We start from the raw sequence: 72,089 nt of genomic DNA, 5'->3' as shown, positions 1-72,089 counted from the left end.
CCGCTAGAGGTAGTCCGGCGAGAGCACTTGAGTCCCCTTCTAGGCTACGAGAGCTCTCCGTCATTGTATTCACAATACTTCTACTGGTATTTGTGATCACTAGCGACACTTCAAATATTTCATTTAATATAAACACTTAATTCGCGTGTCTTTAATGGCTAACTTTGAAAAAAGTACAACAAAGTATGCTTTTGAATTTTAACTTTTCATGTCGATTTATAAATGATGAAAGTAAGACATCACAAAATGTTTGTTTTATATTACCAAAACCAAAAGACTTTAACCTTAATCAGCCTATCCTAATAAGGACCGTCGCTGTCGTAGATACTCATCAAGTTATTTTAAATATTGGCTTATACATAAAGGATAAAATGCTAACAATGTGATCTGTATAGAGGAGTAAACTCAAAAACACATTTCAAGACGAGACTCAAGCCCCCTTGGATGTTAAGGGGACAGTATCAGGTATGATATTTTGTTGAAGAAACGTAGTGTCAAAGACAACTTAAACATCCCAACAATCTTGACACAGAGATGTGAACATGAAATGCCATATCGTATTTGTAATACCCCCTGTCAAGGGTGAAAGATTCTCTGTTGAAGGGTATCGAAATCTTCAGATAGTGACTCCTATCACCAACGTTTGGAGGAGGTTTACCAACGTAGGAGTTGACAGATGACACTGCGGGGTAGCGTCTACATGTCTAACTCTATAAGCACACCGTAACAATTCATGCTTCTCCATCGCATTCTCCTCACTTGCTCCTCCGCGTGTTTTTCTATATATAAGTGAACGGTATAAGAAAACCTAGAACTGTTCCACCTTTCTTTTCCTCACCTGCTTTTCCACGTGTCTTTCTACGTCATGAGGGCCCCTGCTGCTATATTAGGTTGTCTTTATGTACAAGTTTACCGTATGTTAGAGGTCATGCGTTATTTTGTCTCTCATCTGCTATAACAGCATAACGATGTAAAGCGGTCAATGCAAAATGGCGTCTTTTCTCATTCAAGCAAAAGGTCAAACTGTCCGACGTAGAAGAACGTGCTACTATTTCCCAACGTTCGTGGGGGAAATCAAACATGGGTAGGGGCCTGTTCAGGAAAATCAGAATTTTTCAGTCAGCCATTGAATATCAATTTAGTATTGTAAGATGTGATTTTATTAGGCTTACCTCCCTAAGTATAGTTAAATCTACGTCGAACATTCTCACTGTCGGTTCAGTCTGTACAGAAGATTGACCTTACAGTGTACCGATTAATAAGGATTAATTACGTTGTCTCGACTTTGATTAAACCTGCATAATATAATGACACAGTTTAGCCTGCTGTATCATGGTACCAGATTATTTCGTATTCTTATAGACAGCCACACGTGATCATACGGATGTGTCTGTTGTTTTGACAGTGACTACAAATGTTTGCCTACTCTGTTGGCTTGTGACATAAAGTTACGGGTTTTGTCTGCTGTAAGGATTGTATCACCGAAAAATATTGTTTAACCACACTAGTACGGTTTGGTCTACCGTTTTAGCTTATCACGTGACCATACAGATTCGCCTGCTGTTCGGGCTGTGTCACGTGAACAGACGGTTTTGTTAAAGCTATATCACAGTTTCAGTTGCTTTTAGACCGGTATGATATGGGTAAGCGGTTTTGCCTGGTGGTTGGGCTATATCACGTGAACATACAAACTGCCGTAAGGACTGTATCACATTATCACAAAATGTTTTATGGGCGAATCCTCAACTAATAATTAATACGACATAGAAAGGGTCATGTTCCTTAGGATTTACTGTACAAATCAGTAATATGGGGCTAGCAGATGATACACCGTCTCAGAGGACGGCTATGTAGCGTCGATGTGATCCAACTTCTCCTATTTCACTGAAGTTCCGGTACATAAAATTGTACACTATGTTAGTTATTTGTTGATGTAAATAAGATACGACAGAGGAAACAGATAGATGAATGAATCGTGTGGTACGACAAGTGTTTGTAGTCAGGTATCCTTACACCCTGTCCCACATCGCCTCTAGGTACGCTCCAACAATTTATTTATTTCTTAATATAAACATTAACACTATTAGATGTAGATTTCTTGACATATATTAGGTCAGGTCTAAGATTGAGTTTCATGAAATGAATTGAAAGAGATGTAGATTTCAACAATATTGTACCGTACATAAAAATGTTGATCTGTTGTTGTGGTTGTCATAACTCAAATAAATCTGTGGCTTGGTAAATTTGTTTTGTCAACTTACGAAATCAGAATAACTGAAATCACATAACGCCAACTATTATAAAAAACGTCAAGAAAATACTAACATTGAAATCGGAAATAGACGCCGTGGATGGGAGAGCCAATTTGAAATTGTGTGACATTAAAACTCCTCCCTTTGTTATTATTGTTAGAACCGTGTCAGATCATATGAATGCAAACATGTCATTCTTTAACATTTGATTCATGACATATGTACGGATGAACAGGGAGTCATTATCAACATGACTAGCTCAGGTCATAACACTGCTCCGTTTTCTCGTGAAAACATTCATGGGTTAATGAAATGTACATACAATTGCTGCTTTTTTTCCTTTCCGAGAAAAAAACAACTTTAAATCAACAGATGCCGTTGGTGGAGTATCGCCATGAGGAAAACTCATAAAAATGTAGCAGTCATAATGATACAAAAGTCATTCGTCCTGGATTGACGGAAACTCTTACCGTGTACAATTGATGTCCTTATACCACTGACCCCTAGGGATGTCCGCTGTCAGGTGATACACAGCTTGTAATCACCTATAAACAATGTCTTACAACATTGTATGTAAGTTCCTGTCATTATGTCAATACCTGCCAGTCGTGTAAAAGGTGTTCGCCAAGACGGAAGAAACAAATTTATATCTCTTCCTTGGCACGTTTAACAACAACGTGGTTGCGAAGTTAAATATGCAATTCATACCGAGATATGATGCGATTCATTTGTAAAAGAAACGGATTCTTAAAATAAATATAAAATCTAACCTTTCCAATGGCTTTTGTTTGGCTGAAGGCTTGGCTTAGGCGGCTGTGATGCTTCACTTTGTTGTTCTAGTCTATCGGTGCCCATTTTGTTTCCTTTGTCTTGTCAAAACAATACTATTTTGTGGTTTATCTGGTGTAGCAAATCCAGCCCATTAAAAATATCCAAGACGCTTGTTTGTTGATTGTTTATCATTTGTTACCTATCCTTACTCCATTGTCAGTCAAACGAACAGGGGCATACGAGTGATTTGTGACAAATCAAAGACATATGGACATATCTTCACTTTTGTAAGGAAATTGTTTGATAAAATGTCTAAAACGTTGAAAATTAAATCAAAAGAACAAGGTGCGCCGAAAACATCAGCATATTACTCTATGGCCTGTCTATGATTAATATATTCTTACACACGTTTTAAAGAGAAGTGACGTTCAAATGTCATAGATCATAAGATCATTGTGACTTAAAAATCAGCCAATAAGCAAGGTGATAGGATAAAAACATATTATTTCTTCCGTCGTACGTTTTAAAAGGGAAGTGACGTTCCAATCTCGTACGCTTTAAAGGGAAGTGACTTTCCAATCTCGTACGTTTTAAAGGGACGTGATGTTCCGATCTCGTCGTACGTTTTAAAAGGGAAGTGACGTTCCAATTCCGTCATATGTTTTAAAGGGAAGTGACGTTCCAGTGCCGACTTACATAGATCATAAGATCACGGTGACTTCAAAATCAGCCAATAAGCAAGGTGATTGGATAAAATCATATCATTTCTGCCGTTAGTTTGGTATCATGCTTGGTATCTCGTCCAATTAGCGAAACGACCATTAGGGTAAGGATCACCCACAACATCAGGTCACGCTCCTGTGAGGTTTTTCCATAGCTTTAGAACACATGAAAATATTCACAATCATCCATGTATCTATGACAACCCTTCATTTTGATTGTATTTGTCAGCTGGTGAGCTCCCATTTAAAGTAAAATAATGACAGCATTGAACATATTTAAAAACGTATACGTAAGTAGATCAGCGAACAAAAACTGATATAATTTATCCCAAATTTTCTTCGCAATGTATTCTGCCATCAGATTTTTTTTTATTAATATTTCACAACAGTATTCGGCAAATGATTCCTTCGTGGAATTTTACTACTTCTCCGAGCTAAAAGTTGTTGGTGCTCACGGGACCTATTTATACATCAGGTCAGCGATCAGGTGTTGAGTTGTGGGTCGGTTAATCCTATGTTCGATCTACGCACCTTTTACTTGAGCACGTCTGCAGTGGGAGGGACAGGGGTTGGACAAAACTTTCAAATTATAATTGTCAGTACCGCCTGATTACATGGTGGAGCAGACCTGTCTTTGAAGTGTGTCACAGAGGTAAACCAGGCCTATCACGCCAAGTGAGGTACCGACCACGATCAGGCTAGATATGTATGGGTCGACACGGCTTGTCCAGGGTGTACGGTGCAAATAGCATATCACCCTATGATCACGTTCTGCAACCACAAGAGAAAGTATGTTACAACATTCTCGTAAAAAAGATACCTTATCTAATGAAAGTTTTCAATACCGAGATTCTTGGGAGGAAGAATCGATTTATATTCTTATTCTCCTTGTAATTTTTTGTTTATACTTTGCCCTAGTTTTATTGAATTTGAATTATGATCATGTTTATCTAGTCTTATAATACGAAAAGAACAAAGTTTGTCAAATTATGTGATTTTATATAACTGGTGTGTTTTTGTTGTTATTATTAGGAAGTTTGGTTATACACTGATCGGCTGTATTCAGTAAGCCTAAATGACCTATTACTAACTTCTTCTCACAAAATCCTTTTTTCAGCCTTAACAATTTACGTAATAGCAAATAAACAACGTTTATAGGCACGCTTTATTCACTAGGTACTCGAATATATGTCGCAGAAAAAAAACCCTGATTGTTGGATTCCAGAGATAATTCTAAGTAAATAGAGGTTCACAATTTTAATGATTTATCCAAAAGAATTCAAATTACACAGGGCAGCTGAATAAAAGGAATGTGAAGTAAGAATTACGTCTCAGTGTGTATCAGATAGATACTGCTTATGGAAAAGATTGTCCTATACACATTGGACCTCCTGTGGACCCCAGTAATTGGTCTCTAATGTTAGAAAGAAAGTCTTCTGAGAATTGTATCAGTCACGTACTATATAACACAGGCATTACATAGACACGGACTAGATGTAGGCCTGCAATTCCTTCTATTGTTCTTTTTAAGAGAAGAAATTATAAAAAAAACTCACATTTCAGTCACCCGTTCTGTTTTTTTCCAAGCTTGTATTAAGGATTTATATTGGGTGAGAAAGTGTTGTACACGATGAAATAAGGATGAGCCGAAAAGTGTGTTGATTTCGGTAGGTAATGGTTCAATGTGTTTGATGTAAGTATCTCTAATCCTCCTCCACCACATCATTCCAAAATTTCAACATGTAAAGAGACGTACCTATTACATTTTTTTTTTCATTTTTTCTTCTCTGTGTCCACTCATTAAGTATGTATTTACACCAACATGGAAGGGCTGAGGTAGGTCTATTTCCTTGTTTCGTTTTCTCTTTTTTAGGTTCTTTATAAGAACAGAGGAAAGCCTGAACCACCGGAGACATCCCATACAAGGATCACACAAAAACAAAAAGGAACTGTCGCCCGTCACTGATGTCTTCCAATTTATATCGTCTAGCTTAAAGACCGTAGAAAGCGAAGGCAGAGCACATGGTATGAGAAAGGACAAGATGATTAAAAAAGGGTAAACGATCTACAAATCCTTGCATTTTGTGGGAGTCAGTTTCTTCTTCAATGGGCAGCTGTATGTAAAGCATCTCCGTCCATGCGTAGAACGAACACAAGGATGTGTTGTCGTGTTTGTTATGTAACTTGCCGAATTCTTGCTGAGTCTATCAAGTTTAAGAATGAGATGTTTGTGACGCGATATTTCTTCTGTGACCTGGTGACAAGTTGTCTAATGTTGCTGTCTGTTCTAGTTAGTGTTAAACAGGGTTATACCGTCAAATGTTAAACACGACATGTTTCACCCGGTAATTGAATGCTAGTGTATCCGAGGCTTAATTCATTCATAAACCTTACCGGAAAACCATCTGAATTCTACGGATACCCCAGCATGAAAGTCATATACTATTTTTGTAATCTCATTTAACAAAAAAATGAAACACGATATCAAACATCATTACCTGTAGTATTTCGTTTATGAAATAAAACGGAAGTCAAAATGAAGTTTAAAAGGTCTTCAAATAAGTAAAATATATTGTTATCTTGTGTTCAAATTTTTGAAACGTGATCATTGGCTGAATAATTACTTTTCATTCTATCTTCAGCACAAATTGGTAGGATACCACTGAATGTGTGGTGACCCTGTAGAACGGCGCGTCCCACAGACCAATTTTGACATTGAAGCCAAATAATTCCTTTTCTCAAACTTCCAAATTCTCACAGAAAAGATGATGTAGTACTGATTTTTTTCAATGTAAAGAGTTTTTTTATGACTTCTCGGTTTCAGCTATTTTTCTTCCTTGAAAAGCATTGCTGTATTTGTTTCTTAATGCAGTATGTTGATTTGCTATCTAATAACGTCTAGTTTGGGTTTACATTAAAACGAAATTAGGATTTACTGTTCATTAAGCGAATATATCACACGATGAATAAACATTAGCTTCTGATATGTGTACCACATCATTAACTTTTTTCTTTGCTTTTTTTTAAAATTTTTGATGGAATCGGAATGTATTCACTCTATCTTGCTTTTATACTTAATTTGTTGTATCTTCGTTATCCCTGATAATCTCAGTTATACTTGAGAACTTCAGAAATTTATAGATAAAAAAAAACAGATAAGAAAAAAAATATTCCAAATAATAGAGTACATATTATATTACCAACACACCGTTTTCATCAACTGTATTCGTATTGGTACTAGTTTCTATTTAAAGTAACCATCCCACAACGAAACCAACATGAGCAGCTTTCCACCAAGATGCATGAAAAGCGTGATGGTTTTAATTTCCCTTTTCCGAATGGTCCATTTCTGGATAGCAACATTCCTGCAACCCCAACATATGGTGCAAGAAGTCGTCAACTTAAGAACAATTTCGTATTGAATTTGGATTATGATTATAATTACAAGTTGATATTTTCTTGTCGGTTTTTGTTTTACCAACTGTATTCGTATGGATCCCTGATGTCTGCTTGAAAGTAACAGTCCAATGTAATATTTGAATGATACCTTAATTCACTAATTCATTTCGTACTTCAGAATCTGCAAGATAACTAAAATTTGATGATATTAAGGTGAGTGTTATGTAGGTATATATTGTATATCATTTTAAGCTGTGTTGTTCGTCTTTTTCTCTATGTTGTCTACAGTACACATGCTATTTATATTCTATCAACCTATATGTGAAATATATACTATTATTTTCATTTTGGGTAGAGATTTACGAGATATTTACACGTGTTTACGAAGTCTGGACAATTTACAGAGCAAGCTGTGAAAATTATACCGAAAGGCCGGATAGACAAATAAAAGAAATACCTGCATATTTTTATATGTTTAAATTACATGAGAAAATGAAGGATTAAGGAAAATGCAGGCTTAAAACTTACACAACACCCAAGTCATTCTATCGTAGCGTTAAGTTATGTAGGCGTCATATCATTTAAAGCATTACAAGCTTAATCAACATGTCACGGCTTTATAACTGTGATTCTGTCCAATAGGAAAAATGTTTTTAAAAACTCGTCAAATGTTTAGATAAAGTATAAATATCACGAGTAATTTATATCAATCTATTTGTAGAATATGCATACAAGTTAACACGTGTTAGAATATTTCAAAGTTTAATGCTAGAAATATAAGCCTGCCCCCTGGAGTTCACTCTCGTGCATCGCATGGTTATCTCGATAAAACAGTGGGATTGCTAGATTACAAACAAGACTATCGGATGGTCTAGAAAGGGAAGCCTGCCACACACCTGAGGAATATTTACAAGTCAAATCGACAGATTATTCTGTTGGTCCTTTCAAGCTCCTCATATATGTCCTGATGTTATCAGCGTTTTGTCAACCTTTAACGTGAAGTGTGAAGTTTAAACACTTAATTCATACATTTTTAATTTTTTGATATTAGTTTTGGTTTATGTTTGAATCGGCATACTAATGAGAAATCTGAGAACTGACTTTTACTGCTAAAACTCCGACTGAATGCTTCAATAGGTTTTTATATCCTCTGTATGAATTGGTTATAACATCGTGTATATGTTGTATTTGTCCCAGGTAAAATTTAGTCATCCGAATATCTTCAAAACTTGTTGGTTTTATTCTGTTATTTGAATGTGCATATTAGTTTCTAAGTTTGGTTAAGAATGTTCTTAAAATGAAATTAAATTGGATATCAAAAACAAATTAGTATATATTGTTGTAGATTGGAGAGTATGAAGTATTGATATGTACCAAAGAAGAATGGTTGAATGTTGAGACCATTTTTGTCTCAAAGAGCTCTTTATTGGACTATCTCACGCTCTAATCTCGACATATAACTGTGAATTGACATATTGAGAATGAGCCTACTCTATTAGTTAAAATAGATTAAAACTTATTTACCACGTATTCTTCATACCAAATCAATGAGAGGTAAATGTGTTTCTGTACACAATGACTTCGGCCTGTGGTATGTCTGTGATCCTCCCGCACTTCACTTTTGCTGCAAACTATTTATCTTTCAAATTAAAAGACAGGAATAGAACTAGTAGATTACTTTAACCGGAGTGCGTTCACTTTTGTATCCTTCTTAGGTCATGGGATTATTGAAATTAATTTGTAACGATATGTGATGTACAAAATGTGAAAAATACCAATATTGTCTCTAAACTAACTGGACGACTTAATCAACGAAGCAGCAATATTTTATAAATCAGAGACGAAAGGTTTGTCTGAAGTAATTTATTAATTTTTAAATGTTGACGACTGACGATAAGATTTTGGTTAGGTAAGTTAATGGAAATATCTTATAAGCGTTAAACTAAAGTGTTAGAACTGTAGCCACAACAGAATTGAAAAGTAAAAACAAATCAAACGAAATACCAACGAGCCTTGAAAGCGTACAAGGAGAATAAGACTAGATTTTTGTAGGTGTTAACATTTAGCTTTATCGACGACACTTGTCGGGTTTACTTAGATAAAAACAAATTTTATATCATGCTCTCAAAGCGAGAACCGCGGTATTAAAATGATAAATTTAGATATATTTACGATTAATATCTTAAATCAGTAGGCAGTAGGCATTTACCACCAATATGACGACGACAACCCTAACACATTTTGATAATCATCTAGATTTTCAAAAGAGTAATAGCGATGAAGGAAACCAATATTTTGTATTATGCTGTCTGGGCATAAGAATAAGGACAGGTCGATCATCGATAACATTAAAACAAACCACAAAACTGATGCGAATGAATTTTCCAATATGATCTATAGTAGTTCTAGGTAATTAAATAGTCTTGGCTAGTCTTGGGAAGGCATGCACAGTTTATTGTAGTGTTAGCTTACTTAAATGAAATATCATTCAAACATTAGGAAATATCATGTTGAAACACAATGTGTTTGCTGTGAGGAAGGCATTGCTTTGTCTGAGTGGCAGAAGAACAATGGTGATGGTATCATGCGTGGTCATCGTTTGTATTTGAATTCTTCAACGACTAAATAATTGGCTGCCATCATTGTCTTGGCCCTTCTGCTTGAACTCGAATCCCAGGAATCTACAGAGCCGAGAGTTGCGCCAGTATGTCAAGTGGATCAAACAAAAGATAAAGATTCACATATACTCTAAGGTGACTTTGTATCATATTTAAACTTGTATCAAAACACGATTGATTTATCTTGTACAATGCGAAACATACAGTATTACAATTAATATGTTGAATTATGATTCCAGGAGCGTCTACAACGTGAGACACTATGACTTGTGTGTATTGATAGGTCGTTGTGAATGACGGTAAATCCGTGGTAGGTCTATCCTCATAACGTCCTACCCGCATACCTAGACTAGCGTGATCAGGTACCATCACACGCTAAAACCTACCCGCTTCGTTGTAACCGCACGCAAGCGTCTCAACGAACCCGACATCTCACTTTCAAATAGCGCGTAAGATCCCACGGCTGCGTGTGAGCTGAGCTGACTCTCATATACTGCGATCTGTCTTGTGTCTCGTGACATATGTCATGTCGATCATAGCTCTGTCACTTGGAAGGTTTCATCACAGCATGGTCGTACGTATAACGTTACACAACGGCATGTTTATAGTCCTGTGTTGAACCCGCTAAAACAATTAAAGTGGTGTAGTCAGTTTTCTTTTCAACATGATAGTGTGTACTACTGACAAATGGATCGGTCTTTTTAAGGTATTTACCTTACGTACACTTGGCACTGTGGTTCAGAGCTGGATATAAATTTAGACACCCTGTTTATACATGCCTCTAGACCCCAGTGCTTTTCTTGAGTCACCCTTTACTGGTAACCAAGTTCTCTTGTTTCATTCAATCAGGGTGGTAAACTTCCAACCACCTTCGTTGATAACAATGACAGAATGGCGCATTTTGCGTTATTAAGCCCGGATGATTTATAAATATTATATTCGAAAACTTGAGCTGATAATTACTGTCACTTGTTTGATGACCATTAAATAAATCCTTCACTTCTTGTGGAAGGAAATCCTTAATTCTATCTATAGGATATCATGTCCACAATCTGTCTTTCTTTACCTCTCCCACCGCTGTCAGTGGATTGGATGTTTACATCACGTCGCTGTGTTGGTTGAAATTCTAACCAGTGACAACATCCCCAAGATCCTGACACAAGGTTCCCGCTAATAGACTTTGTCTTGCGTCGCGGATTTAACCAATGCTTGCTAGCATATCGGCCTTCCAGCAACGATAAGCTCTACATCGAGATGTCGGTAACTGATCATCCTTCACATCGATTTCATTATCATGTAATGACCGGTCCTATAAAGTTTATACTGGATTTAGAGAGTTCGAGATGGAATTAGCCTGGTGGTGGAGGTAGGAAGGGAATGCGGGGGATTCTTTTACTGCAAGATTTTGTCTTCTACAACACCGGTTGTCCCAAACATAAACATCTGTTGTCCTCTACAACACAAATTTTCCTCTACACAAACCACACTGGTTGTTCCCTCCAACAACACAAGTGGCCCGATACAATATCAAGCATTTTTCCCTACAACAACACAAATGGCGCGATACAGTATCAAGCATTGCTCCCTACAACAACACAAGTGGCCCGATACAATATCAAGCATTGCTCCCTACAACAACACAAGTGGTCCCCTACAATATCAAGCATTGCTCCCTACAACAACACAAGTGGTCCCCTACAATATCAAGCATTGCTCCCTCCAACAACACAAGTGGTCCCCTACAATATCAAGCATTGTTCCCTCCAACAACACAAGTGGTCCCCTACAATATCAAGCATTGTTCCCTACAACAACAGAAGTGGCCCGATACAATATCAAGCATCGCTCCCTACAACAACACAAGTGGTCATCTACAATATCAAGCATTGTTCCCTCCAACAACACAAGTGGTCATCTACAATATCAAGCATTGTTCCCTCCAACAACACAAGTGGTCCCCTACAATATCAAGCATTGCTCCCTACAACAACACAAGTGGTCCCCTACAATATCAAGCATTGTTCCCTACAACAACACAAGTGGTCCCCTACAATATCAAGCTTTGCTCCCTACAACAACACAAGTGGTCCCCTACAATATCAAGCATTGTTCCCTACAACAACACAAGTGGTCGGATACAATATCAAGCATTGCTCCCTACAACAACACAAGTGGTCGGATACAATATCAAGCATTGCTCCCTACAACAACACAAGTGGTCCCCTACAATATCAAGCATTGCTCCCTACAACAACACAAGTGGTCCCCTACAATATCAAGCTTTGCTCCCTACAACAACACAAGTGGTCCCCTACAATATCAAGCTTTGCTCCCTACAACAACACAAGTGGCCCGATACAGTATCAAGCATTGTTCCCTCTAACAACATAAGTGGCCCGATACAATATCAAGCATTGTTACCTACAACAGAACAAGTGGTCCCCTACAATATCAAGCATTGCTCCCTCCAACAACACAAGTGGTCCCCTACAATATCAAGCCTTGCTCCCTACAACAACACAAGTGGTCCCCTACAATATCAAGCCTTGCTTCTTACAACAACACAAGTGGTCCCCTACAATATCAAGCCTTGCTTCTTACAACAACACAAGTGGTCCCCTACAATATCAAGCATTGCTCCCTACAACAACACAAGTGGTCCCCTACAATATCAAGCCTTGCTTCTTACAACAACACAAGTGGTCCCCTACAATATCAAGCATTGCTTCCTACAACAACACAAGTGGTCCCCTACAATATCAAGCATTGCTCCCTACAACAACACAAGTGGTCCCCTACAATATCAAGCCTTGCTTCTTACAACAACACAAGTGGTCCCCTACAATATCAAGCCTTGCTTCCTACAACAACACAAGTGGTCCCCTACAATATCAAGCCTTGCTTCTTACAACAACACAAGTGGTCCCCTACAATATCAAGCATTGCTCCCTACAACAACACAAGTGGTCCCCTACAATATCAAGCATTGTTCCCTCCAACAACACAAGTGGTCCCCTACAATATCAAGCCTTGCTTCTTACAACAACACAAGTGGTCCCCTACAATATCAAGCCTTGCTTCTTACATGTTTTAAAAAAATAATTTGGTAATAAAAGGGAGCATATAGAAAACTTTATCTAATGGCTCAAATATAAGCAGGGACAAAAGTCTCGCATTCCTCAATAATTCTAATGGATCAGAAATGAAAAAAACATACATATATAATTATTTCTAAGCTATTATCACAGTGTTCCATTAATAGTCGTAGCACGGAGACTATAGACTGACAGTCCAGAAATTGACTCAACAGTACTTCAAATAATGTTCATAAATGTTCCCATTGCGAACATTTATAGCATCATTATAGTTAAAATGATATATTTTTATGTTCACGAATTCACTGACAGTGTGGAAAAATTAATTTCATCGCCGTTTGTTATATACAATACGTGGTGTGTCGCGACGGCGATCATGTCAACAACCTGTATATATCTGATGAATACGACATTTGTAGGCAATGTCCAGCTGTCTTATATATTGAAAACGTGTGTCAAAGGTCTTAAGCCACCAACCAACTTTCATTGGTAGATTTGTATCATGAAATTAATATTTATGCATCAACGGATTTGTATTTTGCCGCAATTTTGACGGACACCAATAAACGTTCGCTCTCTATAGTAGGCATTTCTTTGTCACGTCTTTGTATTCGTCCTTTCCTTGTCAAGTTTGTTATATTTGTCTTTTCCTTGTCATGTCTTTGTATTTGTCTTTTCCTTGGCATGTCTTTGTATTCGTCTTTTCCTTGTCACGTCTTTGTATTCGTCCTTCCCCTTGTCAAGTCTTTGTATTCGTCCTTTCCTTGTCATGTCATTGTATTCGTCCTTTCCTTGTCATGTCGTTGTATTCGTCCTTTCCTTGTCTAGTTTGTTATATTCGTCTTTTCCTTGTCATGTCTTTGTATTCGACTTTTCCTTGTCACGTCTTTGTATTCGTCCTTCCCCTTGTCAAGTCTTTGTATTCGTCCTTTCCTTGTCATGTCGTTGTATTCGTCCTTTCCTTGTCTAGTTTGTTATATTCGTCTTTTCCTTGGCATGTCTTTGTATTTGTCTTTTCCTTGTCACGTCGTTGTATTCGTCCTTACCTTGTCTAGTTTGTTATATTCGTCCTTTCCTTGTCATGTCTTTGTATTTGTCTTTTCCTTGTCACGTCGTTGTATTCGTCCTTACCTTGTCTAGTTTGTTATATTCGTCTTTTCCTTGTCATATCTTTGTATTTGTCCTTCCCTTGTCATGTCTTTGTATTTGTTATTTTCCTTGTCATGTCTTTGTATTTTTCTTTTCCTTGTTAAGTTTATGTATTCGCCTTTCCTTGTCACGTCTTTGTAATCAGCCCTTCCTTGTCTCGTCTTTGTATTCGTCCTTTCCTTGTCATGTCTTTGTATTCGTCTTTTCCTTGTCACGTCTTTGTATTCTTCCCTTCCTTGTCACGTTTTTGTATTCAGCCCTTCCTTGTCTTGTCTTTGTATTCGTCCTTTCCTTGTCATGTCTTTGTATTCGTCTTTTCCTTGTCACGTCTTTGTATTCGTCCCTTCCTTGTCACGTTTTTGTATTCAGCCCTTCCTTGTCTCGTCTTTGTATTCGTTCTTTCCTTGTAACGCCTTTGTATTCGTCCTTTCCTTGTCATGTCTTTGTATTCGTCTTTTCCCTGTCATATCCTGTATCCAGATATCAGAACTAGTATATGGTGTACCTGTGATATACACCTGTATCCAGATACAAGAACTAGTATATGGTGTACCTGTGACATACACCTGTATCCAGGTACAAGAACTAGTATATGGTGTACCTGTGACATACACCTGTATCCAGATACTAGAACTAGTATATGGTGTACCTGTGATATACAACTGTATCAAGATACAATAATTAGTATATTATAACCTGTGATTTACACCTGTATCCAGATACAAGAACTAGTATATGGTGTACCTGTGACACACACCTGTATCTAGATATAAGAACTAGTATATGGTGTACCTGTGATATACGCCCTATCCAAATGTAAGAACTTGTATGTGGTGTACCTGTGATATACACCTGTATCCAGATACAGGAACTAGTATATGGTGTACCTGTGACACACACCTTTATCTAGATATAAGAACTAGTATATGGTGTACCTGTGACATACACCTGTATCCAGATATAAGAACTAGTATATGGTGTACCTGTAATATACACCTGTATCCAGATATAAGAACTAGTATATGGTGTACATGTGATATACACCTGTATCCAGATACAAGAACAAGTATATTGTGTAACTGTGACATACACCTGTATCCAGATACTAGAACTAGTATATGGTGTACCTGTGACACACACCTGTATCTAGATATAAGAACTAGTATATGGTGTACCTGTGACATACACCTGTGTCCAGATATAAGAACTAGTATATGGTGTACCTGTAATATACACCTGTATCCAGGTACAATAACTAGTATATGGTGTGCCTGTGATATACACCTGTATCCAGATACAAGAACTAGTATATTGTGTAACTGTGATATACACTTGTATCCAGGTACAAGAACTAGTATATGGTGTACCTGTGATATACATCTGTATCCAGATACAAGAACTAGTATATTGTGTAACTGTGATATACACTTGTATCCAGGTACAAGAACTAGTATATGGTGTACCTGTGATATACACCTGTATCCAGATACAAGAACTAGTATATTGTGTAACTGTGATATACACTTGTATCCAGGTACAAGAACTAGTATATGGTGTACCTATGATATACACCTGTATCCAGATACAAGAACTAGTATATTGTGTAACTGTGATATACACTTGTATCCAGGTACAAGAACTAGTATATGGTGTACCTGTAATATACACCTGTATCCAGATATATGAACTAGTATATGGTGTACATGTGATATACACCTGTATCCAGATATAAAAACTAGTATATGGTGTACATGTGATATACACCTGTATCCAGATACTAGAACTAGTATATGGTGTACATGTGATATAAACCTGTATCCAGATACTGGAACTAATATATGGTGTACCTGTGACATACACCTGTATCCAGATATATGAACTAGTATATGGTATACATGTGATATACACCTGTATCCAGATACTGGAACTAATATATGGTGTACCTGTGACATACACCTGTATCCAGATATATGAACTAGTATATGGTGTACATGTGATATACACCTGTATCCAGATATAAGAACTAGTATATGGTGTACATGTGATATACACCTGTATCCAGATATATGAACTAGTATATGGTGTACCTTTGACATACACCTGTATCCAGATATATGAACTAGTATATGGTGTACCTGTGATATACACCTGTATCCAGATATATGAACTAGTAGATGGTGTACCTTTGACATACACCTGTATCCAGATATATGAACTAGTATATGGTGTACCTGTGATATACACCTGTATCCAGGTACAATAACTAGTATATGGTGTGCCTGTGATATACACCTGTATCCAGATACAAGAACTAGTATATTGTGTAACTGTGATATACACTTGTATCCAGGTATAGTATATGGTGTACCTGTGATATACATCTGTATCCAGATACAAGAACTAGTATATTGTGTAACTGTGATATACACTTGTATCCAGGTACAAGAACTAGTATATGGTGTACCTGTGATATACACCTGTATCCAGATACAAGAACTAGTATATTGTGTAACTGTGATATACACTTGTATCCAGGTACAAGAACTAGTATATGGTGTACCTATGATATACACCTGTATCCAGATACAAGAACTAGTATATTGTGTAACTGTGATATACACTTGTATCCAGGTACAAGAACTAGTATATGGTGTACCTGTAATATACACCTGTATCCAGATATATGAACTAGTATATGGTGTACATGTGATATACACCTGTATCCAGATATAAAAACTAGTATATGGTGTACATGTGATATACACCTGTATCCAGATACTAGAACTAGTATATGGTGTACATGTGATATACACCTGTATCCAGATACTGGAACTAATATATGGTGTACCTGTGACATACACCTGTATCCAGATATATGAACTAGTATATGGTATACATGTGATATACACCTGTATCCAGATACTGGAACCAATATATGGTGTACCTGTGACATACACCTGTATCCAGATATATGAACTAGTATATGGTGTACATGTGATATACACCTGTATCCAGATATAAGAACTAGTATATGGTGTACATGTGATATACACCTGTATCCAGATATATGAACTAGTATATGGTGTACCTTTGACATACACCTGTATCCAGATATATGAACTAGTATATGGTGTACCTGTGATATACACCTGTATCCAGATATATGAACTAGTAGATGATGTACCTTTGACATACACCTGTATCCAGATATATGAACTAGTATATGGTGTACCTGTGATATACACCTGTATCCAGATACAAGAACTAGTATATTGTGTAACTGTGATATACACTTGTATCCAGGTACAAGAACTAGTATATGGTGTACCTGTAATATACACCTGTATCCAGATACTAGAACTAGTATATGGTGTACCTGTGATATACACCTGTATCCAGATACTGGAACTAATATATGGTGTACCTGTGACATACACCTGTATCCAGATATATGAACTAGTATATGATGTACCGGTGATATACACCTGTATCCAGATATATGAACTAGTATATGGTGTACCTTTGACATACATCTGTATCCAGATATATGAACTAGTATATGGTGTACCTGTGACATACACCTGTATCCAGATATATGAACTAGTATATGGTGTACCTGTGATATACATCTGTATCCAGATAAAAGACTTTAGTATATTGTGTACCTTTATATATTAGGGTACAACATAGTAATTAGGTTTACAAGCATTACACCACACTCCGTCACCCTAAACGGTTCTCGAGGCTGCCTAATTTCCCTCTGAAGTAATTAATGTAGCAATAAATTATGTTAAAGAAAAGCTAAATGACATAGCAGAATGACTGTTTGTGTGCAAACGATACTGTGAGATGCGTTGTTTACTGGTCATTATACGGGTATGGGGGAGGAAGTATTACCTGTGCACCTAAAACCCGATACGTTCGTCTGATAGCTCTAGCAGGAGTTACAGGCAATGACAAGGAGCAAATAACGCAGAGAAGGTTTTCACAATGTTTAACAAATAAAAACTGCGGAATCAGTAATGTTAGTCTAACATGCACACGGACAAAGGAGATATGTGGTAGGGCTGGTGTGGCGTCCGCCATCATGGCATGTCGACTGCAAACTAGGCACTTAGTGGACCCATGAGAGGATTTCACGCAGAATTGGGAGTCCTCAAAGGCAATCTGAACTACTTAATGTATATCAGTAAGTTTTGTCACGCACTAGTCCAGGTATTAAATCTTACTTGGGCCCAAGAAGGGATATTTTGTAAATAACGTCTTCATATCAAATGCTTGATGATTATTACCATAAAAAAAACAATAAATAAATTAGAGTTATCGATTTTGTAATCAATTTCGTATTTACATATAGATATTTGATATCACTTATCACGATATGAAGACGGCAAGACTATCCTACCCCTAGTAAGTAGGGGTGTTCACACAGAACCTGGAGGCGATACCTACCAGTACCTGTAGTATAAGTCTTTCCGTTCACACCTACATGAAGTCCAAGAGTTGAAACTCTTGCAAGCCCGTGTATAGCGGGTTGTAGATTACAAAGTTAACTTTTCAATATATAGGGATGTTTTTTTTAGAAGAACAAGGGCGACAGTGCAAAAAGAATATAATGTATTTATGAGTGAGTTTCGTCGGTTAACCCTGCTGATGTCTTTAGTCTCCGAAGTTATCCGTAAACATGGAGGCCATGATCCCGAATTTGAAATAATAAAAGATCGGGTGAATAGTGGACTAAGTGACCTCTTTCTAAATATGTTTCGATCGGAATGAACGAGCGGGAAATTTACGTAGGGTAACTTAGAAAACAAAAGATTGTGAAATCAGGAATTCTTGAAGGGTAAAACGTCCTCAGCTGTCCTCTTGTCACATCGAATAAGTAACCAGGACAATAGCAACGAAACAATTAGAACATCCGTGAGCATTAAACACATTTTACTTCATACTTCGCACAAAATAATTAGATAAATACATATATCAATCGATAAAATAAGATAAAACAGACTATTTTCCAGCACGATGATAATGACAACTGATTATAAAATTCATATAACTTGAATGATATTTGAAGCAACCACTCAAATCAAATCGGATGAAAGGTTGACAAGTCTTCTGTTGGCTTATTTAGCAAATAATCCACGGACTTTAATACATGTAATTGTTAAAGTATAGAACAATATTAGCGACATAAGTCACATACTTGTGTTGGACTGACTTTAAAATACATGGTCACTGTCAGCCGAGTTATGCAATGCCGAATGTTGATTTTTAAGTCAAGTCATGGAGTTCTCATATTTTTTAATAGAAAGTAATATTTACACTATGGCATTTCCGATTCCTGAAGTAAAGACCACACATGAAGGAAACACGAAGATAAATAGTGAGAATTTTTCATGATTTATATAATTTGACGAGTACGATGTACGTGATATAGCGTTAGAATGCATACATCAAACGAGACAGTGAGTATGAAATCCGAGGGAGTAAGGAGGACACAAACATTAAAACGTGTTGGTGTTAATTATAACCGAGTTCGTTTACATCTATATATATTTAATGGATATGTTTTGAATTTTAATTCATGTCAGGAAAATTGCATAATAAATGAAATATAGCAAACAGCGGTCCTTAAAACTGTCGGCTAGATGTGTGTACTTTAGCAGTGCTAACAGCATGTATACAAACAATATTCTTACCTAAATCAAATGTCGGCGAAAACAAAGGAAATTTAAATACCAGGTAATAGTATCTCCATACATCTTCTAACATATTATTGGTAACGTATTCAAATAAATTTACTGTGGGGTCAAATATACAATAAGTATGTTTATTATATGTAAAAGGACGATGCGAACATTAGGAAACTGTCTGAGATATAATGGGCAGTGGAATTATCACGCCCCTTTTCCACATGCCTTTATGGTTGTGTGTGCACAGCGGCCGATGTTTAGTAATGAGAGAGGTAATTAGACAAATATCCCGACAAAGACTTCTCTCTATTCCGCCGTGTTGTACATTTCCTTCCTTTCCGCTCCGAACTCCTGTGCATCACTTGCTGGCTGTGTTAAGAATGAGGTGTGTTTATCCCTCCCACCATTCGTAAGCGTCACAATAATGCATTTATGTTCAATGTTTAAGTATAGTGATCGAAACATGATTTCTTATTTATTGACGTCGATGGTAACCCGTCTCTTACACACAAATCCAAGTCTTTATCTCACAGTCCTGTTGTAGAATAAAGATTGGGTCCTTTGTCATTCTTTATCGCAGTATACTACCGAATGGCTGCAGTCTATGCTTGTTATAATGCCAAACATCAATTACTGACTTCCATTTCATTTAATACTTCAATTAATCGTACTAGGTCGATCTTGCTTCCTATGTTTGAGCGATGCAGTACAAGGTCTAAATATAGAGGAGGCTTTCAGACTTTATTCCACAAGTTGCATACTGGCAGGTACCTTATATAACATGAAAGTCTAGGTGTCTGTAACATCTAGACAAAAGTATGGAATACTAACGGGGCTGTAGATCAAAGCAGTGCGTAATAGTCCAACTTCTGTTGAAAAAAAACTGGTTCTGTATCAAATATTGCTGGACCACATTTGGTCAGTTTTTATATGAATATACACATGCACGTAGACAAGTGAGGAATAATCACTGTTATATTTTTTTCAGTTCACTTTTAAATCAACAGACACCATTACACCCAATGTTACCATGTTACGAAGCTAATATAGATTGTTGAAAGAAAGAGACAAAGGGAGTGAAGGGCGGGTGAGAAACTTAAAATTATGTACATCATTTGTAAGTCATATATGATATAGAAAAATCCGTCATTTTTCTGTATAGTTTACTCAAATTGTGATGTATAAAAAGTAACAATTACAAACTGTAATTTAAATCTGGGATTTATTTACTAATTTTATTTATAACTTTATGATATACCATAGTATATATATAATATATAACAGTTGTATAGCATTATCTGTTCCTCTTAAGTCGACACCATTTATACCCGGGGTGGTTAATTTTACACTTTTACAACAATAATAATTGTAACCTTCCTCCTATATATAGATATGATATCACACGTTCGTTAGATAAGGATGTTTAATTACTGTGATAATGATTTAAACTTTCTACAAAAATAATCCAGTTAACAAGATTTTGTCGAGTTTGAATACATTTCACACTTTTGGTGGTTAATCGTAGCCTTGATTTTGTTCCCAGGAGACTTCTATCGGGCGACATTCCTCTAACCTAGTCAAGTTCACTCGCCTCCGTCGAGGAAGGCACACAAATCACCTACAGTAACGAAATCCTGCTTAAGGCCTCATTAAATTTCTTTGTGTTGGGAAAGCGACGTCTTCTTCATAGAAATTATTTTTCTCCGTGAATTCCTTTTTATCAAAAGAATACTTTTGATATCAGATTCTATAAATCTTAATCTATACATATCTAAATTGAAGCGATCACACCGACTTGATAGTTTTTAATTTTTTTTTTTTTTTTTTTGCAAGGGAAATTTCGCTGCTGGGGGTAATGCCGATTACACTGAAAGTATCTAGGTTTGTAGAAGGTGACACACCCAGATTATTGAAATGTTCTATAACTAATTCATATGTCTTTCGTGAAGCATTGTCGGAACGACTCGCAAATACGAAAAATTACCTTAAACAGAAAAAAAACATTTTATCGAATGTATTAAAGTAAGGAAAATTTGATCATGGAAAGTCAACAGGAAACAATAAATTGCACTGACGATTAAAGGCTGGATAAGGTAGCATCTGAAGCTTTTATTGTTCGTCACAGCTTGTATATAGGTCGTCAGTGACGTACACCAGGTAACTACTATATGGAGCTTACAATCTAACATAGGGTATTGATATTAAAAAGATGTGTCAAAAAGTGTGTTCAAAATATGTGTCGTTTTTACTTGAAAAGTATTTCGAGAAATAATGTATCAGCTTATGATAGTCATTCATATTGGCCCTGATGGAAGCCAGTGAGGAGTCTTCCTGTGGGAGGAAACCGGAGCACCCGGGGTCAGGAAGGTGACCCCATACCTTTTCGCGTCCTGTGATGTGATTTGTCATAATTTGGATAAAAATAACTTTTTATCATTTCAGCCTATCAAGAGATTTTACATTTACATGTAAGATATTGTTTGGGCCAAGAGAACATGTTACATATCTAGAGCATGTCGGTATGGTAACTATTCATGTGACACACTCTAACACGTCCAAAATGATTGTATTTCTATCTTCTTGATATCATCCAATTCTTTACACCAAAGAACATTATTGGCGGAGGACATATATTCGAGAATTCCCACTCGTCATACAGACACGTGTTTTCTACGACACAAGTATGCTCTAGTTTTATTACACTTTCATTAATTCTTTATGTGTGTGGTTATTTCCTGTTAACATGATGATATCGTGTTTATGTTCTATTAACTTGTTTCTAAAAAGCCTCAAGCATAAAACAATGCTTATTAAAAAAACGTACATAAGCGGAATGGCTAAGTCATCGACGGCTTTAACATAAAATAAGTGAAGGCTTCTGAGACTGTAAAACGTCTGATATGTAAATGTATTAGTTGTATGTGAGATGTCTGGTGTGTAAATGTATTAGTTGTATGTGAGATGTCTGGTGTGTAAATGTATTAGTTGTATGTGAGATGTCTGGTGTTAATGTATTAGTTGCATGTGAGATATCTGGTGTTAATGTATTAGTTGCATGTGAGATATCTGGTGTTAATGTATTAGTTGCATGTGAGATATCTGGTGTTAATGTATTAGTTGTATGTCAGATGTCTGGTGTTAATGTATTAGTTATATGTGAGATGTCTGGTGTGTAAATGTATTAATTGTATGTGATATGTCTGGTGTGTTAATGTATTAGTTGTATGTGAGATGTCTGGTGTGTTAATGTATTAGTTGTATGGGAGATGTCTGGTGTTAATGTATTAGTTGTATGTGAGATGTCCTGTGTATGAATGTATTAGTTGGATGTGAGATGTCTGTTGTATAAATGTATTAGTTGCATGTGAGGTGTGTGGTGTTAATGTATAAATTGTATGGGAGATATCTGGTATATCAATGTATTAGTTGTAAGTGAGATTTCTGGTGTATGAATGTATTAGTTGTATGTGAGATTGCTGGTGTGTTAATGTATTAGTTGTATGTGAGATGTCTGGTGTTTAAATGTATTAGTTGTATGTGAGATGTCTGGTGTTAATGTATAAGTTGTATATGAGATGTCTGATGTGTTAATGTATTAGTTGTATGTGATATGTCTGGTGTGTTAATGTATTAGTTGTATGTAAGATGTCTGGTGTATGAATGTATTAGATGTATGTGAAATGTCAGTGTTAATGTATTAGTTGTATGTGAGATGTCTGGTGTGTTAATTTATTAGTTGTATGTGAGATGTCTGGTGTATGAATGTATTAGTTGTATGTGAGATGTCTTGTGTGTAAAAGTATAAGTTGTATGTGAGATGTCTGGTGTTAATGTATAATTTGTATGTGAGATATCTGGTGTATGAATGTATAAGTTGTATGTGAGATGTCTGGTGTTAATGCATTAGTTATATGTGAGATGTCTGGTGTGTTCATGTATTAGTTATATGTGAGATATCTGGTGTATGAATGTATTAGTTGTGGGTGAGGTGTCTGGTGTTAATGTATTAGTTGTATGTGATATGTCTGGTGTGTTAATGTATTAGTTGTATGTGAGATATGTGGTGTTTAAATGTATTAGTTGTATGTAAGATGTCTGGTGTATGAATGCATTAGTTGTATGTGAGATGTGTGGTGTGTTAATGTATTAGTTGTATGTGAGATGTCTGGTGTTTAAATGTATTAGTTGTATGTAAGATGTCTGGTGTATGAATGCATTAGTTGTATGTGAGATGTGTGGTGTATTAATGCATAAGTTGTAGGTGAGATGTGTGGTGTGTTAATGTATTAATAGTATGTGATATGTCTGGTGTGTGAATGTATTAGTTGTATGTGAGATGTCTGGTGTGTGAATGTATTAGGTCTATGTGAGATGTCTGCTGTTAATGTATAAGTTGTATATGAGATCCCTGTTGTATAAATGTATTAGTTGTATGTGAGATATCTGGTGTTATTGTATAAGTTGTATGTGAGATGTGTGGTGTGTTAATGTATTAGTTCTATGTGAGATGCTTGGTGTATGAATGTATAAGTTGTATGTGAGATGTCTGGTGTGTTAATGTATTAGTTGTATGTGATATGTCTGGTGTGTTAATGTATAAGTTGTATGTGATATTTCTGGTGTGTGAATGTATTAGGTCTATGTGAGATGTCTGCTGTTAATGTATAAGTTGTATATGAGATGTCTGTTGTATAAATGTATTAGTTGTATGTGAGATATCTGGTGTTATTGTATAAGTTGCATGTGAGATGTCTGGTGTGTTAACGTATTAGTTGTATGTGAAATGTCTGGTGTGTTAATGTATTAGTTGTATGCGAGATGCTTGGTGTATGAATGTATTATTTGTATGTGAGATGTCTGGTGTGTTAATGTATTAGTTGTATGTGATATGTCTGGTGTGTTAATGTGTTAGTTGTATGTGATATGTCTGGTGTGTTAATGTATTAGTTGTATGTGAGATGCTTGGTGTATGAATGTATTATTTGTATGTGAGATTTCTGGTGTGTTAATGTATTAGTTGTATGTGATATGTCTGGTGTGTTAATGTGTTAGTTGTATTTGAGAAGTGTGGTGTTAATGTATCAATTGTATGTGAGATGTGTGGTGTCAATGTATCAGTTGTATATGAGATGTCCGGTGTATGAATGTATTAGTTGTATGTGAAATGTCTGGAGTGTTAATGTATAAGTTGTATGTGAGATGTCTGGTGTGTTAATGTATTAGTTGTATGCAAGTATGTGTGTTATATGTATGTGAGATGTCTGGTGTGTTGTATGTGAGATGTATGTATAAGTTGTATGTGAGATGTCTGGTGTTAATGATATTGTATGTGAGATGTCTGGTGTGTTAATGTGTTGTATAATGTGTGTAGTTGTATATGAGATGTCCGGTGTATGAATGTATTAGTTGTATGTGAGATGTGTGGTGTGTAAATGTATTAGTTGTATGTGAGATGTCTGTGTGTATTAGTTGTATGTGAAATGTCTGGTGTTAATGTATAAGATGTAGTTGTATGTGATGTGAGATGTCTGGTGTTAATGTTAATGTATTAGTTGTGTGTTATGTGTTGTATATGCAATGTCTGGTGTGTTAATGTATTAGTTGATTAGTTGTATGTCTGGTGTGTAAATGTACAAGTTGTATGTTAATGAATTAGTTGTTATGTGAAATGTCTGGTGTGTTAATGTATAAGTAATGTATTAGTTGTATGCAAGATAGAGTGTGTTAATGTCTGTATATGAGATGTGTGTGTATGAATGTATTAGTTGTATGTGAGATGTCTGGTGTGTGTATATGTATTAGTGTATGTTAGTTGTGGTGTGTTATGTGATGTGAGTGTGTGTATGTGATATGTGTGTATGTGTGTAATGTCAGTTGTATGTGAAATGTCTGGTGTGTTAATGTATAAGCTGTATGTGAGATGTCTGTTGTATAAATGTATTAGTTGTATGTGAGATGTGTGGTGTTAATGTATAAATTGAATGTGAGATGTGTGGTGTTAATGTATCAGTTGTATATGAGATGTCTGGTGTGTTAATGTATTAGTTGTTTTTTAGATGTATTTTGTTAACCTTTCGTTTTATGGGAGATATCAGGTGTGTTAACGTATTAGTTGTATGGGAGATATCTGGTGTATGAATGTATTAGTTGTATGTGAGATGTGTGGTGTATTAATGCATAAGTTGTATGTGAGATGTGTGGTGTATTAATGTAATAGTTGTATGTGATATATCTGGTGTGTTAATGTATTAATAGTATGTGATATGTCTGGTGTGTTAATGTATTAGTTGTATGTGATATGTCTGGTGTGTTAATGTATTAGGTCTATGTGAGATGTCTGCTGTTAATGTATAAGTTGTATATGAGATGTCTGTTGTATAAATGTATTTGTTGTATATGAGATGTCTGGTGTATTAATGTATTAGTTGTATGTGAGATGTGTGTTGTATAAATGTATAAGTTGTATGTGATATGTCTGGTGTGTTAATGTATTAGTTGTATGTGAGATGTCTGTTGTATAAATGTATTTGTTGTATATGAGATGTCTGGTGTGTTAATGTATTAGTTCTATGTGAGATGCTTGGTGTATGAATGTAAAAGTTGTATGTGATATGTCTGGTGTGTTAATGTATTAATTGTATGTGAGATGTCTGGTGTGTGAATGTATTAATTGTATGTGAGATGTCTGGTGTGTGAATGTATTAGTTGTATGTGATATGTCTGGTGTGTTAATGTATTAGTTGTATGTGATATGTCTGGTGTGTTAATGTATTAGTTGTATGTGAGATGTCTGGTGTGTGAATGTATTAGGTCTATGTGAGATGTCTGCTGTTAATGTATAAGTTGTATATGAGATGTCTGGTGTTTAAATGTATTAGTTGTATGTAAGATGTCTGGTGTATGATTGCATTAGTTGTATGTGAGATGTGTGGTGTATTAATGTATTAGTTGTATGTGATATGTCTGGTGTGTTAATGTATTAGTTGTATGTGAGATGTCTGGTGTTTAAATGTATTAGTTGTATGTAAGATGTCTGGTGTATGATTGCATTAGTTGTATGTGAGATGTGTGGTGTATTAATGTATTAGTTGTATGTGATATGTCTGGTGTGTTAATGTATTAGGTCTATGTGAGATGTCTGCTGTTAATGTATAAGTTGTATATGAGATGTCTGTTGTATAAATGTATTAGTTGTATATGAGATGTCTGGTGTATTAATGTATTAGTTGTATGTGAGATGTGTGTTGTATCAATGTATAATTTGTATGTGAGATATCTAGTGTGTTAATGTATTAGTTGTATGTGATATGTCTGGTGTGTTAATGTATTAGTTGTATGTGAGATGTCTGGTGTGTGAATGTATTAGGTCTATGTGAGATGTCTGCTGTTAATGTATAAGTTGTATGTGATATGTCTGGTGTGTTAATGTATAAGTTGTATGTGAGATATCTGGTGTGTTAATGTATTAGTTCTATGTGAGATGCTTGGTGTATGAATGTATAAGTTGTATGTGATATGTCTGGTGTGTTAATGTATTAGTTGTATGTGAGATGTGTGGTGTGTTAATGTATTAGTTGTATGTGAGATGTGTGTTGTATCAATGTATAATTTGTATGTGAGATATCTAGTGTGTTAATGTATTAGTTGTATGTGATATGTCTGGTGTGTTAATGTATTAGGTCTATGTGAGATGTCTGCTGTTAATGTATAAGTTGTATATGAGATGTCTGTTGTATAAATGTATTAGTTGTATATGAGATGTCTGGTGTATTAATGTATTAGTTGTATGTGAGATGTGTGTTGTATCAATGTATAATTTGTATGTGAGATATCTAGTGTGTTAATGTATTAGTTGTATGTGAGATGCTTAGTGTATGAATGTATTATTTGTATGTGAGATGTCTGGTGTGTTAATGTGTTAGTTGTATGTGAGATGTGTGGTGTTAATGTATTAGTTGTATGCAAGATATCTAGTGTGTTAATGTATTAGTTGTATATGAGATGTCCGGTGTATGAATGTATGAGTTGTATGTGAGATGTCTGGCGTGTTAATGAATTAGTTTTATGTGAAATGTCTGGTGTGTTAATGTATTAGTTGTATGTGAAATGTCATGTGTGTTAATGTATTAGTTGTATGTGAGATGTGTGGTGTTAATGTATCAGTTGTATATGAGATGTCTGTTGTATAAATGTATTAGTAGTATGTGAGATGTCTGGTGTTAATAGATAAGTTGTATGTGAGATGTCTGGTGTGTTAATGTATTAGTTGTATGCAAGATATCCAGTATGTTAATGTATTAGTTGTATTTGAGATGTCAGTTGTACGAATGTATAAGTTGTATGTAAGATGTCTGGTGTGTTAATGAATTAGTTTTATGTGAAATGTCTGGAGTGTTAATGTATAAATTGTATGTGAGATGTCTGGTGTGTTAATGTGTTAGTTGTATGCAAGATATCTAGTGTGTTAATGTATTAGTTGTTTATGAGATGTGTGGTGTGTTAATGTATAAATTGTATGTGAGATGTCTGGTGTTATTGAATTAGTTGTATGTGAAATGTCTGGTGTGTTAATGAATTAGTTATATGTGAGATATCTGGTGTATGAATGTATTAGTTGTAGGTGAGATATCTGGTGTATGAATGTATTAGTTGTATGTGAGATATCTGGTGTTAATGTATAATTTGTACATGTGATGTCTGGTGTGTTAATGTATTAGTTGTATGTGAGTTGTCTGATGTGTTAATGTAATAGTTGTATATGAGATGTCTGGTGTGTGAATGTATTAGATGTATGTGAAATGTCAGTGTTAATGAATTAGTTGTATGTGAAATGTCTGGTGTGTTAATGTATAAGTTGTATGTGAGATGTCTGTTGTATAAATGTATTAGTTGTATGTGAGATGTCTGGTGTTAATGTATAAGTTGCATGTGAGATGTCTGGTGTGTTAACGTATTAGTTGTATGTGATATGTCTGGTGTGTTAATGTATTAGTTGTATGTGATATGTCTGGTGTGTTAATGTGTTAGTTGTATGTGATATGTCTGTTGTGTTAATGTATTAGTTGTATGTGAGATGCTTGGTGTATGAATGTATAAGTTGTATGTGATATGTCTGTTGTGTTAATGTATTAGTTGTATGTGAGATGCTTGGTGTATGAATGTATTATTTGTATGTGAGATGTCTGGTGTGTTAATGTATTAGTTGTATGTGATATGTCTGGTGTTTTAATGTGTTAGTTGTATGTGAGATGTGTGGTGTCAATGTATCAGTTGTATATGAGATGTCCGGTGTATGAATGTATTAGTTGTATGTGAAATATCTGGTGTTATTGTATAAGATGCATGTGAGATGTCTGGTGTGTTAACATATTAGTTGTATGCAAGATATCTAGTGTGTTAATGTATTAGTTGTATATGAGATGTCCGGTGTGTGAATGTATTAGTTGTATGTGAGATGTGTGGTGTGTTTATGTATCAATTGTATCTGAGTTGTCTGGTGTTATTGAATTAGTTGTATGTGAAATGTCTGGTGTGTTAATGAATTAGTTTTATGTGAAATGTCTGGAGTGTTAATGTATAAATTGTATGTGAGATGTCTGGTGTGTTAATGTATTAGTTGTATGCAAGATATCTAGTGTGTTAATGTATTAGTTGTATATGAGATGACCGGTGTATGAATGTATTAGTTGTATGTGAGATGTCTGGTGTGTTAATGTATTAGTTGTATATGAGATGTGTGGTGTGTTAATGTATAAATTGTATGTGAGATGTCTGGTGTTATTGAATTAGTTGTATGTGAAATGTCTGGTGTGTTAATGAATTAGTTATATGTGAGATATCTGGTGTATGAATGTATTAGTTGTATGTGAGATGTCTGGTGTTAATGTATAATTTGTACATGAGATTTCTGGTGTGTTAATGTATTAGTTGTATGTGAGTTGTCTGATGTGTTAATGTAATAGTTTTATATGAGATGTCTGGTGTGTGAATGTATTAGATGTATGTGAAATGTCAGTGTTAATGAATTAGTTGTATGTGAAATGTCTGGTGTGTTAATGTATAAGTTGTATATGAGATGTCTGTTGTATAAATGTATTAGTTGTATGTGAGATGTGTGGTGTTAATGTATAAGTTGCATGTGAGATGTCTGGTGTGTTAACGTATTAGTTGTATATGAAATGTCTGTTGTGTTGATGAATTAGTTGTATGTGAGATGTCTGGTGTGTTAGTGTATTAGTTGTATCTGAGATGTCTGGTGTGTTAATGTATTAGTTATATGTGAGATGTCTGTTGTATAAATGTATTAGTTGTAAGTGAGATGTCTGGTGTTAATGTACTAGTTATATGTGAGATTTCGGGTGTTAATGCATGAATTGTATGTGTGTTGTCTGGTGTGTTAATGTATTAGTTGTATGTAAGATGTGTGGTGTGTTAATGTATTATTTTAATGTGAGATATCTGGTGTGTTAATGTATAAGTTGTATGTGAGATGTGTGATGTATTAATGTATTAGTTGTATATGATATGTCTGGTGTGTTAATGGTTTAGTTGTATGTGAGATGTCTGGTGTTAATGTATTAGTTGTATGTGAGGTGTCTGGTGTATGAATGTATGAGTTGTAAGTGAGATGTCTGGTGTGTTAAAGTATTAGTTGTATGTCAAATGTCTGGTGTTAATGTATTAGTCATATGTGAGATATCGGGTGGTAATGCATGAATTGTATGTGTGTTGTCTGGTGTGTTAATGGTTTAGTTGTATGTAAGATGTGTGGTGTGTTAATGTATTATTTTAATGTGAGATATCTGGTGTATGAATGTATTAGTTGTATGTGAGATGTCCGGTGTATGAATGTATTAGTTGTATCTGAGATGTCTGGTGTGTTAATATATTAGTTGTATGTGAGATGTGTGGTGTGTTAATGTTTTAGTTGTATGAGAGATGTTTGGTGTGTTAATGTATGAGTTGTATTTGAGATGTATTTTGTTAATGTATTATTTTGATGTGAGATGTCTGGTGTGTTAATGTATTTGTTGTATGTGAGATGTCTGGTTTATGAATGTATGAGTTGTATGTGAGATGTCTGGTGTGTTAATGCATAAGTTGTATGTGAGATGTCTGGTGTGTTAATGTTTTAGTTGTATGTGAGATGTCTGGTGTGTTGATGGTTTAGTTGTATTTCAGATGTCTGGTGTGTTAATGGTTTAGTTGTATGTGAGATTTCTGGTGTGTTAATGAATTAGTTGTATGTGAGATGTCTGGTGTGTTAATATATTAGTTGTATGTGAGATGTTTCGTGTTAATGTATTAGTTATATGTGAGATGTCTTGTGTTAATGTGTTAGTTGTATGTGAGATGTCCGGTGTATGGATGTATTCGTTGTATGTCAGATGTTTGATGTTAATGTATCAGTTGTACCTGAGGTGTCTGTCGTATAAATGTTTTAACTGTATGTATACGAGATGTTTCGTGTTAATGTATTAGTTATATGTGAGATGTCTTGTGTTAATGTGTTAGTTGTATGTGAGATGTCCGGTGTATGGATGTATTCGTTGTATGTCAGATGTGTGATGTTAATGTATCAGTTGTACCTGAGGTGTCTGTTGTATAAATGTATTAATTGTATATGTGATGTCTGGTGTTAATGTATTAATTGTATTTGAGGTGTCCGGTGTATGAATGTATTAGTTATATGTGAGATTTCGGGTGTTAATGCATAAATTGTGTGTGAGTTGTCTGGTGTGTTACTGTATAAGTTGTATGTGAGATGTCTGGTGTTAATGTATTATTTGTATGTGAGATGTCAGGTGTTGATGTATTAGTTGTATACGAGATGTCTGGTGTATGAATGTATTAGTACTATGTGAGATGTCTGTTGTGTTAATGAATTAGTTTTATGTGAGATGTCTGGTGTATTAATGTATTAGTTGTATGTGAAATGTTTGATGTGTTAATGTATAAGTTGTATGTGAGATGTTTCGTGTTAATGTATTAGTTATATGTGAGATGTCTGTTGTATAAATGTATTTGTTGTATATGAAATGTCTGTTGTATGAATGTTTTAGTTGTATGTGAGATGTCTGGTGTGTTAATGAATTAGTTGTATGTGAGATGTTTGGTGTGTTAATGTATTAGTTATATGTGAGATGTCTGTTGTATAAATGTATTTGTTGTATTTGAGATGTCTGGTGTATTAATGTATTAGTTGTATTTGAGATGTCTGGTGTATGAATGTATTAGTTGTATGTGAGATGTCTGGTGTATTAATGTATATGTTGTATTTGAGATGTCTGGTGTATGAATGTATTAGTTGTATATGAGATGTCTGGTGTGTTAATTTATTAGTTGTATGTGATATGTCTGGTGTGTTAATGTATTAGTTGTATGTGAGGTGTCTGGTGTATGAATGCATTAGTTGTATGTGAGATGTGTGGTGTTAATGTATTAGTTATATGTGAGATGTCTGGTGTGTTAATGTGTTCATTGTATGTGAGATGTTTGGTGTATGAATGTATTAGTTGTATGTGAGATGTCTGTTGTGTTAAAGTATTAGTTATATGTGAGATGTCTGGTGTGTGAATGTATTAGTTGTATGTGAAATGCCTGGTGTATAAATGTATTAGTTGTTTGTGAGTTTTCTGGTGTATGAATGTATTAGTTATATGTGAGATGTCTGTTGTGTTAAAGTATTAGTTGTATGTGAGATGTCTGGTGTGTTAATGTTTTAGTTGTATGTGAGATGTCTGTTGTGTTAATGTATGAGTTGTTTGTGAGATGTATGGTGTTAATGTATAAGTTGTATATGAGATGTCTGATGGTAATGTATTAGTTGTTTTTGAGATGTTTGGTGTATTAATGTTTTAGTTGTATGTGAGATTTCTGGTGTGTGAATGTATTAGTTGTATGTGAGATGTCTGGTGTATTAATGTATTTGCCGTATGTGAGTTGTCTAGTGTAAAAATGTTTTTATGTATTATAACTTTGATATACATAATTGTTTTACATAAATTGTATGTTAGTGTATTATATGTTTAATAGATATCAGATATCCTGATTTTGAATGCGTTATAAGAATGATTTGTATTCCATGTTTCCACTTAATACGGGAGTGTAAGACAGCCATCTTTCAATTTATTTGTTGTTTAAAATGATGATGATGAAGTAATTTATTAATAAGGTACTGAAGGATCATAACCATGGTTACCATACTGACTTACAACATAATGAATATTTACAACAAAGAACGATCACAAACAACGACCATTAAAAAGTCTATTACGAACTTTAGTGACGTCAACATGCTGACAATACTTCATCATGGTCAGATAACGACTTTCCTCTACGTCACTCAGTACCACTACCTACCTATTGATATTTATCTACCTAAATCTAACTGAAACGTGCATTACTTATTTTCTATGCCTATATCGAACTGTATTTCATGGGGACAATTACATATTTCTTTGTTCACATTTAAAACAAAACGATTATTTTAAAAACTTTTGAACTATTTCTTTTCAACAGACAAAATCATAACACATGGTTTCAAAACATGCAGGTTTTTCTCTGTATTTTTTCGGGAATCTCTGGGTATTTTTTTTCTTTTTTCCCCCACAATTTATCCTAGTTTTATTAAATTTTAGTTTGAATTATGATTTTGTTCACATGTTTAGATGTTTTCTTGTTGTTTTCGGAATAGCAGGGAAGGGTGACAACGCCCACAACAACTAAAGAGTTTAAAGAGAAAATAAAATAAAAATAATGTTTTACCTTTTGTTGATAATCATATCACCTAGTTTTACAACTTGATGTTTTACATGCCTTCTACTTTTTAAACCAAATCTATATAAGATGTTAACAAACATTTCGTATTGTTATTATTTCCACTGCGAACAAAACTATCCTGGGTGGAGTACAGGTTGTATGATCGCGCTGTTATGAAAACCTATATATACCAAAGCAATTTCTTATCATTACAAGTAAAACGAAAATCATATTTCTGTATGCAAATTTACATTATGGTTCTCGGATCCCTCATAACATATATTAGAAAAGATTATACGTAACTGCTGGACCGTACACGGATAAGTTCTTTGCTCATGTCAGAAGTCTTTCTCAGCAGCAAATGTCACACTGAAATTTTCTGATTTGTAACTTTAATAAAAAACATATATGAACATAAACAGGTGATCTCTGTCCATTTCTTTCGCCTCGTAATGGTCTTTAAATCGTATTTAAAGTTGTGAAAAAAAAAGTTAAATTGAGATTTGAAAATTATCATCTTTTCAACTTGTCTGCTCGTTAATGTCTCGATCGGGGTGATTTGTTCTCCGTCAGAAAGACATGCACACTAGCCGTGTTACAGCTGCTCAAACCGCCTAATGGCAAGTCGACGACAGTTATGGCTGAACATTAAAGACTTCAGTGGTGTATGTTCTTTAAGTTCTACTTAGTATGGGACTAAGGGCAAGCTTTTCACGTGAATGTGAACAGGTAGAAAACATTCCATACAAGTGAGAGGTAAACGCATTTTTCTCGCGTTCGTCTCATAAGTGTCGTTACATGTAACGTCGCGTACCTACAAGTGCTGCTCGTGTCACCTGTTAAACAGGTAACTCAGCCTGTGCTTTAGGGTGATGTCCCGCATTGATATCTAGCATGATTTATCCCCCTTTCTATCTGAATTGACCAACAGAGGGCGGAATTATGTATAACTAGAAAACCACTGCATACTTCACATGACATAAGTTTCAATGTGTTTATTTTGTTTATCCTTTCATCTCAAAGAATTGAACTGCGGACAATATTTATGGAGCTGGGCGATCACGTGATAAACGTTTTGCCTGTGTTTTATGAACAAAAGCAAATGTCTGTTTTGAATATGCATCATGCATATTTGATACAGGTCAACCACACTTTTGAATAGATCAACTATACTTTTATTTAATAATACTTTTATATAGGACAACCATACTTTTATATAGGTAAACCACACTTTTATATAGGTAAACCATACTGTTATAAAGATCAACCATGCATTTATATATGTCAACCATACTTTTATATAGGTAAACCACACTTTTATATAGGTAAACCATACTGTTATAAAGATCAACCATGCATTTATATATGTCAACCATACTTTTATATAGGTAAACCACACTTTTATATAGGTAAACCATACTGTTATAAAGATCAACCATGCATTCATATATGTCAACCATACTTTTATATAGGTAAACCACACTTTTATATAGGTAAACCATACTGTTATAAAGATCAACCATGCATTTATATATGTCAACCATACTTTTATATAGGTCGACTGTACTTTTATATAGATCAACTATACTTTTAAATAGGTCAACCACACTTTTATATAGGTCAGTCTTGCACTTTGATAATCACTTTACAATCGAATATAAAGTATAGACCAAATAACTTATTAAGTAAAAAACATTATAGGTCAAAGGTCTTATAAATCTTATAAATGTGTTTAAACAGTAACTGTGTGTGTAGTTTTGTAATCACTTTAAATGCTATAATCACAGATATTATAATAGTTTGACAGGTATATATAAGTATTCTATCTTTAATAAGGATCTATTTAACAACACCGTCAAATTCTCACAATTCATGCCTTACAAATACAAGTTTATATGTGTGTAATTATCTTATTTTTTATAAAAATACCTGTGGTTACAGTGAAAACTGCATTTTAGATTGCTGTAACTAAGAATTAACGTGGATTGTTTAATACTTGTCCAAGCGTAAATCCTTACATCAGATATACATATCACTCTAGTCGTCACGCTGCCTTACCTCTCTCTCTACTCATGACAAAGACACTAATATTTCACATATTTTTCATGCATTCTATGTGTCTCAAATGATGTAATATGCTGTGTTATTAACAGAGGCCTATTTCCGCTGTGATTTGGTGACAATAGCTGCCCCAATAGACCCAGCCCAATGACAAGACTATGTACAGGTGTATCTCACGATGGTTTATACACTTTGATACAAAATATGGCAGGAACAAGATCTTATTTTTGTATGAAATGGACAAATTTTGTTAATATCTAGGAGACTTCCAATTTTTTTGTTCATAACATCTTCACGAAATCACAAAGTGTGATGTTATACGTGTTTTTATTTATTACGTAGGTCTCTACTGATAAGTACAGTGAACTCGTCATACGTACCATTAAACATGTAAATGGTATTTTTCAGGAAAAAAATGGGGAAAAAACTCGAATTATGATTTGATGAATGGCAGTAGTTGATAAGTAGATGTTCTGTTTACCGGTTTATTATATGTTTACTACTGATAACACAGAGTTTGTATGTGTGTTACGTCTGATACTTCCACAAGTTGATATCAGCCCGGGTTAAATCACATCCCCTAATGTGATATCATACCCCTTAAGTGACATCAAACCCCCTGAAGTGACATCATACCTCCTGAAGTGACATCATACCCCCTGAAGTGACATCATACCCCTTGAAGTGACATCACACCCCCTGAAGTGACATCACACCCCCTGAAGCGACATCACATTCCCTGAAAATGACATCACAACCCACGAAGTTACATCACACCCTCTGAAGTCACATCACACCTCCTGAAAGTGAGATCACACCCCCTGAAGTGACATCACACCCCCTGATAATGACATCACACCCCCTGAAGCGACATCACATTCCCTGAAAATGACGTCACACATCCTGAAGTGACATCACACTCCCTTGAGTCACATTACATCCCCTGAAAGTGAGATCACACCCCTTGAAGTGACATCACACTCCTTGAAAGTTACATCACACCCCCTAAAGTGATATTCTACATCCTGAAAGTGACATCACACTCCCTGAAGTGACATCACACCCCCTGAAGTGACATCAAACCCCCTGAAGTGGTATCACACCCTCTGAAGTGACATCACAGCTCCTGAAGTCATATCACCCTCTTCCTCAATCGATCGATGTCTGGTTTGAATAGAAATATTGTTGGTCTGGAATATTGAGCTTTTTTGACGAAAAATAATTTAGAGTCCCGGATGGTGCCAATTTCTCATTGTTTTCTCACATAAGTAAACAGCTAAGCAGGACGACGAGGACAAATGATGACGAGGCATTGATAAACATAATTTCTGATTATTTTAATAGAATATAGCAAAACACAAAAGGAGCCTTTAACAAAATAGTAAAACGATAAGCTGATCTTCGGGATGTCAGAAATATGATGCAGATCTGTTGTTAAAACTGAATCCTGATATTGTCACAGACCGGATGTGTATTGTTGTTCCGTGTCCTGAGTATTGTGATGTTGTTGGAGACTATATGATGCACCTAACTGTCTCCTGAGTATTGTGATGTTGTTGGAGACTGTATGATGCAGCTAACTGTCTCCTGATTGCTGTGTGATGTTATTGGAGACTGTATGATACAACTAACTGTCTCTCCTTAGTATTGTGTGATGTTGTTGGAGACTGTATGATGCGGCTAACTGTCTCCTGTGTATTGTGATCTTATTTGAGACTGTATGATACGGCTAACTGTCTCCTGAGTATTGTGATGTTTGTTGAAGACTGTATGATATGGCTAACTGTCTCCTGAGTTTTGTCATGTTTGTTGGAGATTGTATGATGCGGCTAACTGTCTCCTGGGTATTGTGATGTTATTGGAGACTGTATGATACGGCTAACTGTCTTTCCTGATTGCTGTGTGATGGTTGTTGGAGACTGTATGATATGGCTAACTGTCTCCTGTGTATTGTGTGATGTTGTTGGAGACTGTATGATGCGGCTAACTGTCTCCTGTGTATTGTGTGATGTTGTTGGAGACTGTATGATGCGGCTAACTGTCTCCTGAGTATTGTGATGTTTGTTGAAGACTGTATGATACGGCTAACTGTCTCCTGAGTATTGTGATGTTATTGGAGACTGTATGATACGGCTAACTGTCTCCTGTGTATTGTGTGATGTTGTTGGAGACTGTATGATGCGGCTAACTGTCTCCTGTGTATTGTGTGATGTTGTTGGAGACTGTATGATGCGGCTAACTGTCTCCTGAGTATTGTGATGTTTGTTGAAGACTGTATGATGCGGCTAACTGTCTCCTGAGTATTGTGATGTTTGTTGAAGACTGTATGATGCGGCTAACTGTCTCCTGAGTATTGTGATGTTTGTTGAAGACTGTATGATGCGGCTAACTGTCTCCTGGGTATTGTGATGTTTGTTGAAGACTGTATGATGCGGCGAACTGTCTCCTGGGTATTGTGATGTTGTTGGAGACTGTATGATACGGCTAACTGTCTCCTGAGTATTGTGATGTTTGTTGAAGACTGTATGATGCGGCTAACTGTCTCCTGGGTATTGTGATGTTGTTGGAGACTGTATGATACGGCTAACTGTCTTTCCTGATTGCTGTCTGATGTTGTTGGAGACTGTATGATGCAGCTAAATGTCTCCTGATTGCTGTGTGATGGTTGTTGGAGACTGTATGATGCGGCTAACTGTCTCTCCTGAGTATTGTGATGTTGTTGGAGACTGTATGATGCAGCTAAATGTCTCCTGATTGCTGTGTGATGGTTGTTGGAGACTGTATGATGCGGCTAACTGTCTCTCCTGAGTATTGTGATGTTATTGGAGACTGTATGATGCGGCTAACTGTCTCCTGAGTATTGTGATGTTTGTTGGAGACTGTATGATGCGGCTAACTGTCTCCTGCGTATTGTGATGTTGTTGAAGACTGTATGATGCGGCTAACTGTCTCTCCTGATTGTTGTGATGTTGTTGGAAACTGTATGATACGGCTAACTGTCTTTCCTGATTGCTGTCTAATGTTGTTGGACACTGTATGCTGCAGCTAAATGTCTCCTGATTGCTGCGTGATGGTTGTTGGAGACTGTATGATACGGCTAGCTGTCTCCTGCGTATTGTGATGTTTGTTGAAGACTGTATGATGCGGCTAACTGTCTCCTGAGTATTGTGATGTTATTGGAAACTGTATGATACGGCTAACTGTCTTTCCTGATTGCTGTCTAATGTTGTTGGACACTGTATGATGCAGCTAAATGTCTCCTGATTGCTGTGTGATGGTTGTTGGAGACTGTATGATGCACCTAACTGTCTCCTGAGTATTGTGATGTTATTGGAGACTGTATGATGCGGCTAACTGTCTCCTGAGTTTTGTGATGTTATTGGAGACTGTATGATGCACCTAACTGTCTCTCCTGAGTATTGTGATGTTGTTGGAGACTGTATGATGCGGCTAACTGTCTCCTGAGTATTGTGATGTTATTGGAGACTGTATGATGCACCTAACTGTCTCCTGAGTATTGTGATGTTGTTGGAGACTGTATGATGCGGCTAACTGTCTCCTGAGTGCTGTGTGATGTTGTTGGAGACTGTATGATGCGGCTAACTGTCTCCTGATTGCTGTGTGATGTTGTTGGAGACTGTATGATACGGCTAACTGTCTCCTGATTGCTGTGTGATGTTGTTGGAGACTGTATGATACGGCTAACTGTCTCCTGAGTATTGTGATGTTTGTTGAAGACTGTATGATGCGGCTAACTGTCTCCTAATTATTGTGATGTTTGTTGAAGACTGTATGATGCGGCTAACTGTCTCCTGGGTATTGTGATGTTTGTTGAAGACTGTATGATGCGGCTAACTGTCTCCTGGGTATTGTGATGTTGTTGGAGACTGTATGATACGGCTAACTGTCTCCTGAGTATTGTGATGTTTGTTGAAGACTGTATGATGCGGCTAACTGTCTCCTGGGTATTGTGATGTTGTTGGAGACTGTATGATACGGCTAACTGTCTTTCCTGATTGCTGTCTGATGTTGTTGGAGACTGTATGATGCAGCTAAATGTCTCCTGATTGCTGTGTGATGGTTGTTGGAGACTGTATGATGCGGCTAACTGTCTCTCCTGAGTATTGTGATGTTGTTGGAGACTGTATGATGCGGCTAACTGTCTCCTGGGTATTGTGATGTTTGTTGAAGACTGTATGATGCGGCTAACTGTCTTCTGGGTATTGTGATGTTGTTGGAGACTGTATGATACGGCTAACTGTCTTTCCTGATTGCTGTCTGATGTTGTTGGAGACTGTATGATGCAGCTAAATGTCTCCTGATTGCTGTGTGATGGTTGTTGGAGACTGTATGATGCGGCTAACTGTCTCTCCTGAGTATTGTGATGTTGTTGGAGACTGTATGATGCGGCTAACTGTCTCCTGAGTTTTGTGATGTTTGTTGAAGACTGTATGATGCGGCTAACTGTCTCCTTGGTATTGTGATGTTGTTGGAGACTGTATGATACGGCTAACTGTCTCCTGAGTATTGTGATGTTTGTTGAAGACTGTATGATGCGGCTAACTGTCTCCTGGGTATTGTGATGTTGTTGGAGACTGTATGATACGGCTAACTGTCTTTCCTGATTGCTGTCTGATGTTGTTGGAGACTGTATGATGCAGCTAAATGTCTCCTGATTGCTGTGTGATGGTTGTTGGAGACTGTATGATGCGGCTAACTGTCTCTCCTGAGTATTGTGATGTTGTTGGAGACTGTATGATGCAGCTAAATGTCTCCTGATTGCTGTGTGATGGTTGTTGGAGACTGTATGATGCGGCTAACTGTCTCTCCTGAGTATTGTGATGTTGTTGGAGACTGTATGATGCAGCTAAATGTCTCCTGATTGCTGTGTGATGGTTGTTGGAGACTGTATGATGCGGCTAACTGTCTCCTGCGTATTGTGATGTTGTTGAAGACTGTATGATGCGGCTAACTGTCTCTCCTGATTGTTGTGATGTTGTTGGAAACTGTATGATACGGCTAACTGTCTTTCCTGATTGCTGTCTAATGTTGTTGGACACTGTATGCTGCAGCTAAATGTCTCCTGATTGCTGCGTGATGGTTGTTGGAGACTGTATGATGCGGCTAACTGTCTCCTGAGTATTGTGATGTTATTGGAAACTGTATGATACGGCTAACTGTCTTTCCTGATTGCTGTCTAATGTTGTTGGACACTGTATGATGCAGCTAAATGTCTCCTGATTGCTGTGTGATGGTTGTTGGAGACTGTATGATGCACCTAACTGTCTCCTGAGTATTGTGATGTTATTGGAGACTGTATGATGCGGCTAACTGTCTCCTGAGTTTTGTGATGTTATTGGAGACTGTATGATGCACCTAACTGTCTCTCCTGAGTATTGTGATGTTGTTGGAGACTGTATGATGCGGCTAACTGTCTCCTGAGTATTGTGATGTTGTTGGAGACTGTATGATACGGCTAACTGTCTCCTGAGTATTGTGATGTTATTGGAGACTGTATGATGCACCTAACTGTCTCCTGAGTATTGTGATGTTGTTGGAGACTGTATGATGCGGCTAACTGTCTCCTGAGTATTGTGATGTTGTTGGAGACTGTATGATGCGGCTAACTGTCTCCTGAGTATTGTGATGTTGTTGGAGACTGTATGATACGGCTAACTGTCTCCTGAGTATTGTGATGTTATTGGAGACTGTATGATGCGGCTAACTGTCTCCTGAGTATTGTGATGTTGTTGGAGACTGTATGATGCAGCTTAATGTCTCCTGAGTATTGTGATGTTATTGGAGACTGTATGATGCAGCTAACTGTCTCCTGAGTATTGTGATGTTGTTGGAGACTGTATGATGCAGCTTAATGTCTCCTGATTGCTGCGTGATGTTTGTTGGAGACTGTATGATACGGCTAACTGTCTCCTGATTGCTGTGTGATGTTGTTGGAGACTGTATGATGCGGCTAACTGTCTCCTGATTGCTGTGTGATGTTGTTGGAGACTGTATGATACGGCTAACTGTCTCCTGATTGCTGTGTGATGTTGTTGGAGACTGTATGATACGGCTAACTGTCTCCTGAGTATTGTGATGTTATTGGAGACTGTATGATGCGGCTAACTGTCTCCTGAGTTTTGTCATGTTTGTTGGAGATTGTATGATGCGGCTAACTGTCTCCTGAGTATTGTGATGTTATTGGAGACTGTATGATACGGCTAACTGTCTCCTGAGTATTGTGATGTTATTGGAGACTGTATGATACGGCTAACTGTCTCCTGATTGCTGTGTGATGTTGTTGGAGACTGTATGATGCGGCTAACTGTCTCTCCTGATTGCTGTGATGTTGTTGGACACTGTATGCTGCAGCTAAATGTCTCCTGATTGCTGCGTGATGTTTGTTGGAGACTGTATGATACGGCTAGCTGTCTCCTGCGTATTGTGATGTTGTTGGAGAATGTATGATGCAGCTTAATGTCTCCTGAGTATTGTGATGTTATTGGAGACTGTATGATACCGCTAACTGTCTCCTGAGTATTGTGATGTTATTGGAGACTGTATGATACCGCTAACTGTCTCCTGAGTATTGTGATGTTATTGGAGACTGTATGATATGGCTAACTGTCTCCTGAGTTTTGTCATGTTTGTTGGAGACTGTATGATGCACCTAACTGTCTCCTGAGTATTGTGATGTTATTGGAGACTGTATGATATGGCTAACTGTCTCCTGAGTTTTGTCATGTTTGTTGGAGATTGTATGATGCGGCTAACTGTCTCCTGAGTATTGTGATGTTATTGGAGACTGTATGATACGGCTAACTGTCTCCTGAGTATTGTGATGTTATTGGAAACTGTATGATATGGCTAACTGTCTCCTGAGTTTTGTCATGTTTGTTGGAGATTGTATGATGCGGCTAACTGTCTCCTGAGTATTGTGATGTTATTGGAAACTGTATGATATGGCTAACTGTCTCCTGAGTTTTGTCATGTTTGTTGGAGATTGTATGATGCGGCTCAAAACAAGAGTTGGAACCATTTTGTAATGATTTGTCTTTTTTTTCAAAACAATTGCTCGGCATCACTATTCGATTGGTAAGGCAAGTGCTGCTACTTGAGTCCATTGATATTGATATCTCAAAATAAATATGTAACTGTATTAGGTAGGTATTTAGATATTGAAAGGCAGAGAATTTGTCCTAGTTAGAGGTAAACATGCTTAAGGACAATAGTAACTGGATTTGTTTTAATCTTACATGTACACGAACGGGTAAGTGTAAACTGACACTCAAGTACAAAGATATGAAAATATTTAAAATCGCCTTTTGCAGTTTTCCTGGTAGTGTGGCGGTTTTCCTGCCTATAATTCTCATCCGTTTTAGTCAAAATGGTCAAATACTCTGGAAAATGTCTAATACGAGAGGCTTTTCATGAAAACATCAATCCGATGTTACGACGAATTCTTCATGAATCTGAATCAGAATAAACCTTTATTCACCTTGTCTATTCATAATTTGAGGGAGCATAACAAATTTATCACTGTAGAAAAAGGAACCGAGAAAATACCAACATGTCAACAAAATCGTTATTCCAACTCAATAAACTAGGGCTAACTATGGACAAAAGAAAGATTTAAACGACGATTCCTGAATAGTACTAGAAGAATAAGACCAGGTGTACCGGAAGAGTAAGAGTCTTCTGCTTCAAAGACGACCCGCGGCATGTAAACCTTGGTCAATCCAAGTAAGTAATGCCACGTTCTCAAATGAGAGCAAGGTATAAACAGAACCAAAAGTGATTGGAACCAGACTGTGTTACAAACAACCACATAAGGACGTTCTACCGTAATCCTAACCAGAGTTCTGTAAAATCGAACTAATCACCGATGGTATCATCTTTTCATTTCGGAATGCATTAATTTTTTTTACTTTAAGAAATTTGATGAAAGTACTCAGCAGAATCGATCAGGAAATGATTATTTAGACTTGACGGTTGGCTCAGTCAGTCGGTTTTAAAGCTATGACTACACCATATTATCTATCGTTATCTACTTGTTTACTATAAAAAAGAATATTGCTGATGCCTCCACAAGGCCTATACCGACAGTTAGTCTATTTGCGTACTCTGTAATTGTTAATCCTAATTACTATTGATTTATCATGCACAAAAAACACACTTCCCCATTACCTAATCACGTTAAACGTTCATGTCTGTGATGTTAACGTTTAACATAAACAGCCATTTTTCAGATTTTTAATTTCGATACCACTCCGACATAACAGAGTACATTTTTATATTTAAGGGAGTGGCGAGTTCGAGGCAACACTTTTAGTTGAAAATGACGTCCATTGCTCTTATGTACATCATTGTGTGACTATTATTATAAAATAAATTTATTTTAAAATGTTTTTAGCTCCTGTTATAAATTTTACCATAGCACAGATATCGCAATTTGTGATTTAATTATTTGATGGCCAGACACAAAGATGTTGCTCGACTTTTCCGGTTGAATAAGAATATACGGTTTAATATTTTCCACATCAGCTCGGGTACGTGGGCAATAGCTAAAAGCGTGGAAACGTGGAAATTGTTATTAAATTATAACGATGGTTTACGTTTGGTCGGTTGAGCGTGATTTTGTATCTTCCTGTGTCATCATGATACTATTAAAGTGTATGGTTACTTATCAAAGAATACGCTCCCTATATAATGCACTTGATTTGAAGAAGGTATTCGGTTATTTCACATTGATAGGCATGTTCCAATTTTGGTTAGTGACAATGCAGAGGAGGTGTGCGAGGGCATGGTTAAACCGGGAATGGGGAGTGGAGGGTAAGGAGAGGGAGGAATATAGAGCATGGTTAAACCGGGAATAGGAATGAGAGAGACAGACAGAGGGAGCGGGTATGAGGACGGAGGATAGCGAGAGGGAGGGATATGGAGCAAGGTTAAACCAGGACTAGGAATGAGAGAGACAGAGGGAGCGGGTATGAGGGCGGAGGATAGAGAGAGGGAGGGATATGGAGCAAGGGAAAACCAGGACTAGGAATGAGAGAGACAGAGGGAGCGGGTATGAGGGCGGAGGGAGGCTAAAGAGAGGGAGGGAAATGGAGCAAGGGAAAACCGGGAGGTGGATTGAGAGAGACAGAGGGAGCGGGTATGAGGACGAAGGGTAAGGAGAGGGAGGAATATGGAGCAAGGTTAAACCGGGAATAGAAATGAGAGAGAGAGAGAGAGGGAGAGAGAGGTGGGTATCAGGACGAGGGAGGGTATGGAGAGGGAGGGAAATGGAGTAAGGGAAAACCGGTAATAGGAATGAGTGAGAGAGGGAGGTGGGTATCAAGACGAGGGAGGGTAAAGAGAGAGAGGGAAATTGAGCAAGGGTACATCGGGAAGTGGAATGAGAGAGACATAGGGGAGCGGGTATGGGGACGAGGAAGGGTAAAGAGAGGGAGGGAAATTGAGCAAGGGTACATCGGGAGGTGGAATGAGAGAGACATAGGGGAGCGGGTATGGAGACGAGGAAGGGTAAAGAGAGGGAGGGAAATGGAGCAAGGGTACATCGGGAGGTGGAATGAGAGAGACATAGGGGAGCGGGTATGAGGACGGAGGGACGGTGAAGAGAGGGAGGGAAATAGAGCAAGGGAAACCGGGAAGTTGAACGAGAGAGAGGGAGGTGGGTATTAGGACGAGGGAAGGTATGGAGAGTGAGGGATATGGAGCAAGGGTACACCGGGTAGAGAAAGAGGGGAAGACGGGAACAAAGGCGAGTCAGGGTAAAGAGAGAGAAGAAAATGATGGATGAGGGAAAAGTGAACAATTCTTTTTCCAAATTTCCTGCTCTCACCGTTCGCCATTGACCTTAACAATTGAATAAGAGACACTTCACTCAAACGACAGATATTAAGTTATGATATTATATGATATCTATGTAAGGCAACTAGAAAAGATAACAAAGGGAGACTCCATTAGTATATTTAATATAATACATGAATGTTTCTGATTATCTGTGGACTGGGGATTTCTATACACCTGCTACTAAATGTGATACGTCATCATAAATACCTACAATTTTGTACGTAAATAACACGTTAACGAATATGCACTGATATCTGATGGCAGAAGATTCTAATTTCTGATACGAGCAATCGTTTGGTATCCTTTATCATTCGTACGATCTGAAAATTAAGATAAGTATTTGTCAAATGATCCACAATTAAGGTGAAAAAAACCACGTATCTATTTCCACGAGAAGAGTAGAGTTCGGAATTGTTAATGGTGTGGGCACATCCTATAAGCGTCATGATACATGATGGTTTATTATGATCTAGTCTGTATGATAACCTCAGGTCTAAGTAAACTAGAGGTATATGTTTTACTTAAGGGTAATTATTGAACTAGATACAAAAATACATATGAGACATATTAAGTTATAAAAGTGTGTTACTTTACACCCCGAGATTTATGATATTCAACACTCCTTGTCACGCAGCCCCGATACACTGAAACGTTCTTGTACCATTCATACTCGGCATGAATTGTATCTTATATTTTAATGTATCTTTTTTTCTCTTCGAGTGATGGATATAATATTCCTTTATTATAGGGGACTATTGAATTCAACGTACTATAATACACATGTAGTTTTACGGAATCAGATTTACCGATATTCTAGAAAAGTACCAAATATAATACACCTATATTCCAGAGTAGTACCAAATATAATACACCAATGTTTTAGAGGATGATCCGAATGTAATACACCCGATTTTTAGAAGAGTACCAAATGTATTAATACTCTAATTTAGAAAAGTAACAAATATAAAAATGCATTCATATTCTAGAGGAGTACCAAATGTAATGCAACCATACTCCAAAGGAGTACCGAATGTTTTGTGTCTGTGTTCTAGAGGAGTACCAAATGTATTGCGCCTATGTTCTAGAGGAGTACCAAATGTATTGCACCTGTGTTCTAGAGAGGTGCAAAATATCATACGCCGATATCTAAAGTAATATATCACCTACTGTACTTTAAGTCTGGAGGAGTGCCTTGTATAACTAACTACTGGAATATCGAACAATATAGTAACTACTGTACCTTCAGTCTGGAGGAGTGTCCTGTCTAATTAACTACTGGAATATCGAACAATATAGTAACTACTGTACCTTCAGTCTGGAGGAGTGTCCTGTCTAATTAACTACTGGAATATCGAACAATATAGTAACTACTGTACCTTCAGTCTGGACGAGTGGCCTGTCTAATTAACTACTGGAATATCGAACAATATAGTAACTACTGTACCTTCAGTCTGGACGAGTGGCCTGTCTAATTAACTACTGGAATATCGAACAAAAGACATGATGCTTTTATTGTACGACGTAAGTACGGGTGTAAATGGAGACTGCCAACAGTGAACTCTCAGATCAGTTCGGCTTTAATCTCTATTATCAAAAGGCTGAACCGTTCAAACAGTAAATGTTTTCTTGGCTATTACTTACTGACCAATGACTGGACTAGAGACAAGCACGTTCGAGTTAAAAACAAAATACCCGTTGTACTGGACCAAAAATGGAATATTGTAAAATTAACACGGACTAGTAACGCGAGAATGGTTTACAAAAAGGTGATGTACTAACAGTACTCGGGGACACATTGTGCAAGATAGAAGTCATGATCTCTTATTGTTTGCCAATAGTGACATCATAGAGACATGGATACTTTTGATTGACCAAGAAATAGGAACACTCAGAGTTCAGATAGATCTATACAGTAGGAGTATAACACGTCAGACTTTTGTCAGTGGGAAACGTGTTGATGTTATTATCAGTGTGTATCCGTATCAAATCACACGTGCAATCTCACGTGCTATTTATTGCTTAAGTGTTCCTGTAATCGTATCAGTGTAAAGGTACTATGATGAATTGCCGAAGTGTAAAACCACGTCAGAATCACATGATATATTTGTATACTAAGTTAAATTTAAATGGTGTTGATTAAAGCACGTGCCTCCCAGGTGTAAAACATACGCGATAATGAAGGACTTAATAGGTTTGCATGTTTGCATCTAACAGCGCATGAAAGCAATTACAGACCTGATGTGTTCGCGCTCTGTGATATCTTCAGGATATGGATCCTAACTTTAGCTTGCGCTGGGGTTTTCTTTAAACCAACAAAGAAACATAAAACGTCAGAAAGTACTTTAATGTTCGCTATCCATCATTATTTGAAACAATTTTCACAAACTTACTAGAAAGGGTCTACACTATTAAAATTTATTTAAGTAACCACTCTAACAATTTATATATAAGATAAATATCTTCTATAACGTACATCATATTTTCATTTCAAAGTTAGGTTTTTAACACAATCACAGAAGAATAGGAACTTTGCTCTGCAATAGTACGCACTACTTTTTCTGTTTAACACCTTGTGTACGTCTATCCAACAAGATATAGCAACCATAATATACAGTCATATTTGTGAAGTGGGATATTTTCTGTCATATTTGTGAAGTGGGATATCTTCTATGTCATATTTGTGAAGTGGGATATCTTCTATGTCATATTTGTGAAGTGGGATATCTTCTATGTCATATTTGTAAAATGGGATATTTTCTGTCATATTTGTGAAGTGGGATATCTTCTATGTCATATTTGTGAAGTGGGATATTTTCTGTCATATTTGTGAAGTGGGATATCTTCTATGTCATATATTGATAGACCATCGAGGGAACTGTGGAATGGACAAGATTGCAATCCAAACAAGAGGCGTTAAGGGATTTAGTCATCAAAAGGAGGAAGATATCCTAGAAGTTCATACCGAAGATCCGGGGGATGACAATCCGTTTTCAACAGTTCGCTTAAGTGATAGGGAAAGTTGGTTGACGCCAGTACAATTGGAAGGAGAGACAAGACCGAACTTCAAAAACAGTTCAATTACGACCGCAATGGAAGTTCAGGGATTAACATTCAGTACACAAAAGTTAGGCTAGCATCGGAATGCACATCAGCCAGCTACCCATTTATCACTAGGCGAAGAGATGAAGGTGTCAAAAGCAAGACTACATAGGTTTGTGGTGCTAAAATGGAAAGCTCATGAATGTCTGTATAGAGACAAGAAGTTGAAGGAAATGGTCAGCCAGTTTCACAAACGACCAAGCGGAATGTCGTTTGAGAAATAGATACATTTTCGATTCCACATGTGTATGGACAACTGGGATTGGGAAGGGTACGTGTAGAGCGCTCTAGACAAAGAGGAAGGTGGTGCTAGAAGACATCAAAGAAATGTGCACAAATAAGAAAATACCAACAAGTAAACACAATCATAGTCCAAGGTCAGATTTAAAAAGATTAGGGCAAAATATGATCAAAAGAAAGATTTAAACGAAGACTTCATCAACAACATCCACGAAGTAAAACCTTAAGGATGAACCTTGACTAGTGTTTCAGACATCGTCCATACTAGACTACGAAATAATGTTCTCCATTGGTTAAATCAAGGAAGAAAACTGATCAAGGTTGATCCAACAATTGCTTGGGAGGGATGGTTGAGAAAGCATTCCAACGGAAGAAAACAATACGATACACTGGTATAGGGATAGGAAATATTGGAGCAGTGAGGCGGAAATGCTGGTCTTCCCAGTGAAGATAGGATACCGGAACACAAGCCCTTTGGAGAAATGTTCACGGCACTAGGGGTCAAGGATGCAGACAGGAAAGCAGCTACGAAACGACTATTGAAGGCGAAAGAGAAATCGTCGATCTGGCCATGGGCGAGACGAATATACAGGAACTGGAAGTCGCCCATAGACAGGAAGTGATGTGTTCATTTATAGTTGACTCCCCTGAGGACATTCCGTGCTAGGACTTAAATCTTGTCTTAAGACGCCTGTGAATCAGCAAGGTAGTGATTAGTTTAAAGTTTGGCGTAAGTGCGGAACTTTAAGCTGTAACTGTTCTAATTCATTTCAGTATTGGCTTGATTTAATTTGATAGACCAGTGGGCTATACATATTATGTATCTGTGATTGACAGTTTTTCGTCATTTCATCGGTCTACTTATTACGATGTATTTTGAAATAGATGTCTTCGAATAAAAAATTCAGTAAATAATATCATCACATCACCTCGACGTTATAAATATCCCGTCTGAGTGAACTTTTTCGGTTTTACAGAGAATCGGATCGACAATTTGTAGCTTTATAAGTAATATGAGTTATATGGAATTATTAAAATGAAATCTTACTCTTGTGTCAATCTCGTGTGTGAGTTATTCGGGAGGACATTAACAATCTATGTATGTGTTGTATGATTTAAGTTAACAAACATTACATTGAATCGTTGTAATACCGTTACCATTATCCCGGTGAACAATTTCAGAAACTATTGCTAGTAAATTACCAAATTTTCTTCGCGTCGTATATTTTTATTTAAACTGTCTTGAGAAGATCATAATGGCACTGAAATTTTACTGAAACATCTATATCCATACAAAAGCGACTTATATACTTGTTAAGGAGTCATATTGTACTTTTAGGGACTCATTCGGACACGTTTCAATTATGTTGACAGTTTGACTGTTAGGTTATTGTAAATCTGATTCGTGATGTTAATTTTTGTGATAGGTGAAGAGAAGTATGTTGGTTGATCGGAAAATATTTTCATTTTCATATCGTAATAATACTGATAATGTTTATAGTTCACTTTGTTAATGTCTTAATTAGGTCGTGTCACGAGAGATACTAATCAATAATACACACGACGTAATTATCATGTCATTTATGTCACTAACTGTCGTGAACTCTGTGTATATCAGATCCAAGTCTTTTCTGTGTAACCGTTAAATATGTCCTGATACACTTCCAGTCAATGCTTTCGACACTGACATTCCTTAGGATTGTGTTCCTTTTCACGCATGCGTTAATGTTACCGGAAGTGATTATGCGATAACTGACAACACAGACCTACGTTAGCGAGAAAGTATTAGGGAGTCACTGGGCACATATACTGTTACATCCCCAGTATTATGTACTGGTCTGTGTGTCCCATTATGTTCTCTCACAAAACCTACAAATAAAACGTTATTATTTGATTGTTGTCCTCGAGATGACATTTGGAAAACCAAGCCAATTGTTGAATGTGTCATTGGTTTGTTTCCTGTGATGTTAATCCTAATTTGATGACTACCTGTCACTGTAGCGTGAACAGTACCAACCATATGTAACCACAAACAACAGTATATTTCGCTTTATTATTCCACTGAAGGTATGTCTCAGTATTGCAAACTTAATTAATCTCGCAAAGATCAAACAGGTATACGATAATATGTTTATTATTGCATTTTAACAGAACTAGTGCGCGTTTTAAATAGTATCTAATTTGATCAAATTGAAACCTTCAAAATGATAACAATATTTTCCTTTTTCATATTGGAAAAAGATCACAAATGACAATACTTTTTTTCATTTCGAGCTGATGTGTTTGGTGTCGATGTCAACACCGCTCCTGTGCTGTACGGGTGGACAGATAGAGTATATGTAGCGAACACGCCCCGTGCTAACGTACCGTGTTGAGAATGTGGGGGTTATGGGTCTGGGAATGATGTTTGGGTATCCTCGGGTGTAAACTAGCTTTATCCTACAGGATATGTAAAATGTATCTTCTGAATGTCAATGAGTATATACAATTTTAGGAATCAACCCTGATAATATACAATATATGTCGAGAAGTGTGGCATGTTGTCTGGAATGATTGCTGTCGACAATTGAAAATTTTCGAAAAGAAATGTTTGCCAAATGCGAGAAAAAGACTATACAGAACTGTATTTCCTTCAAATTAAGTATCAAACCAATATCACGCATGTGGCTAAGTATTGTACTCTAAATCTCACACTTCCGTCCTAACCAAACTTCTGTTTAAACCTCGTACAGTGGCTAAGTATTATACTCTAAATCTCACACTTCCATCCTAACCAAACCTCTGTGTAAACCTCATACAGAGACTAATGTTTATACTCTAAATCTCACGCTTCCACCCTACCCAAACTTTTCAAGAAAAGTGTACATTGGCGAAGTATGATGTTCATATGGTTAACTGAAACAGTTTTTAGACAAAGTACTAAACATGATATATTTCTCGAAATATGTAAATGTAGCGTAGCTTCAAGAGGACTATATATATATATGTAAGTGCAATTTAATACATAATGTTATTGATCATTTTGACATCGTCGTTTAAAACATTCAAAATAAAGGTGATAGACAATAGTTTTTCTCGTGATTAGCCTGCACACCTGGTCTACAACCCAGATTACGTAAGACAGGTGTGAAGTACTGATTACAGCATCAAAATGATGACATCTATATACACCTAAGTGACAGTTTGATTGAAGAGTTGTAATCTTATTTCAGAATTTTCAAATGTTTTCAACAAACTAAAACATATAATGTTTAATACTATTTATCATGAATGACGTGCTGTTTGTTCTACTGCCCTAAATAATGTTATGACGGTATTACAGTGCATGTGTTAGGGCATTCGAAGGTTAACTATATAATTCATTGATGTTAATGTTTCAGTATCAACATCCACTTCCTAGATGATGTGTTGCCAAAACCATTTTTTGGTTTAAAATGAAGTCAACTCCTTGATACGTGTCTATCTTTCAGTGTTTCATCGCCTTTAGTGTAATCAAACAAACACCACTGAGTTTGATATCTACTGACCATTGTATGGCACTAGATATTTACAGGTCACCTCACCTCAATAATAACTCATGCCTCTTGGTTAAGCACTACTGGTTTATTTTCATCAATTCATGATGCAATTATATGCACAGATGAGCAAATCTAACTACACAGAAAAATGGCGTCCATCCAAATCCTCCCACACTTACGTCAGACACAACGTTACGGCACGAGATTGTGCCACGTGACTCTGTCAGATTACGGCGGAAATCAAAGTAATGATAGACTGTGTATAATACGTTAATTACAACATTTAAAAGGGCACCCTGTACAGACAAGGCAGGCCCTCGGGCGTGGCGAGGAGATGTATGACGATCATGAACGACATTTTCTCCAAGGCCACTCTCTGACCCCTGAAACTCGTTGTCTGATGACCTAAATGCAAATGACTAAAGCTTTCATCTTGAAGGAATTTGGAAAATTCGCCGACAAATCAGCATAAATCTGTCCGTCCCAGTGATGTCCGAGCTCTGTAATTCCTCTATAGGATTATCACTTCTTGTTTAACAAGCACGTGTTCACTTACTGACATGGACATATAAATCCACGGCTTCCCTAGAAAACCAAAACTGCACATTTTCCCAAATTCTTTTGTTGTTTGCGTGTAGCTGATAAAGCTTTTTTCTGCTTTTATTGGATATATCTTCAAGAGACTGAAGAGGATACGATTAATTCACTTCGTAAAAACGATTATGAAGTCCCCTCAAGTTTCTATTCAAGTGTTTTTGCAATTCTGTCAATTTTTATCAATTTTGTATGCATTCTTCTAGTTCTTTATATTTTTAATACGATAATTTCAGCTTCAGCCCTACGAGATTGAACAAACAACACAAAAGTAGTTAACACCGTTTAATACAAATTACGAATTTGATAAAGAAGAGTCAAATACATGTAATGAATTAAACTGCATCACATTTTTGGACTAGTCAGAGGCACTAAGTGATAAAGTAGTTAAATGAATGTCACAGGGCAAAGAAAACAAAGTCATTCATTTACCCTACACTTCCATAAAATTCATAGATTTGATCATTTTCGATACATTTGAATGATGTTTATATGTGCTGCACAGTGCCAAGGATGTTGCAGATAAGTGATTTAGTTTTTTATTTGGCATGAACTGAATCTATCAAATTTTATCGCAAGGTGCTATTCATTTGTGTGCTTTTGTAGATTCTATTTATTACGTGTTTTTTGTAGGTTATGACTACTTTTGTATTTACCGTAGGTGCTTTTTTATAGGTGTTATTCACTTTTCTATTTTTGTAGGCGGTATTCATTTTCTATTTTTGTAGGTGTTATTCACTTTTCTATTTTTGTAGGCGGTATTCACTTTTCTATTTTTGTAGGCGGTATTCACTTTTCTATTTTTGTAGGCGGTATTCACTTTTCTATTTTTGTAGGTGTTATTCACTTTTCTATTTTTGTAGGTGTTATTCACTTTTCTATTTTTGTAGGCGGTATTCACTTTTCTATTTTTGTAGGTGTTATTCACTTTCTATTTTTGTAGGTGTTATTCACTTTTCTATTTTTGTAGGCGGTATTCACTTTTCTATTTTTGTAGGTGTTATTCACTTTCTATTTTTGTAGGTGTTATTTACTTTTCTATTTTTGTAGGCGGTATTCACTTTTCTATTTTTGTAGGCGGTATTCACTTTTCTATTTTTGTAGGTGTTATTCACTTTCTATTTTTGTAGGCGGTATTCACTTTTCTATTTTTGTAGGCGGTATTCACTTTTCTATTTTTGTAGGCGGTATTCACTTTTCTATTTTTGTAGGCGGTATTCACTTTTCAATTTTTGTAGGCGGTATTCACTTTTCAATTTTTGTAGGCGGTATTCACTTTTCTATTTTTGTAGGTGTTATTCACTTTTCTATTTTTGTAGGCGGTATTCACTTTTCTATTTTTGTAGGCGGTATTCACTTTTCAATTTTTGTAGGCGGTATTCACTTTTCAATTTTTGTAGGCGGTATTCACTTTTCTATTTTTGTAGGCGGTATTCACTTTTCTATTTTTGTAGGCGGTATTCACTTTTCAATTTTTGTAGGTGTTATTCACTTTTCTATTTTTGTAGGCGGTATTCACTTTTCAATTTTTGTAGGTGTTATTCACTTTTCTATTTTTGTAGGCGGTATTCACTTTTCTATTTTTGTAGGTGTTATTCACTTTTCTATTTTTGTAGGCGGTATTCACTTTTCTATTTTTGTAGGTGTTATTCACTTTTCTATTTTTGTAGGTGTTATTCACTTTTCTATTTTTGTAGGTGTTATTCACTTTTCTATTTTTGTAGGTGTTATTCACTTTTCTATTTTTGTAGGCGGTATTCACTTTTCAATTTTTGTAGGTGTTATTCACTTTTCAATTTTTGTAGGTGTTATTCACTTTTCTATTTTTGTAGGCGGTATTCACTTTTCAATTTTTGTAGGTGTTATTCACTTTTCTATTTTTGTAGGTGTTATTCACTTTTCTATTTTTGTAGGTGTTATTCACTTTTCTATTTTTGTAGGCGGTATTCACTTTTCTATTTTTGTTATTCACTTTTCTATTTTTGTAGGCGGTATTCACTTTTCAATTTTTGTAGGTGTTATTCACTTTTCTATTTTTGTAGGTGTTATTCACTTTTCTATTTTTGTAGATGTTTTCACTTTTCTATTTTTTTTCCTTGAGGCGGTATTACTCTTGTTGTTTATCGTAGGTGTTGTTCTCTTGTTTTATATGTGCTGTTTACTTTTGTATATTTGTAGATACTATTCTCTGATATTGATACTTTCACTAATACTTACAATCTAACTTGCATGACTATCACTATTTTATAGGAATCTCTGATCGGCTGGTCGTCAAAACGATTACTGACGGATGAAACAGTGTGACCTTAAAAGTGAAAACTCTGTTATTGTTATTCTCTATATAATCGAACGGAGAGAGGTCTTATATCAGCATTGGCTGTTGTACAATTCCCATTTAATCTTTTGATGTGATAAAATACTTTGAAGGTAAAATCGAGAGTATCGTACTTATTATATACGTTATATGTTAGTAAACCAGACATCGGTAAGTTGTATACAAATGTATATGGTTCTGACGAAACAAGTTTTGACACAGCCTTCACATTTAACAGTGTTTATACGATCGATGTGGTAACTAATACGTGCTATATTTGAATGTAAAATGGAAGTTCTCGATCATACATGTGTTTACCCGTGATGACAGCACTACTGTATATACCAAACCTACTTGAACATAGTTTGTTCGTTAACATTAGCCAGTTGTTTGTTTCCAAATCTGGAAAGTCGATTGATAATGCCCACAAAAGAAATTCTCATTCCTGTTTTTCATTTTCAAATTCACTCCATTATTCATTACAAAGGTATTATATAAAACATGTTAAACATTTATGTTCGTGATGTCCAGTACCTTCCTCAGCACACTATGATAAATAAATGTCCGTGATGTCCAGTACCGTCCTCAGCACACCATGATACATTAATGTCCGTGATGTCCAGTACCTTCATCAGCACACCATGATACATTAATGTCCGTGATGTCCAGTACCGTTCTCAGTACACCATGATACATTAATTCCATGATGTCCAGTACCTTCCTCAGCACACCATGATACATTAATGTCCGTGATGTCCAGTACCGTCCTCAGCACACCATGATACATTAATGTCCGTGATGTCCAGTACCGTCCTCAGCACACCATGATACATTAATGTCCGTGATGTCCAGTACCTTCCTCAGCACACCACGATACATTAATGTCCGTGATGTCCAGTACCTTCCTCAGCACACCATGATACATTAATGTCCGTGATGTCCAGTACCTTCCTCAGCACACCATGATACATTAATGTCCGTGATGTCCAGTACCGTCCTCAGCACACCATGATACATTAATGTCCGTGATGTCCAGTACCTTTCTCAGCACACCACGATACATTAATGTCCGTGATGTCCAGTACCTTCCTCAGCACACCATGATACATTAATGTCCGTGATGTCCAGTACCTTCCTCAACACACCATGATACATTAATGTCCGTGATGTCCAGTACCGTCATTTGCACACCACAATGCGGTACACATTTTGATACAATGCTACTAAGATGGTTAAATAGGAATTTGTATATTGGGTTGAGTAGTGAAGCCAGTGATAACAGTGTATTTCAATCATAGTCTATACACTTATCTATAATGATAAGATATGCTAGCGTTAATGTTTCATCGAAAACAGAAATCGTGTACGTTAGGTTTTAGTTGTTAAACATCAAGAAAATAAATACAAATGAAATGAAAATCCAAACCAAATTCAATAATCATAGGGTAAATTATTAACAGAAGAACGAATTGCACGGAGACTCCTGAAAAAGACCAAACGAATAAGACCAGATGTTCCGGAAGAGAACGGATTCAATAAATTAAGCATTGTACGAGTTTTATGACTTATGTCGGTTTTCAACTGTATCCTATATATTGTTGATATAAGGCACGTGCTTACACCAAATAAATGTTACATATTCCAAAACCGTTAACTACCACAAGAAGTATCAGAGAATTCTTAATTCTCATCCATCTTCCGAGGACATTATCGGAATCACTCTCCCCTTTTTTGTATTGCCAGTTCCTCTACAGCAATATTAAACGACATTTCTTCTGTAATGAATACGCACATAAAGCAACATAACAATTATGCAATAGAGCTGTAACTAGATCTCGAATTTAATATACAACCATCTGACTTAATATGCATGGCGTTATAATTAGTGGATGTCGGCGAGGCACAACCCTTGTTGGTCTCGGTGTTACAGACACACTTAGCGTGACGTGACTTCCTCTTTTCACGTTAATGACGAAGGCAGGTGGTCCGACTCAAAAATGAATGTCTCCATGTTGAATGTCCGAATCCTTTGATGTCAAATAACCCGCCTAGGTCATACTAATTAAACTTTAGAAGTATTTCTAACTCAAAATATTGCTAATAAACATCAGGATTTACATTACATGAATCCGTTATTTGCATACTGTGCTAATTTGCGATCTTTACCTGGGAGATAACAAATGATATGAATAAACCATCGTTCTTAATGATAGCTGATGACGTAACCTGCTTAGAGTATAGTACAACTGCAAAAAATACTCACGTGGTTGGTATTTCATTGACGTTTGTTGTAAGAAGAAAGCGGAAACATAGATCCAATCAATGATGTTTTCATTAAGCAAAAATACACAACTACAGACAAACATTTGTAAGTGTTTACATAGTTGGACTACTTGTTTCGAACAACACTGCTAACCATACATCTCATTTGTGTTCACGTTGAAGTTTTAACGTGAGTTCAGGTCAATCTCAGTTTTATCATATTTCGTCAATGTCGAAACATTGGTCTAAAAACTGCATTGCATATGCCATTTTCTAGTTTTACAAATATCGCATTTCCGGACTTAATTTCACATCCAAGAATAAAATGTACAATATAACGTACAGCCTACAACGATCCAATTGTATTCTGGACTAATGGCACGTAATGTAATGTGTCTGTCCATGACACAAATATACGGCTGACCTTTGACCTTTGTGAGCTCCCAAGCAATCAGTTTTCACGTGGAGATAGTGTTGTCGACATGGACAGTAATCATTATAATAACACAGATACTATTCATGTTCATAAATTACAATTACATAACCATGAACCCCTTCGGCTCGATGTCACGGGGCCCATTATTTGTGCTTATTACGTACTATAAAATTACTATCTCACATACAATGCATTGGGACACTTTGATACTTGTATCACAGACTAAACACTACATGTCCTGTACATTGAATTATATGGTTAAACATCGTTTTATCGTTATCTGGTCATCCATTTTACTTATACCAGACATCTGATATGATTTGATGAAATACATTTTCAAATATATGAAATGTGACAGTATATATGTTATACAAAAGTGTCGGGTATCTTAGAAACATGATTCTATCAGCAAACATATTCATTTATGATATATATATATATTTATATGATTTGTGATGTTAGGAATTAAATAAATCACACAGAAAAGAAACATGACAATATACATTTTCTAATTTGTTGATAAATAGAGAATACATATTACTCCAAGATATAGCCTTGTTATAGAGGAATGCTTTTGATGCATTTTTTTCAAAGAGGATTGCCTTTTTATTAAAAGAATACGGACATCCCCCGTTTATATTGGATTAATAAACTTAACTGAAATCCTTATTCACAGCGTTTTTATTACTGGCTCCTCTAGCTTTTCAACAAAACCTTTGCCAATTCTTAGTACAATCAAATCTTTGTTACAGTCTTATTTTCATGATGTTTGCTCAAACAGTGGAATAAAAAGTATGTGGATTTAAAGATTTCAAAAGAGCATTTGATCAATCTTCATCAAAACAGGTCACAAAGACCTTCAGTTTCTCTTTCAAATATGTTCATGCCACCTTGTTTTAAATAACAAGAGATTCGTTGATCAGGTCCATCGTACATACCCATTAGAATTGGAAATCAACGACACGACAGACTCTTCTAGATAGTCACATATCTTGATATATTCTTGAAACAAAACCAAAACGGACATCAGCAACTTCTCCTGGATGTTTTCTAGTCGCCAAGAGAGGTCACTTATCCTTCTGCTTGACGTGGTATGGTCGGTTAGAACTGTCACTTCTCCTTGATGTTGTCTGTTTGGCTAGAACTGCCACTTCTCCTGGATGTTGTCTGGTCGGTTAGAACTGCCACTTCTCCTTGATGTTGTCTGGTCGGCTAGAACTGCCACTTCTCCTTGATGTTGTCTGGTCGGCTAGAACTGCAACTCCTTGATGTTGTCTGGTCGGCTAGAACTGCCTCTTCTCCTTGATGTTGTCTGGTCGGCTAGAACTGCCACTTCTCCTTGGCGTTGTCTGGTCGGTTAGAACTACCACTTCTCCTTGATGTTGTCTGGTCGGTTGGAACTGCCACTTCTCCTTAGCGTTGTCAGGTCGGCTAGAACTGCAACTTCACCTTGATGTTGTCTTGTCAACTAGAATTGCCACCTCTCCTTGACGTTGTCAGGTCGGCTAGAATAGCCACTTCCCCTTTATATTGTCTGGTCAGCTAGAACTGCCACTTCTCCTTGGCGTTATCTGGTCGGTTAGAACTACTGCAACTTCTCCTTGATGTTGTCTGATAGGCTAAAACAGTAACTTTTCCTGGAACAGGCACTTCTTTTGGACATTGTGTGGTCGGCAAGAGCTGCCACTTCTTCTGGTCGTAGTGTGTTCGCCTAGAGCTGCCACCTCTTCTGGTCGTAGTGTGTTCGCCTAGAGCTGCCACCTTTTCTGGTCGTAGTGTGGTCGCCTAGAGCTGCCACCTCTTCTGGTCGTAGTGTGGTCGCCTAGAGCTGCCACCTCTTCTGGTCGTAGTGAGGTCGCCTAGAGCTGTCACCTCTTTTGCACTTTGGTGCGATATGACTGCTTCCCGTTATCTTTAGTCGCCTTGTCGTCCTTTGGCTTTGCCTGCTCAGCTGTATCTACCACTTTCTTTCCCCGGACTCCATAATAATATCATTATATTATTTTAAGCCTTTTATTACCCCACTGGAATGAATTGATCCAATCATTCAGCAGAATGAGCTAGTGTTCTCATTATCAGAAAAGTTATTTTGAAAGTCAAACTGGTTATGGTGACATCTAACACCCTGAACATCCTGATTAACGCTGGATAGAACGGCATACTCACGATAGCGCGTCAGAGATATAAATCCAATAAAACTAAACAGTTTTCAACATCCTCATATTTCATAGAGCCTTTGGAACGGTTAGAAAGGTCGATTTGGTACTTCTTGTGCGTAAGTGAGTGATCTTCATTGAAGGAAAGCATTTGTTCCAACTGATAAATGTCATAAACGCCTAATAAACTAGAAAACTTCAAATTTCATGGGTATTAAGACTAGTAACCGGAGTAAAGAAATAATTTAATCTCGTCTCTTTATCTTGCTCGTACTCGACAACATTTAAGGACACAGAGCAAGTCTTTATAGGCAAGAGAAGTTGAGATATACGAAACCCTACAACAGCAAGGACAAATAAATTGAACCAGTAAAAGTCGATGCCTTATGTTGCTGGTTATAGCAATATGTAAATTATGATACTCGAAGCGTAACACTTTTTTAAGTCTAAATATGTATGTATCAAGTTAAGACGCTTAAATCTAAAAAAAAAAAAAAATAAATGAAAACAAGAAAAGAAAAAGATGTTAAACAGTAAAGATACGAAGATGTTAATTCACATCTATTGATATTTAAGTTGAGGATACTGAATCACCTATTAAAAGGTGTCATACACGTGTCTGTCTTTTATACAATCTTTGGATACGGGACCCATTGCTTGGTGATTCAGGAAAGCTAGGTATCGTGTGTTGATTTTGGAATACAGAACTACAGAAAAAAGGAAATGGTATGTTGACATTTAAAAAAAGAATATCACAAAAGTATTACATATAACACATAATATTGAAAAATATTTCAGTGACGGTACTATTTGGTATATTGAAGAAGTGTTTGATGACGGTAACATGTGGTATATTGAAGAAGTGTTTGATGACAGTAACAGTAGGTACAACGAACAATATTGACATATATATTAATTATATGTTGAAGGAGCAGATTATGAAGATGTTTAGGATTTTTAACGTCCATGTTATATAAGGGAAATAGAAAGCTACATATCTTAAAAATTCTTGTCATAATACCAAAAGTGTCTGTACTCTTCAGGAAATACCACATGTATTTGATTTACCATTCTTATGTATTATTGCATATGTTTGTTCCGCTATTTATCTTGCATATTGAAGTCAGTCATCAAACCATGAACGATTTTTATTTAGATCCTAAACAAAACCACGGTTATAACAAAGTTAAAATCCTAAGAACCGTTTTAATCAGCACACATACATGTATAAGAATCCAATGTGAGCAGTGTGTGTGTGTTAAACTATGAGATTCCTAGGCCAATAATAGCCGGAAAACAAACAGACTTATCACGTGGGTCCCCCGGTGTTCCCGGGAGGGGGTTATGTCCACATGAGTCGTCTACCAGTGTTATTTTTACACCCTGCTCCAGAAAGCTTGGAGTGTTTGCGTTTCCCCAGAAAAGACTTGGCACGGTCAATTAAAGTCCTCGGTACCTGCCGTATAGGGATGTAGAATGTCCACAATCGTTTTCTCGTCTGTTTATTTGACATACTTTCTATTTTAGTAGTTACATAATATACTCTTAGTGTCGCTTACATGTTTTACAACATTACTTGACCACGTTTGGGTTCATTGTGGTGTCAAGGAACATATTGAATTCAATTTCTATTCTGCACAGACAACTAGTCAACAATCTATGCCGGAACAAAATGCTTGTGGAGAGAAGCAGCTCCAATGAAAAGGTCCAGCCGTGCCACGCGGATTCTTAACAAAACTCCACATACAGCTACAAAAGTACACATTCGAAAATTGAAAAGAATGAGCTTGAAAAAAACACCAGAAACAAATCATCAAAATACAATTTGGTACTCGGTAACCTTAATACAATAAAATAAATAAAAATCTTCAAATACGTAACCTGTTTGTGAGCTAGAATGTGCATTGGAGAAATTGTCCTTACACCTATCACAACTTCAGATACTTTTGTGAAGGAAAATTATTTCTTTACCTTTTTCCCCAAAGACACAGGTCATGTTTGCTATATTGCATCAAAAACGATGTCGCCGACTATCGCCGTACTCGTGAAAACTCAAATCATCTGGTTATCGCAACTTTATCTTGTTGAAATAATTAACATAAAATGGATTTTTTAAAATTTACGACTTTAAGTGCGTGTGATTAGGATTCACATTGTGATCGAGCATGCGCACATGAACAGGTGAAGAGATTTTATTTCGTTTTGAGATTCTGGTTTGCAAATGTGTTTACTTTTTAACGTCTGGGACATGCCTTTTGCATGTATTTAACGTTTTAAATGTTACACATCAAAGTTAACGGCATTCTTGCCTTTTCCGTGACAAGTGTTCTCTCTTCGCTTCAGGGAGCGGCGACATGCACAAATATCTAATAGTTTTGCCCAGTAGTGTTAATTCTCTTTATTCCTGTCGTCAAGACACATGGAAACTGTAAGCTGAGGTTTTATATGCTAGCGGTATCAGGATACAGCGTGAATAAACACATAGTTTGTAGCATACAAATTTGAATATATACAGTATAAAAATATCTTCATGGCCATAAACATAGAGAAATTCCAAGGCGAAAAGACAGCGACTTAAATGGCTACAATTAATAGAGAATTGGTACTAGGTGATATCTATTCAATCAAATGAAATATTATGCCACATAAAAGACACATTTAGATTTATCTTTAATAGTAAATTGTAAATAATGATGTAGCAGAGCTAAGTTCCAGCGTTAGATATCCTTTGTACTCAAGCTTGTTCTGACGAGGTCGGATACCTTGGTTCCGCCTCGTCAACCCACACAGCTTAACCTATCCGTACTCTTTAATAATTTTAAGTGGTTTTAATTAACCTGAAATGATCAGCGCATTCTAGATACGAAGATTATTCAAATGTCAAAATGCACAGGAACTTCTTTTCAATAATTTATTAAAAACAATTTTGCTATTCGTAAACTGTTGATTTTCCCCAGCTAACAAGTCCAGGTGCTGTCTTTTTCAGCTCCATGAATGAATTGAGGAGGCTGATTATAATTGCCGTATTATTCAGCAGGATTAATATTGAGTGTGCGCGTTCACGTACAATTTGTTGTCATTTACAGATCCAACCCCATATTATGTTTGTTATATATAGGTAATCCTTACTTATATCGTGTAAGTAAGATGTAAGGTTGGATATAGTATCTGGGACTCTCGGGAGAATAGGTTCATTGTTTGCCGCCTCAATGATAGCAGGTTCGCAGTATGGGTATAGTAAATATCTTCTCCATTCCCAACAAATGACTGGGTGTGACCAGAAGATTCTAACACGTCAAGACTTATTACTTTATCTTTAGGACAAAGGATACCTTCAACGTTTATCTATAAGTAAGTGTTTCAAAGATTGATGCTGGATATATTGCAATGTCAATGGATCCAGAGAGCAACATTTATTTCAAATCAAAGGTGCAACAACGAAAATGATGGGATACATTAGTCTTAAGAAAAGACAACAAGAAAATACCAACATGTCGACAAAATCCTAATCCGAACTCAAATTCAATAAAATCATGACAAAATATGGACAAAAGGAAGATTGACACGAATACTCCTGAAAAAGTACAAGGAGAATAAGATAAGATGTTCCGGAAGAGTAAGCGTCTTCTGCTTCATCGACGACACGTCCTATGTAAACATTGGGCAATCCAAGCGAGTAATGTCACGTTATCAAATGAGAACAAAGTATACAACAACGGAACCACAAGCCAAATGTATTCCTATGGAAAACTATGTATCCAGTGAAGAACAAGTACAGTCCACCATAAAGACAACTCTCATAATATGTTTAGGGTTTGTTTGTCTCATCGCTGTGATATGGTTTCCTATGCTCCTAAAAAATTGTCCTAGTGGCTGGTATATTGTTTCGTGCTCTAGAAGTAGTTATTGTAAGTGTGAAACGGGTTCAGCAAAGAAATGGAATATTTCGCAATGAGATAATTATGGCAACCTTAAAACGGCTGTCATTTGACGGCATCCGGTAGGAAAATCTTGGTACCTTTGTTCTATAAATATCACAGGTTGGGGATGCTGGGTGTTGCTATAGAGAAATGGAAAATTAACGCCAGGGGCATTTATGTCATCACGCTTATCATTCAGCTTGGTGGACAGCTGTCCATGTCGATTTCGTTGTTTGAAAAGAAGTATGTCGTGTCTTTGATTTCCAATACTGCTGGGTATATACGACTGACGTGGTCACTTAAATTCTTGTTAATTAAAGACCAGACATCATCGATATCAATTAAAAGTGCCATTGAAGGACTTCGTATAGTCTTTGTTTGAGAATTATGTGAAGGAAAATAAGTCAGCTATTACAGGAGCATAGTTTTGTATGTCGACAATCTGAACGAAGATATTGTCAGCCAGGCATTCGAGCATTTAACTATTTCCTCCTCCGTATATTGATTCTTTGATTTTTCACGAAATAGACTTCAATATAGTTCCATATATTTGTACCACCGTTCTTAGAAAAGAAATCTCTATAACTAGGGAACGAAGGTTTTCCTTCAGTTTAGAATAGGTATAGCGGTGTACAGAGTAGACAAATAAAATGTTCTTACTGAAGATAGGTTTAACAGGACGTTGAAGATTGGTAAAAAACTCTTCGGAGCACAGTTGATGCAAATTGTTGTCTTCTGGCTGTTAAAATAGAATATGAAAAGTTTTGCTTGAATGTTGTTTTCTAGTTTTGTAAACAACTTTTTTTCTAGGGCTGTGAATGTGAATTTTGAGATTAATATCAGATACTGAATTTCCATTTTCCAGTAACATTCAGGACAAGGTATTTTCTCTGAGGATAAATTGAGCATAAAATAAAAATGACCGATGAAATGTGTTGTTATTCTCTATAAGAAATATTCTGGGCACTGATGTTCGACTCAATGCACGATTGTTTCACGTAAAAAATGTAACTTGCCGACTTAAATGTCAGAACGATATAAAACATTGTTACATGAAATGATTTTGGTCGTAAAATAGAAACAGGATCGCTGTGACATGTGTACTTGACACAACAGCTTCTGTAATAATGGACACATGCTATCAGAGACGCGGTAATACGATAATTTACGTAACATGTTTTACATTTAAAGTCTTGTATTTCCTGTGAGTGTTAAAGAGTAGGAGAAACTGGATCTCGGGTACGCACGTGCACATGCTGAGCAAGGTAACAGTGACATCGCATTATTTCTAAAACATCAAGTATTTAACACGTTTTGTCTCCGTAAACACAACATACAGCCTTTTTTTCCATAAAAGCGTGTCTTTCGATATATGATAGTGTGTAGGGATGGGTAGGGTAACGTATACACATATTTACTGAAAACAACAAGTAACTATCGCCATGTCAGCAAATTTCTGATTCAAACTCAAACACGAACAAAGGAAAATTTGTGCTAGAAAAACAAGTGAAATCCGACCAGAAGTTCCAAAACGATAAGAGTCTTCTGCTTTATCTACGACTTCACCAACACACTCACCCACATCAACACTCTCACCCACATCAACACCGCCATCAACATTCTCAGCCCCAACAACACTCTCACCCACATCAACACTCTCACCCACATCAACACCGCCATCGACATTCTCAGCCCCATTAACACTCTCACCCACATCAACACCGCCATCAACATTCTCAGCCCCATCAACACTCTCGCCCCATCAACACTCTCATCCCATCAACACTCTCACCCTATTAGCACTCTCACCCCATCAATACTCTCACCCCTATCAACACTCTCAACCCATCAACACTCTCACCTCCATCAACACTCTCACCCCCATCAACACTCTCAACCCATCAACACTCTCACCTCCATCAACACTCTCACCTCCATCAACACTCTCACCCCCATCAACACTCTCAACCCCATCAACACTCTCACCTTCATCAACACTCTCACAACTATCAACACTCTCAACCCATCAATACTCTCAACCCCATCAATACTCTCACTCCCATCAACACTCTCACCCCAATCAACACTCTCACCCCATCAACACCCTCATCAACACTATCACCCCCATCAACACTCTCACCCCCATCAACACTCTCAACCCCATCAACACTCTCACCCACGTCAACATCGCCATCAACTTTCTCAGCCCCATCAACACTCTCACCCCATCAACATTCTCACCCACATCAACACCGCCATCAACATTCTCAGCCCCATCAACACTCTCACCCCATCAACATACCACATCAACACCGCCATCAACATTCTCAGCCCTATCAACACTCTCACCCACATGAACACTCTCACCCACATCAACACCGCCATCAACATTCTCAGTCCCATCAACACTCTCACCCCATCAACATTCTCATCCCATCAACACTCTCACCCTATTAGCACTCTCACCCCATCAATACTCTCACCCCTATCAACACTCTACTCTCAACCCCATCAATACTCTCACTCCCATCAACGCTCTCACCCCAATCAGCACTCTCACCCCCATCAACACCCCCATCAACACTATCACCCCCATCAACACTCTCAACCCCATCAACACTCTCAACCCCATCAACACTCTCACCCACATCAACACCGCCATCAACACTCTCACCCCATCAACATTCTCACCCACATCAACATCGCCATCAACATTCTCAGCCCCATCAACACTCTCACCCCTTTTCAGCACTCTCACCCCCATTAACACTTTCACCCCATCAACACTCTCACCCCATCAACACTTTCACCCCCATCAACACTCTCACCCCCATCAGCACTCTCACCCCCATCAACACTCTCACCCCCATCAACACTCTCGCCCCATCACCACTTTCACCCCCATCAACACTCTCACTCCCATCAATACTCTCACCCCCATCAACACTTTCACCCCATCAACACTCCCATCAACACCCCCATCACACCCCCATCAATACTCTCACCCCATCAACACTTTCACTACATCAACACTCTCACCCCTATCATCATCCCACCAACACCCCATCCCCATCAACACCAAACCAGTACCCGCATCACAACCGCCATCCCCTATTAAATCTGGGTCAATCTCAATGCAAGTGATGTCACATTCGCAACAGTAGAACTGTCGAGACAACGAAATCACCAGGAATACTACATACACATGTAGATCAAAGACATTTCATGTATACTCATTTAGGCGTCATTTCATTCGTCTATTTGAATATATTCATTCACTAACAGAGGTCCTTATTTATTTTAATGACTCTGCCAGGATTCGAACTCGGGACCTCTTGTTTACCAGTCTGACGGTCGAACAAAAGGGAAGGTCTCTCTAGCCGAGCGGTATATTCTGACTAGTATTTGCCAGATGCATACTCCGTTTCCAGAAAAGAATTCGTCCTCGAGTTTTCCAGGTGTTTTAGTGGTGCACATGCGGCACGGCTAAGTATTATTCCCGAGTACCTAAATGGGCGCCAATGTTACGGAGGGCATTGTTAAATTTCAATACATCGGCTAGAATTCGAACCCAAGACCCCCTGCTTGCAAGTCTGACTCTCAACCGATCGATCTAAAGAGAGCTCTGTCTAGCCTATTGGTATATTGTATAAAGGACTTACCAGGCATACAAAAATATAATATAGGATATCCCACAAAATTTGTTAGGTGTTATTAGGACAAATTGTCGTTTTAAGAAGAATTTAAGAATAATTTACATGTTACATATTACATGTCAAACTACCATTAGATATAAAAAAACAGTGTAGTTATGTTGGCTGGCAACACCCCCAAACGCTGGCGATGTCCACAAAAGAACAATTTCTCGCATTCTTCACAAGCTGATCCTGTGGTTATTAGGGATGAAAGCGCTACAAGCATGTTTCAAGTTGTAATTTATACAAAGAATCAAACATGGGCCTGTTCCATGAATAGCTAATACTGACCAGTCTAACTTTTGCACTCATGGTGAGATATCCCTGTCCACAGGATACCCCTGTAAGATTCTATTGGTCTCGTCCCAACAGACGCCTTAAACTGACTGGTACAACTGCCTACCACGACCGAAGGTTACGAAGCTTCGTCAGGATCGTTTCATGAGGTTTCAGTACTTGCGCAACCGGTTTGGATCTGCACAAACATACGCGTTATAGAAGTCAGTTTCAATGGCTTCAGCCTTGATATTTCTTGCTAAAGTGATGATTGCTAAATCTAAATTTACTGTGTTACCAATAGAATAAATGTTTATCTTAAACTGGTTGAATAAAAAAAGTCGATGCATTCGAATTCAATTATAAAAATATTACCAAAAATTAGAGCTTGCGTTTCCGTTTCTTTTGCGTGTCAGTACGTATATAAAACTACATCCGACCTATTCCTTCTGTTACGTGAACATACAGATAAGAATGAATCATGAATTTAGCATTTCAATCTCTGATACTTACATGTGTAAATTGAAATAAATCTTGATTTATACACCAAACAGAAAGCAGACATCGTATTTCTTAAGTTGTTAGATTGTGCCCATTGATCGAGTTTGCAGATATCTCGGTTCTCCAGTCAGTAACAAAACCCTGTAAAACTACTAAGTTAGCCTGTTAAAGTATCAGGTGAATCTACATCCCTTTTTCAAAGACGTCGTGTGGATATAAAAACGTTAAATGTAGAATAAAACTTTTTTAGTGCTACATAATGTAAAATCTTATAGATATAAAGTTTGTTCAGTGAATTATATCACCTGTGTTGTAGAGGCAATCAACTGTTGTCGTTGGCCTTTAGAGACCATGTGATACAACGTACCGTCATCTTAATCAGAAAACTCTAATTCTATTAAGGTAATAATAATACAAATATATTTTGCCGCTTTGACCTGCAATTTTTTGGTTTTTTTTATCTTTTCGATGTCCGAGTGTTGAATTTTATTGGTTAATATATATATCTACCTGATCTTTATTTCAAGAACAGTTTTACCTGTGATGTCTGAAAGCTTAGGCGAGGCAAGATTCTGTCTCAAACATATAAATTGAAAATGTTGATAACGAGTGTTTCACTCGTGTTTCTTAACACTGAGAACATCCTCTCTAATAATTTTTCAAGTAAAAACAGCCTTTAAGTTTAAAACGACGGCAATTCTATTAACATTTTTCAGCCCATAATGTACAATCATATCCAAGTATATCTATTATAGAAAAAAATAAAAATGATTTATATTTGTGACAGTGGCTAGTAAAGTGGATGGGCTGGTTCCTTTACGGGTATATCATATTATCCATAGTGTAGTCAGGTGGAGTGTACATCATGCTTTATTTCATTAGAAGTTCACGGTTCCGTTAGATATACCGGGTAGCGGATGAGTGGAATAAATGTGTTCAATACAAAACAAAGTCATTTAAATAGGAATTATTAAAAATGCACAGATAAATCAGTAAAGAAGGAAGAAAGTTAAGGTACAAGTGAAGGACGAGAGAGAGAGGGAAACTGTAAAACTGGTGAGTGAGAGAGAGAGAGAGAGAGAGAGAGAGAGAGAGAGAGAGAGAGAGAGAGAGAGAGAGAGAGAGAGAGAGAGAGAGAGAGAGAGAGAGAGAGAGAGAGAGAGGGAAACTGTAAAACTGGTGTGAGAGAGAGAGAGAGCAAGTGAGAGCGAGGAACTGTAGTTAGGGAACAGTACACCAAGGGAGAGGTAGTTAGGGAACAGTACACCAAGGGAGAGGTAGTTAGGGAAAAGTACACCATGGGAGACGTAGTTAGGGAACAGTACACCAAGGAGAGGTAGTTAGGGAAAAGTACACCATGGGATACGTAGTTAGGGAACAGTACAACAAGGGAGAGGTAGTTAGGGAGCAGTACACCATGGGAGACGTAGTGAGGGGAACAGTACACCAAGGGTGAGGTAGTTAGGGAACAGCACACCATGGGAGACGTAGTTAGGGAACAGTACACCAAGGGAGACGTAGTTAGGGAACAGCACACCAAGGGAGAGGTAGTTAGGGAGCAGTACACCATGGGAGACGTAGTGAGGGGAACAATACACCAAGGGAGAGGTAGTTAGGGAACAGTACACCAAGGCAGAGGTAGTTAGGGAACAGTACACCAAGGCAGAGGTAGTTAGGGGACAGCACACCATGGGAGACGTAGTTAGGGAACAGTACACCATGGGAGAGGTCGTTAGGGAACAGCACACCATGGGAGAGGTAGTTAGGGAGCAGTACACCATGGGAGACGTAGTTAGGGAGCAATTCAACATGGGAGACGTAGTCAGGGGAACAGTACACCAAGGGAGAGGTAGTTAGGGAACAGCACACCAAGGGAGAGGTTGTTAGGGAACAGTACACCATGGGAGAGGTAGTTAGGGAACAGCACACCATGGGAGAGGTAGTTAGGGAGCAGTACACAGTACACCATGGGAGACACCATAGACGTAGTTAGTACACCAAGGGAGAGGTAGGGGAACAGCACACCAAGGGAGGTAGTTAGGGAGCAGTACACCATGGGAGACGTAGTGAGGGGAACAGTACACCAAGGGAGAGGTAGTTAGGGAACAGTACACCAAGGCAGAGGTAGTTAGGGAACAGTACACCAAGGGAGAGGTAGTTAGGGAACAGCACACCAAGGGAGAGGTTGTTAGGGAACAGTACACCATGGGAGAGGTAGTTAGGGAACAGCACACCATGGGAGAGGTTTTTAGGGAACAGTACACCATGGGAGACGTAGTGAGGGAACAGCACACCATGGGAGAGGTTGTTAGGGAACAGTACACCATGGGATAGGTAGTTAGGGATCAGTACAACATGGGAGAGGTAGTTAGGGAGCAGTACACCATGGGAGACGTAGTGAGGGAGCAGTACACCATGGGAGACGTTGTGAGGGGTACAGGACACCATGGGAGTCGTAGTGCGGGGAGTAGTAGAGCAAGGGAGAGGTAGTTAGGGAACAGCACACCAAGGGAGAGGTAGTTAGGGAACATTCCACCATGGGAGAGTGAGTAGTGAGGGCACACCAAGGGAGAGGTAGTTAACAGTACACCATGGGAGACGTAGTGAGGGGAACCGTACACCAAGGGAGAGGTCTGAGGGAACAGCACACCAAGGGAGAGGTAGTTAGGGAGCAGTACACCATGGGAGACGTAGTGAGGGGTAGAACACCATGGGAGTGGTTTTGAGTGGAACGGATTACACCATGGGAGACGTAGTGAGGGGAATAGTATACCAAGGGAGAGGTAGTTAAGGAACAGCACACCAAGGGAGAGGTAGTTAGGGAGCAGTACACCATGGGAGACGTAGTGAGGGGAACAGTACACCATGGGAGACGTAGTGAGGGGAACCGTACACCAAGGGAGAGGTCTTAGGGAACAGCACACCAAGGGAGAGGTAGTTAGGGAACAGCACACCATGGGAGAGGTTTTTAGGGAACAGTACACCATGGGAGACGTAGTGAGGGAACAGCACACCATGGGAGAGGTTGTTAGGGAACAGTACACCATGGGAGACGTAGTGAGGGAACAGCACACCATGGGAGAGGTTGTTAGGGAACATTACACCATGGGAGACGTAGTGAGGGGAATAGTATACCAAGGGAACAGCACACCAAGGGAGAGGTAGTTAGGGAGCAGTACACCATGGGAGACGTAGTGAGGGGAACAGTACACCAAGGGAGAGGTAGTTAGGGAACAGTACACCATGGGAGACGTAGTGAGGGGAACAGTACACCATGGGAGAGGTAGTTAGGGAACAGTACACCATGGGAGACGTAGTGAGGGGAATAGTAGACCAAGGGAGAGGTAGTTAGGGAACAGCACACCAAGGGAGAGGTAGTTAGGGAGCAGTACACCATGGGAGAGGTTTTTAGGGAACAGTACACCATGGGAGACGTAGTGAGGGAACAGCACACCATGGGAGAGGTTGTTAGGGAACAGTACACCATGGAAGACGTAGTGAGGGGAACAGTACACCATGGGAGAGGTAGTTAGGGAACAGTACACCAAGGTGGAGTTCGTAGGGAACAGCACACCAAGGGAGAGGTAGTTAGGGAGCAGTACACCATGGGAGACGTAGTGAGGGGAACAGTACACCATGGGAGACGTAGTGAGGGGAATAGTAGAGCAAGGGAGAGGTAGTTAGGGAACAGCACACCAA

General features: G+C 37.3%; 1 protein-coding gene across 1 annotated transcript; it reads left to right on the top strand.

The window, feature by feature from the left end:
- The first annotated feature begins 45,221 nt into the window (after positions 1-45,221).
- Positions 45,222-67,082, top strand: LOC132548625 (mucin-2-like). The gene is given in 3 exon segments (XM_060212497.1): positions 45,222-45,297; positions 48,242-48,397; positions 65,458-67,082. Coding segments are annotated over 3 exon segments (1,857 nt in total).
- The last annotated feature ends 5,007 nt before the right edge of the window (positions 67,083-72,089 follow it).

Source organism: Ylistrum balloti, unplaced genomic scaffold (genome assembly GCF_031769215.1).
Source record: "Ylistrum balloti isolate Yb309-2 unplaced genomic scaffold, AGI_CSIRO_Ybal_v1 Utg370020, whole genome shotgun sequence".
NCBI lineage: Eukaryota > Metazoa > Mollusca > Bivalvia > Pectinida > Pectinidae > Ylistrum > Ylistrum balloti.
Note: the sequence above shows the minus strand (reverse complement) of the source record. Positions and strands in the feature narration are given on the sequence as shown.